Source organism: Bos grunniens, chromosome 24, assembly GCF_055505025.1.
Source record: "Bos grunniens cultivar Pamir isolate PY7600 chromosome 24, Bosgru_T2T1.0, whole genome shotgun sequence".
Taxonomy (NCBI): domain Eukaryota; kingdom Metazoa; phylum Chordata; class Mammalia; order Artiodactyla; family Bovidae; genus Bos; species Bos grunniens.
The window spans coordinates 20,685,035-20,757,123 of record NC_141188.1 but is presented as its reverse complement, the minus strand read 5'-3'; positions in this window follow the sequence as shown (position 1 = coordinate 20,757,123).

The window sequence follows — 72,089 nt, the reverse complement described above, 5'->3', positions numbered from 1 at the left end:
ATGGTTTACGTATTGATGAAGTCTGGCTTGAAGAATTTTGAGCATTACTTTACTAGCATGTGAGATGAGTACAATTGTGCAATAGTTTGAGCATTCTTTAGCATTGCTTTTCTTTGGTATTGGAATGAAAACAACTGACCTTTTTCAGTCCTGTGGCTACTGCTGAGTTTTCCAAATTTGCTGGCATATTGAGTGCAGCACTTTCACAGCATCATCTTTCAGGATTTGAAATAGCTCACCTGGAATTCCATCACCTCCACTAGCTTTGTTCGTAGTGATGCTTTCTAAGGCCCACTTGACTTCACATTCCAGGATGTCTGGCTCTGGGTGAGTGATCACACCATTGTGATTATCTTGGTCATGAAGATCTTTTTTATACAATTCTTCTGTGTATTCTTGCCATCTCTTCTTAATATCTTCTGCTTCTATTAGGTCCATATCATTTCTGTCCTTGATCGAGCCCATCTTTGCATGAAATGTTCCTTTGGTATCTCTGATTTTCTTGAAGAGATCCCTAGTCTTTCCCATTCTGTGGTTTTCCTCTATTTCTTTGCACTGATCGCTGAGGAAGGTTTTCTTATCTCTTCTTGCTATTCTTTGGAACTCTGCATTCAGGTGCTTATATCTTTCCTTTCCTCCTCTGCTTTTTGGTTCTCTTCTTTCACAGCTATTTGTAAGGCCTCCCCAGACAGCCATTTTGCTTTTTTGCATTTCTTTTCCATGGGGATGGTCTTGATCCCTGTCTCCTGTACAATGTCACGAACCTCTGTTCATCAGGCACTCTATCAGTTCTAGTCCCTTAAATCTATTTCTCACTTCCACCATATAATCATAAGGAATTTGATTTAGATCATACCTGAATGGTCTAGTGGTTTTCCCTACTTTCTTCAATTTAAGTCTGAATTTGGCAATAAGGAGCTCATGACCTGAGCCACAGTCAGCTCCCGGTCTTCTTTTTGCTGACTGTATAGAGCTTCTCCATCTTTGGCTGCAAAGAATATAATCAATCTCATTTTGGTGTTGACCATCTGATGATGTCCATGTGTAGAGTCTTCTCTTGTGTTGTTGGAAGAGGGTGTTTGCTATGACCAGTGCATTCTCTTGGCAAAACTCCCTTAGCCTTTGCCCTGCTTCATTCCATATTCCAAGGCCAAATTTGCCTGGTAATCCAGGTGTTTCTTGACTTCCTACTTTTTCATTCCAATCCCCTATAATGAAGAGGACATCTGTTTTTGGTGTTAGTTCTAAAAGGTCTTGTAGGTCTTCATAGAACCGTTCAACTTCAGCTTCTTCAGCATTACTGGTTGGGCATAGACTTGGATTACTGTGATATTGAATGGTTTGCCTTGGAAATGAACAGAGATCATTCTGTCGTTTTTGAGATTGCATCCAAGTACTGCATTTTGGACTCTTTTGTTTACCATGATGGCTACTCCATTTCTTCTAAGGGATTCCTGCCCACAGTAGTAGATATAATGGTCATCTGAGTTAAATTCACCCATTCCAGTCCATTTTAGTTCACTGATTCCTAGAATGTTGACATTCACTCTTGCCATCTCCTGTTTGATTACTTCCAATTTGCCTTGATTCATGGACCTGACATTCCAGGTTCCTATGCAATATTGCTCTTTACAGCATTGGTCCTTGTTTCTATCACCAGTCACATCCACAACTGAGTATTGTTTTTGCTTTCACTCCATCTCTTCATTCTTTCTGAAGTTATTTCTCCACTGATCTCCAGTAGCATATTGGGCACCTACTGACCTGGGGAATTCCTATTTCAGCATCCTATCATTTTGCCTTTTAATACTGTTCATGGGGTTCTCAAGGCAAGAAAACTGAAGTGGTCTGCCATTCCCTTATCCAGTGGACCACATTCTGTCAGACCTCTCTACCATGACCCATCTGTCTTGGGTGGCCCCACATGGCGTGGCTTAGTTTCATTGAGTTAGACAAGGCTGTGGTCCGTGTGATCAGATTGACTAGTTTTCTGTGATTATGGTTTGTGTGTCTGCCCTCTGATGTCTATAGCAAAACCTACCGTCTTACTTGGGTTTCTCTTACCTTTGGCGTGAGGTATCTCTTCATGGCTGCTCCATCAAAGTGCAGCCCCTGCTCCTTACCTTGGATGAGGGGTATCTCCTCACAGCTGCCCTTCCTGACCTTGAATGTGGGGTTCTAGTCAAGGCTATGGTTTTTCCATGGTCATGTATGGATGTGAGAGTTGGACTATAAAGAAAGCTGAGCGCCAAAGAATTGATGCTTTTGAACTGTGGTGTTGGAGAAGACTCTTGAGAGTCCCTTGGACTGCAAGGAGATCCAACTAGTCCATCTGGTGTTCATTGGTAGGACTGATTTTGAAGCTGAAACTCCAATATTTTGGTCATCTGATGTGAAGAGCTGACTCATTTGAAAAGACCCTGATGCTGGGAAAGATTGAGGGTAGGAGGAGAAGGGGACGACAGAGGATGAGATGGTTGGATGGCATCACCGACTCAATGGACATGGGTTTGGGTGGACTCTGGGAGTTGATGATGGACAGGGAGGCCTGGAGTGCTGTGGTTCATGGGGTCACAAAGATTCGAACACGACTGAGAAACTGAACTGAACTGATTACTAGCAAATGTTATGAAAGTGTTGTGAAAGTGTTAGTTGCTCACTCACGTCTGACTCTTTGTGACCCCACAGACTGTAGCCTGTCAGGCTACTCTGTCCATGGAATTCTCCAGGCAAGAATACTGGAGTGGGTGGCCATTCCCTTCTCCAGGGGATCTTCCTTATCCAGGGATCAAATTCAGGTCTCTTGCATTGCAGGCTGATTCTAGTTTCATTCTTTACATGTAGTTGTCCAGTTTTCCCAGCACCACTTATTGAAAAGACTGTTTTTTCACTGTGATTCTTGTCTCTGTTGCCGTAGATTAATTGGACACAGATGCATAAGTTTATGTCTCGGCTTTCTATCCTGTTCCATTGATCTATATTCTTGTTTTTTGCCAGTAGCAGACTGTTTTGATTACTGTAGCTTTGATTGTCTGAAGTCAGGGAACCTCATTTGTATCTCTTTCTGATTTGCATTATACATGACATTTATTGGGAAGTGCCACAGACCCACAGTTGATGGTGGTACTTTGAGGGCAGGCAAGGCCTTTGACTTTTTACCCTACCCTCCCCACGTCATCTCTTCACACTGTCTTTCACGTATTGGACTGTGTGTGCTTTGTGAGAACACAGTACCAGGCTCTAGGGCTGCACAAAGGACAGGGTGTCTGCTCTACTATTTTGTTGTTATGAATAAGCGATATCTTTTCTGGAGCAGCTAATACCACTGGTATCAATAGTAACAGGTAATGTTAATTCTCTTCTGACGTAATGTACAGATAACTTATAGGTAAGTTGGACAAACAAGATTGAAATGCGTTAGACAAGAAAATGTTTAAGCAACATGCTAGAGAAGGTGAATTTTAGAGGCTTCTTGGTGGAGGCAAGGGGTGAGCTGGTTTTTGAAAGGATCAACTGTGTATAAAGAGAAGTATACGCATGGGAGAAATTCCAACCTCAGGCTCTGTAGGTATTAAATATATCATCTTTAAATCAGTCACACTCAGTTGGAATTTTGACTTGCTTACCATTCTAGGGTACTGAATGGTGTCTTTCGGTTGAGTTGAGTGACGTGGGGCAAGTGATTTAATTCCCTATTTCTCATCTGTAAAGGGAGATAATATTTAACTGACCTTGTTGTGAGGATTCAATTAGGTAAATGTCAAAAAACTCATCACAGAGCCAGGTACTTTGCAACCACTCAATACAGATCAGTCAGACTTACTTGAAGCGGTATCGTACTGTCAGCGTTGCTTTTCCACTTGCATGGATTGGCTATGCCTCTTTTGCTTGTTGACCCCATGGCGGCCAACACACCATCTGTCTAGTAATTCCTTGTCAAATTGTCCCTCTTGGTTCTTCTTACACATTCTTACTGGCCATCTTGCCTCCTGCTCTGCTTTTCGGGCACAGGGCCCTTCATACCCTCCATGATTTATGAGAATAAGACATAGCAGTGAATCCAGTCATGGCATTAATTACACGTGGTTCATGCAGCATATGACGTGAGTGAATGAGGAAGGAGAACTTGATTACTCCCAGGCATCAGGTCTTTCAGCCAATAATAATTTACCATTTCTACTAAGTACCTCTAATGCCCTCTGTAGAGAGGTGGACTATTTCATATAAAAGTGGCAAAATCCATTCCTGTGAGATTGTATAGCTAAGGAGTCAAATGTCTGCTGAGTGGAGAAAGGGCATGGTTTTCCTTTCCCAATCAAGTCACAGTTTCTCCTTTTCCAAAGCTGTAGCCAGTGCACACAGGAGGCAGCAATACTCCATGAGGTTATAAAGAAAGGGGATGTATTAGAGCAGGAAACTATTGGCCATAGGTGCAGATATTGGAGACCAATGCTAATTTTTGGAGACTCAGAATGTCAAAGCAAGGTTGTACATGTATACACATGTGTGTGTTTGAGTGCTTGCTGTGAGTATATGTGTACACATGATGGTTGTATGTGCACAGATGTTTAAGTTTGTATATATATATTTGTGTGCATATGTGAGTGCCCTTTATGCGTGTGTTCTCATCCTTGGTCACTTGGTCCTCTGCTCCTTTCTCTTCTGCTTTTGCTGAGTTACTATCCATCTATCTGTCATCTATTTTTATTAAACAGACATACCATATTGAAAACACTCTATGGCAGGCACCTGGTTAAGTGTATCTGTATAACAATCCTCTGAGGTTGCTTTTATAACCCCAAGTTACTTTGAAGAACCAAGACTTAAGAGAGTAGTGTAATTGCCCAAGGTCAGAAGTGAGTGAGCAGTTAATACCACTGGTATTAATAGTAACGGGTAATGTTAATTCTCTTCTGACATAATGTATAGACAACTTATAGGTAAGTTGGAGAAACAAGATTGAAACACGTTAGACAAGAAAATGTTTAAGCAACATGCCAGAGAAGGTGAGTGGCCCAGCAGGGAATCAAATTCAAGCAGACACAGCTCTATACATACAATCTGCTTGAAAGATTCCACCTTCCGGTCAGTGTGTCTTCTCTGCCATCCTCTCAGGTTTTTCCAACATCCTTTTTGAAGCATTATATCCAGAACCCCAGCTATGGTCCTTGTGTGATGCTCTGTCAAGTCAGTGTCCAGTCAGGTCACCTTCCTTCCCCCCAAGGCAGCATTTTTAGTACCTGCTTCCAGGCAGTGGGCTTCTATTTCCCTGACCTTGTACAGAGAGCATTGCTTTTCAGTCCTCAGTTTCAGAGCCTGTGGGAATTTCCACAGCTCATTTATGAAGCGTGAAGATCAGGCAGAGGTCAGGAAATGTGGCCAGAGGTCAGCACTGACTAGCTTTTTAGAGGGAAAGGGTAAACAGGTTCATGTGACATCAGACATCCTGGGTCCTTCAGGGCTGTCTTGGTGCCAACAGCTGGCTTGGCAGCATTGGGAAGACAGAGCACAGAGATCTGTCCAAACTGTAATCCCGTCAGCTCTTCCAAAACATGGAGAAGAAACTACCTGAGGGCTCTGGGAAGTGTGGAGAATTCCAGAGTGTAATGGGAAATTCATAAGCAGGCTTCCACATACTCAGTCGGGTACGAACGCCAGACAAATTCTCCCTGCCCACAAGGTCTCTCTCTTTCAATGTGAAAATTCCCACTCTAAAGTAAAATATTGTTTGAGAGGGCTGATAAAGCAAACAAAGGCCATCAGTTAGCAGCATCTTGGGATGAATCAGCTTATTGGACTAACCTTTGAAGGGAGCAGTGACCTGAAAGGCTGAAACTGAAGCCTGCCATGTCTCTAGAGCTGAGCTATCTGATGCTAGCTCAGCTAGCCGTGAGCCATCTGGGGCCATTGAGCAGTTAAATTGTGGCTAGCCTGAGCTGATAGGTAAGTGTAAAATAGACACTGGATTTTGGAAATGTAGTATGATAAAATGAATTTAAAATATTTCATTAACAACTGCTTTATATTGACTTCATATTGAAATAATAAATTTTGGATATGTCGGGTTAAATAAAATATGTTAAAATTAGTTTCAGCTGTTTCTTATTACTTCTAAAAATGTGGCTACTAGAAAAATTTAAATTACATATGTAGCTTGCATTTGTACTGCTCCCTCTCTCTCCTCTCCCCACCACCCCCGACCTGTCTCCCCCTCTCTCCCCTATTATACGTTTACTGGAGGTTGCCGCTCTAGAAGTATAGTCCGGTGAGGGTCTTCAGACTACAGGGGAGCTTGAGAGTCTTGGCATTGCTGTGTGCAGAGTTGATAATGAGTGCTAGCATATGTTTTTCCTACATTCCACCTTCCCTTTGGCGGAACCCACCTGCATTATCTTATGAGAGAGGTCTCTTCTGTCTCTTCTGGTGAAGCAAATATGTATCCTACACATGCACGACCTGGCACTTTCTTCTCCTAATGATTAAATAACCCATTTGCTCTGTAAATCGAAAACATCTTCTTATATCTATGTAACCCAAGGAAAACTTATATGTAATAAAGTAAAAAATAAAGTACAAAAATAAACTTATATGTATATAAACATATTATCTCACTTGTTTCTGAGCCTTAAGCACTCTTCGAGTCTTATGAAATCTTTCTTGAACGCATGGATCCTCAATGATCTCACTTCAGTGGCCTTCTTAGGTACTTAGTTCCTGAACTATAGCTATGATCACACGGGGACTTTTTTTTTTTTTCTTATGTCACCTATGGAAATCCTGTCTTCTAAGTTGTATTTTGTCCCCTACTGGGCCAGGCAGAGTTGGTGCTTTAATAAATACTTGATTGTTGGCATCATTGCTTTGCTCTGCCTCTTCATGTCTTCCCATGACATCTGTACCCCTTGTGGAGAAGGGTGGCGATGCAAGCAGCTTGAGGCCAGGTCTAAAGCCTTCTGAGTTCAGGGGCTCATTTTTAAGCTTAACATTATTCACCTACAACATTTCCTAGTACTCCAAGGAGAAGACCTTGATGGCTTCTGACCTAGCATAACCTGTGAGCGTTTGGCTGAACCAGGCGCTATAAATGTCCATTGTGGGCCTGACACATGGTGCTTGTGATTCGGCCAGTAGGTATGTTTCTCTTTATCACTTGGTTTCTTTGACTATGTAACGTTCCTATAGTGATAGTGAAGTTGCTCAGTCTTGTCTGACTCTTTGCGACCCCATGGACAGTAGCCAACCAGGCTCCTCTGTCCATGGGATTTTCCAGGCAAGAATACTGGAGTGGGCTGCCATTTCCTTCTCCAGGGGATCTTCCCGACCCAGATATCGAACCCGGGTCTCCCGCATCTCCCGCATATCCGGGTAGGCGTATGCTTTACCGTCTGAGCCACCAGGGAAGTCCTATAAGAAGGGATATTTATTAACCCCACACCCCAGAAAACGGTGAGGCTGCTGGAAGATGATAAAGAGGAGAGGGGAGAGCTGTAAGAGAGAGAACATTAAGGAAATATAGGGAAGGGGTAGCTAAAACTACACTTTGCCTTTCTCCCAAATTTCCTGAGGGCTAGCCCTTTGCTGGGTCTGGAAAAGTTCACATCCTTGCTGTATTTCATCCCGGCTGAGCTAGGGCTGGAGAAATAAACCTCATGTCAGTAAATCAACAGGGCTGAGAGCTCAGTCAGTCAGTCAATCTTAAGCACATTCTTGGATTTGTGGATGCCTTGAGAAGGATGCTTGGAGAAACCGAGGATAGGGTAGTTATTAAAAGAGATTAAAGGGTATTAGCTAGTGCCTCAGCAAGTTATAATTAAAAAAAGGGAACAGAAAAGAAACAGGAGGCTAATTTTTCCAGTCACTGAAATTTCAAGGAGGGGTGAGCTGGCCTCTGAACCGTCACTGCTTTATATTAATTCTCCTGCATGCTTAAATCTAACCCAAAGACACGTCTTTCTCCGTTGGAAATGTCTAGTCAATTTCACTGTATTATACAGAGAAGTGACCTCCTGGGAGACAAGGCAGTCGTATTAACCTCACATGGTACTATTCTCTGAAGGATTTTGACACCTGATTTGAAAATAAATGAAATGTTCCTAGGACACACCCTTGACAGGAGAAAGAGGGATTGTTACGATGTCCATCTGGGAAAGTTGAGTCCAGGGAAAGTAAAAGAATAAGACCCAGCAGTCAAGTGTATTGCTAAGGAGCACATTGTGACACGGGTTGCAATGGTTTAGTCCCTTTGCTGGTTGTTAGGACTGCACAGGAAAGGCAGGGGACCACATTCCTGATGAGGTTTAACAAGGCCTTTCTAGTCCTTCACTCTCAATATGAGTCCACTTCAGTTGAAGGTCTAAGATTCCCCTCTAGATGTTTTGTTTTATAACTTAAGATATCTCTGATAACATGAAAACTGAGTAGCACTATACTTAACTGATGCCATTCATTTAACCTTTAGTCAAGAATTAGAGACCTGAGACTGATTTTGGAGAGAGAGTCTAGATTAACAGATTACTGGGTAACTGGCATACCAGAGAGATATACCAAATTTGCCACTCTCATATCTTTGAACAAGTTAAGGTTTGATGTGTTATTACATGTCATTTTATTATTTTAAAGGATTTGGCAGCAATGGAGTTAAAGCTCTTGGTGAGAAAATATTCTTTAAAAATAGACATGCATCAAGATTTACATGGTTATGTGGAGCCGTCTGGACTACTGATTGACTTTCTCATCTTGAAAGCCTATATTCAGGGTTACATGAATTTAGTGCATTCTCACAATGGTTGCCTAGCCCATAGCAGATTAGAAGCAGCACAGACAAAAATGGCAGAATCAGAAAGTGGAAGCTGACAGTTTGACAGGGGGAGGAAAAAAGGAAAACAGCAGCAACAACAACAAAAAAAACACAACAACATAGCTAAGATTTTTAAAAGGCTCAGAATTCTGACATCAACTGCCATTGAACAAACAGTGCTTTCCATGTCAAGACCCCTCAGAAAGCACTATGTGCTAATGATACAACCACTGATTTTCTTGAGGGGTGACTGTGAGACATAAGAAAACACTGGAATTAGATGCAATCTCCTGGGCTGGGCTGTGGGTAGGTACAGAGACGGTGGAATTTAATGTATTTAGCTGCAGACTGAGGTAGGTGATATACGTAAACCAACCCCTCAAGTTCTCAACATTTCTAGTAGGCTAGAAATGCAGTAGGCATTCTAGAGAAGAGAAAACTGAAGTTGGGAGAAGAGGAGAAGATTCAGTTCATTGATGTAGGGACTACATGAGGGTCCACATCTTTCTCCTCCGAGCACACGCCCTCCATGGCTCCAGGGATAGGTTGTTGCTGCCCTCCCTTCATGGCGACCACTTCCTTCACCACTTTACACTTATTCATATCATTAGCTTGGGCTGCCTACTGCTTTCTGTCCACATTTCCAAGCTAGAGGCTCATCTTCTCCAGAGGACTCCCTACCTCACATCACATAGCTTTCCTATGTGGCTGATTTCCATAGCAGTTTTGGCCGCTTAGACGGTCCTCAGTGATGGGTGCCACTCAATCCTTAGTGTTTATCACGTCTCATTCTGTAAGCCTGTGGTTGGCTTTGCTTCCTCATCTAAGGGCTTGCTTCCTTGGGTCAGGGACCTCGTCTTTTCTTCTTTCTGTTTTCCAGTTCCACATGAAACATTTATTTACTCCTTGTAAATTCTTGATGTTTAGAACACACATGGGTGAATCTAGGCAGTCTCTTCTGTACTTATGCTTATGGTTAGCTGACACTCGTCTGAGTCATAGTCTGTGAAACACCACCCCCACCCCTGCCCTCCCACCGAATCCTGCTTCAGGAATATCTGAAATAGTTTCAACAATTCTTTCTTCACTGTTTGCTGGCTTGGCCCATGAAACACCTGGTCACCTTGTTGCCTGAACTGCACTCAGTCAAGGAGAGAGACATCTTCAAGGATCGAAGTCCCCATGAACAGTAAATATGTTGATCATCCCACTAATTACTTGTTGCAGTCCTAAATATTTATGTGCATATATTTTAGCCTCACTGTTCCAATATCTTTGGCCAGAGTACTTTCATCCACAGTTTCCTCTGCCCCTTGCCTCCCTCCCTCCCTCTCTCTCTCCAGTTCACAGTAAGCACCCTGCCTGCATCTTCCTCCATCCCCAGGAGTCACTGTCCTTTGCTAGCATGGACCCTTTACTCCCTTCTGTTCTCTGCCAGTAAGGTCACTTCATCAAACTAAAGCTCATTAAAGGCAAAGGCAGAGAAGCGATTCAGCATCCTGACCCCAGATATTGTAGCTGAAAAAGCCCTTTGCCTTTTATATTTCAACCTGAATAGGTGTATGACTCAGTGGTGGAAGGATTTGTAGCTGACACTCAATAGAAGCTGCTCTCAAATTTTGACAAATCCCATCTTGAGCCAAGAAGAGAAACAGATATTGATCCTAACTGTACCTAATTCATCTCTGCACTTGTAATCCCCAAAGAAAATGCCTTCTATGACCAGAGGGCAGTCAATATTTTTTCCATCTTGTAAAATAAATAGCAGTTATTTTGGTGTGTCTTCATGCGTCTGGGGCACCAGAAGTAAACAAAGAGTTGATTTTTCCTCTTTCCATAGTCAAGTTATAATAACTACAGTGTTTCTTGTTTGGGCTAATTAAAGCTACATTTAATAATTTGGATTGATGAGTGACCAGAGGTGACTGTATCCTACTTAAGCCTCATTCCCCAGGCTGAGGAGGGGCATTTCTGCAAAGACCTAGCTGGATATATACAATAAAGTGCAAGAGAATTCGTTTCAGGGACTGTTTCTGACTCTAGCAGTATTACAGTTGTAGCCACACAAGGGAGGTGTTCATATCAGTCAGGGGTCTTCTTACAAACATGGTTTTATTTATTGTCCTTCCTCTCCTTTACCTGTGAGACTAGAGTTAGTTATGGGAGAACTTCCAGAAGGTCAGCAGGTCAGGCCAGACAGAGAACAGTTCTGTTTCCACAATCATTCTGTCTATTCTTAACCCAGATGAAGGGTCACAAGTTGTTGGAAATACCAAAAAACTGATTTGTGTCTATATTGATCCAAGCTCCACATCATTTCCCAAGCACCCCAGGTCAATTCCAACAAACAAGCCCAGAATCTCTTTGAAATGATGCACATCAAACATTGTGCCTACATTTGGGCAAACCATCTGCTTAATTTCATTTTTTTCTTCACATTAATAATTGCTTTGATTATTGTATCTGACTAGTTCATCAGATAAACCAACCTTCTAACTTCTTGAAAATGAAAAACAATTTCAGGAATCCAATTTGGATTATTTAAGAGTTTGAAGGGATATTAGTTTTAAATGACAAATCATTTGATTTTGGCAGTCTAAGAGAACCATTTGGATGTTCCCCAAATTTTCTTTCAGTGCTTTGTCTGAAATCTTATTTGAATAGAATATGAGTGTTACCCAGAAAAGCAATTCTGATTTCCTCAGAATTTGCCAGATCCACTGGTTACTGGACAAACAAGTCCTCATGATGCAAAAATCATATATTTGGGGATTGAGTATACGTGTTTCATACTGTTCATGGAGTTCTCAAGACAAGAATACTGAGTTGTTTGCCATTCCCTTCTCCAGTGGACCATGTTTGGTCAGAACTCTCCACCATGACCCATCTGTCTTGGATGGCCCTACACAGCCTGTCTCATATTTTCATTGCGTTAGACAAGGCTGTGGTCCATGTGATCAGTTTGGTTAGTTTTCTGTGATTGTGGATTTCATTCTGTCTGCCCTCTAATGGATAAGCATAAGAGTCTTATGGAAGCTTCCTGATGGGAAAGACTGACTGAGGGGGAACCTGGGTCTTGTTCTCATGGGCGGGGCCATGCTCAGTAAAACTTTAATCCAATTTTCTGTTGATGGGGGAGCTGTGTTCCCTCCCTGTTGTTTAACCTGAGGCCAAACTATGGAGGAGATAATGAAGATAATGGTGACCTCCTTCAAAAGATCCCATGCACACACTGCTGCACTCAATGCTCCCAACCCTGTAGCAGGCCACCGCTGACTCATGTCTCTGCTGGAGACTCCTGGGCACTCACAGGAGTCACTGCTCCTTTCTCCTGGGTCCTGGTGTGCACAAGGGTTTGTTTGTGCCCTCTAAGAGTCTGTTTCTTCAGTCCTGTGTATGTACTGGCGGCTCTATGGTGAGGTTAATGGTGACCTCCTCCGAGAGGGCTTATGCCACACCCAAGTCTGCTGCACCCAGTGCTCCTACCCCTGCGGCAGGCCGCTGTTGACCCGTACCTCCACAGGAGACACTCAGACAGAGAAGCACAAGCTGGAATCAAGATTGCCAGCTGCTGCTACTGCTACTGCTGCTAAGTCACTTCAGTCGTGTCCGACTCTGTGTGACCCCACAGACGGCAGCTCACCAGGCTCCCCCATCCCTGGGATTCTCCAGGCAAGAACACTGGAGTGGGTTGCCATTTCCTTCTCCAATGCATGAAAGTGAAAAGTGAAAGTGAAGTCGCTCAGTCATGTCCGACTCTTAGCAACCCCATGGACTGCAGCCTACCAGGCTCCTCAGTCCATGGGATTTTCCAGGCAGGAGTACTGGAGTGGTGTGCCATTGCCTTCTCCAAGATTGCCAGGGGAGATATCAATAACCTCAGATATGCAGATGACATTGTACGGCAGAAAGTGGAGAGGAACTAAAGAGCCTCTTGATGAAAGTGAAAAAGGAGAGTGAAAAAGTTGGCTTAAAACTCAACATTCAGAAAACTAAGACCATGGCATCTGGTCCCATCACTTCATGGCAAATAGATGGGGAAACAATGGAAACAGTGACAAAATTTATTTTTTTGGACTCCAAAATCACTGCAGACGATGACTGCAGCCATGAAATTAAAAGATGCTTGCTACTTGGAAGAAAAGCTATGACCAACCTAGACAGCATATTAATAATCAGGGACATTACTTTGCCAACAAAGGTCCATCTAGTCAAAGCTATGGTTTTTCCAGTAGTCATGTTTGCATATGAGAACTGGACTATAAATAAAGCTGAGCACTGAAGAACTGATGCTTTTGAATTGTGGTGCTGGAGAAGACTTTTGAAAGTCCCTTGGACCGCAAGGAGATCCAACCAGTCCATCCTAAAGGAAATCAGTCCTGAATATTCATTGGAAGGACTGATGCTGAAGCTGAAACTCCAATACTTTGGCCACCTGATGTGAATAACTGACTCATTGGAAAAGACCCTGATGCTGAGCAAGATTGAAGGTGGGAGGACAAGGTGATGACAGAGGATGGGACAATTGGGTGGCATCACCAGCTCGATGGACATGAGTTTGAGTAAGCTCCGGGAGTTGGTGATAGGGAATCCTGGCGTGCTGCAGTCCATGGGGCCACAGAGTTGGACATGACAGAGATGACTGAACTGAACTGCTCTCTAGCCAAACCAGCTTTATTCTTTTTCCTGGCATGGACCTCACACTCTTTCTTGTAGGCTGCTATTTGCTCCTGAAATACCCTCTCTTCCACCAGTTCGTATTAAATTAACATTCTAGCTGGTTTCCCCAATGTCCTCATGAATGGGTCTGCAGGTTCTGTATACCAGCTTTGAGATATTTCCTCTGAAGGCATGGCAAATTCAAGTCCAAGGCTCAAGTCAGCCTGTTCATCAACGTGGAGATGAGTGGTAAATATGCTAGGCCAAACCAAACAAGATTATTTTAAAAATTATAAAATTTCTACCTAATATGTGAATGTCATCAACATTAGTAAAATTAATAAAACTGTGAAGCTCATGAGAAAGGATAAGTGACACATTTAAATGAAAAAAATATAATTTGTTGAAGAGTTAGAGACACTGAAAACTATCCTCAGCCATGGCCCAAACTGTGTCCTTATTTAAGTCATTTAGTATTTCTGGGTTTAAATGTCCTTGTCAAATGAGGGGGTTGGGATTAGGTGGCCTCAAAGTCTCCCTGCTGCTTTAATATTCTATGATTCTGCATCTCAAAGACATGTAAATAATCCATTTGGGAAGATTTACATTGTTTTCTTTACAACTGCAATGCAAAAATAGAGATATTGGGCTTATCTCAGCATGTTTAAAACTGAAGAAATATTAAGCTTATGTTGTGAATCTCCTTAGTGGATCAAGGCATTTACCAAGGTTCTTCTTTTATCATTTTCATCTTCTAGAGTCTTAAGGACAAAAAACCTGGTCCACATTGGTAAAACTAATATTCCTACTAAAGAAATTGTCTTAGAGTATTACATCTCATAACACAGCTAGTGCACTGACACACATGTATATGATTGCACATATTCACAACCATGGGTTCTTATGTTAAAAAAGACCCCAGAGATGATTTCATCTAGTCCTTCCTTTCATAGATGAGACTATAAAGCTCCAGAGAAGAGGAGTCACCTAAAGCCACCTAAGTAATTTAAACTTTGAGATCCAATAGCTTAGCTGACACTCGTCTAATCTTTTTCTAGTCTATTTCCTTCTGAGATGTATAGATTTCAAGTATATAGACATTTATTTCATTGAGGTAGCATGAAAAAATGTCCTTATTATTTGTATACCTAAAATGTACCCTCACCAATAACAAATGAATTCTTTAGACTGATGCAGAATGATTAAAAGATCATCCATAGACTTCAAACCTCCTTCTAGATTCCCTAGGAGTCTGACTTAGCCAGTACTCCCCTTGGCTTGTAATCATCCAAGTCGCATAGTAAACCCAGGCTGGCTAAATCAAGATTTCTATCCTGACTAGTTATTTTAAGAGTTGGACCTGGAGAATAGGGCTTTCTGTTCTGTCTGTGTTTCTTCTCACTTATCAAACTAGCGTTTATCCAGCTTATCACTTTTCCAACATCTTACCCAGTCTTTGTTTGAATACTTCCACTAAATAGAGTTTGCTTCTGCTACTGCTGCTGCTGCTAAGTCGCTTCAGTCGTGTCCGACTCTGTGTGACCCCATAGACGGCAGCCCACCAGGCTCCCCTATCCCTGGGATTCTCCAGGCAAGTACACAGGAGTGGGTTGCCATTTCCTTCTCTAAAACAATTAATTCCACCATAAGAATATTGCTTCTGATTTTGACTTGAAATCAGATTCTCTGTGACCCCACTGTGTGGCCTATTTTGTCTTCAGCTCCTGTGTATAATGCCACCCACACCATCATATCACATATATTAGAAGTCAACCACTCTGTTCTTTTCCTCACTGGGCTTGGCTTTCCTGTTCTATTCTCCCTTTCATTCTTCACAACATGTTTCACCTCCTTTGGGTATTTTTCATTGTCCTCAGGAAAACGTTGTGCCCCAAATAGAACACGATTCCTAGGTGTCCTCTGATCAGTGCAGAGTGTAGTGAGCTGTTATTCACCATGAACAGAATATTACCTTTCCATCAAGCCCAGAGACTCATCAGTTTTCACTTATTGCTTTGTTAAGGGGTGATAAATTTGCTCAATCCTTTCCTACGTTTCTCAGCAAAAGGCAGGCAGAGGAGCAATGGGCTTGATTTCAAGAGTCTCTTTCCTGCTAGAACACTGAAGAGCTTGTCAATATCTTTTCTAGGTGTGTTTTGTCAAACCGATATTCCAATAGACAGCCATTAGCACCTCACCCTCGGCTTCAGAATCACATTTGGGAGAATTTACTTTGACTGATCACAGCTTGCAGGGATCATTTGTTTGTATGGATCTAATCTTACGTTTCAAAAACCATTTCCTATCAGTGATGATGTGTCTACCCCTTCTTACATTGATTTGCAAAGAGCAACGTAGAAACACATCTTTTACTTTTCTTTGAGGCTTGCCTAAAGGAAAAAAAAATCTCTCTCCCCACTTCTCCCCAACCCCAGGAAGAATCAGTCCCTGAAGATAAAAGATATCACACCTCCTAAGAAATCTGATGAAAGCAAATTGTCACCCTATTGACATATTGAAATGGCAAATCACACACTGCATTTCCCAGGCCCCAGCAATATGAATGTTTTTCTTTCTTGGACTGTATCTAATTGGGTAAGTTTATTGTCCTATAGATTGTAATGTGGTGATCAGTTAGGAAAAAACCATCAAAGGCAGAGTAACTCTGATTCTTATTACAAGCAGTGGCCATATTTTCATTAGGATACCAAATAAATAAATAAATAAAAAAGAAAGAAAAGATAAATACCCCTAAGCAGAGGAGATTTCTAGGATATGATTCTCTTCCGTGGTAAGAACAGTAATATAAGAGGAAAACATGGTGTAATAGGCCAAGGGAAAAAATGCAGTTGGTGACTAAAACAATAGATTTTACAGGAAAATATGTGATAAGAAAGAAACATTGCATTGTTTGGGACACCTGTAGTTAATTATTGCAGCTAAAGACATTAAAATCAGTTTCTTTACTCATATATCTTCATAGACTGTTTGGCAATATTAAATGACAAAAGCTTAATAATCAAAAGTACTGAGTTAGCAAATGTTTTCTAATTTTAATAACTTCTTGTTGTAATTACCAAGTCTTAGAGTGAAATGATTTAATTAGAAAGTAATCAAGAAGTGTCTACTGTTAATTGAAGGAATTATAAAAGATCTACATTTTTAATATATTTCTGTGGTAATAAAATTAGAATTTACCATAATTATTTTTAAACCACCCTGATGGGGAATTTTTGATGTGGCAGCAAAGTATTTGATACTTTTAAGAGGGACATCCATCACTGAGAACATCATGGATTACAAGATCTCATTCCTCTTGTCTGGGAAATAATAATAATGGTAGTAATAATACTAATAATAACAGTTAATATTTATTGAGAACTTATCGTATGCCAGAAAAAAGTGGTTCAGAGTGGGAACCATATCTGTTTTATTCACCAGTGTATCTTAAGTGCACATAATACATCTCTGATAAAGAATTTTAAATCATGTTGAACACCAGCAGATTCAGAAAAAAGCAACTGTGAAGAGAGTGCCACGCCCACATTTAATGGAGTTGGTCAGATGATTCAGTCTTCTCATTAGAACCCTCCTGTTGGCACATATTTCTTTCAGATGAGTAGACTTATTTATATTTTCTCTCAACTCCAGAGTATAATACACAGTGTTCTTGCCTGGAGAATCCCAGGGATGGGGCAGCCTGGTGGGCTGCTGTCTACGGGGTCACACAGAGTCGGACACGACTGAGGTGACTTAGCAGCAGCAGCATACACGTAAAGTTCAGCTGAAATGGCAAAGATCTTGCCAGAGACCCTAGAGAACAAATGTTTACTGTCTGCTGTTTCTGGTTTACGCTTACAACGTATAAGCAATCAAGTACTGGATATTAATCGGTATTTACAGGATAAAAGTAAGTAGCAAGCAAGGGAATGAAGATAAATAAAAAGGAAGTGAAAGTTGCTCAGTCATGTCCAACTGTTTGCGACCCCATGGACTGTGGCCCTCCAGGCTCCTCTGTCCATGGAATTCACCAGGCAAGAATGCCAGACTGGGTTCCCATTTCCTTCTCCAGGGGATTTTTCTCCACCCAGGAACTGAACCCTGGTCTGTTGCATTGCAGGCAGATTCTTTACCATCAGAGACACCAGGGAAACCCTAAATAAAAAGAAGTTAGTGTCCATGCCATCAAAGTAGGAATGGTTCTACTGAATGCTATAGAGATGAAAGCATTCAGCTTCCTACTACTGATGTGGAGCAGGAACGTGAGATATGCCTTTAAATATCTAGCTGTAGAAAAGCAGTCCTTTTCAAGGGAACTGGAAAATTCACATCTTCAGTAAACCACCAGTCTCTTGCTGTCCCTCCCAGGCCCATCACTATGATATGCCTGCCTCGGCATCCAGAGTTTTTAGCCACAGTGAATTACCAGGGACTTAATAGTTATCTGGGGTTTAATGACTTTTCTCTGCATCTTGGACCATCAACTCCTCCTGGACTCTCATTAATCCCAGGGGCAATGGCTTAGACCGTGATCATTATTGCTTTAACAAATAGTTCCAGGATACGACAAGACTGACTTTCCATTTATCTTCCATGGAAATTCATTTTACAGGAGTGACACTGTCAGCTTAAGAGACACAAGCTATTGTCTCAAAGTTAAAAAAATGGTATTATTTGCTCTCTGTACTTATTATATTGAAATAAAAGGCTAATTAAATGTTTCCTTTCCTTGGAGACAGAGAAATGCTGGCCAACTTGCTTTAAGAAAGTTTTGCTAATATTGTGAGGATATTTATCCTTTATACAGGTAAAAGCTAGTGGGGGTGGTAAGAGAAATGTGTGTGTTGTGGGGGGTGGGTAAAGTATGAAGAATTAATACCTAGAAGAGTCAATATTTCAAGGACTCCAATCTCCAAAATTTAACTGAGCAAACCAGAGAATAGATTAATTAAAGTACCAATATCTATTCATTAACAAATTCCTGTGTTTGTCATTTATCTTTAACTTTAGACTCAGCTTACAAAGGCTGTTGATTCAGTCGCTAGAGAACTAAAAATGTTCACATTTTTAGCTAAGTTTTAACTTTTAGCTAAGTTCACAGTTCATGCAGTGGTACTAGGTAGGAAAATTTGCCTCTGTCATTTACTCAGATGGTAAAGAATCCGCCTGCAATGAGAGAAATCTGGGTTCGATTCCTGGTTTGGAAGAACCCCTGGAGGAGGGCATGGCAACCCCACTCTAGTATTCTTGCCTGGATAATCCCCATGGACAGAGGAGCCTCGTGGGCTACAGTCCATGGGGTTGCAAAGAGTCAGACATGACTGAGCGACTAAGGACACATATATGTATGAAGTGGTTTATCAAAGATCCAGATTACAATAAGAAATTTTCTAGGACATTATTATTAGAGAATATATTAAAACTGATTAACATAAATAACATCAAGTGAGGGGTATATTCAAAAGCACTATTTGAAAGTAAGATTTAAAGAAAGAATAAGTCCAAGGTATTAGTCGGACACGACTAAGCGACTTCACTTTCACTTTTCACTTTCATGCATTGGAGAAAGAAATGGCAACCCACTCCAGTGTTCTTGCCTGGAGAATCCCAGGGATGGGGGAGCCTGGTGGGCTGCCGTCTATGGGTTACACAGAGTCGGACACGACTGAAGTGACTTAGCAGCAGCAGCAGCATAACTGAATACTTTGATACCAATGCCTAGTATTTATGTCTTAGAAAGTAAATTCCAGCTCCCTCAGAATCCCAACATCTGATTCTAGGCCATTGTTAGCTTATTTAGAACCAAAATATTTCACTCTTCATCAAAGACTTGTTGTAAGGTTTACCTCCACTGTACATTCTCTCATTTAACAGTGGTCCAATCACTAGATATAAGGAAGAATTTTCTGTTTTCATGTTTGCATGTTTCATATGTACACATTTTTACTAATATTGTAGGCACAGGAAGAAGAAAATCTTATGGGACATCTCTGTGTGTAGTCTTTGCCGTTCTGCCCTCACATTAATGTGTAATATAGGGCAAGCCATGTGAACTCCGTGGTTGGTCCATTCTTTAAGGAGAGGACATACAGAAGAGACTAAGAATTGCTAAGATCTCTTCAGGTTTAAAAGGCTATGATTAAAGAGGAGAAAATATGCTTTCACTTTGTTGTTTTAAGAAGACACCCATTTCTCCTATCCATTTTCCAGTGTTGAAAGGATGCTACCATAGTGGTCTAATGCTTTGAAACCAACCACTCCTTCATCCAGTTAGTCCTTGATACCGAGTTCTCAGAAAGTCTTTTTGGCAATTATTTGCACTATTAAAACTAGATTAAATGTTTCAGGAGAACAGCATGTTGTTATAAGTTCAGAGAAGCTTGCAGAATCTGGGGTAGGAGTAGACATCATTGTGGTCCTGACCTCTAAGAACCAATTTTTTTTACAACTTTCCCCATGAACCATGCTATAGAGTGTTAACTTACAATAGTACTGTATTAAGTACTTAATTGTTTCCCCTGTTAATTCATCAGAGAATTACCTGATTGCCATCAGAACTTGGACTCAGACTGAATTAATCAAATTTATACTAGTTCTCCTATAATTCCTGACCCAAATATTAGTCCAAACAATATTACGATAAGGTAAGTATCTGATTCTCATTAAGGTTTTTGAGATATGGAAAGTAGCTTCTCAGTCTCACTTCTGCTTTAAATGTCCAGGCTCTATGTACCCAAGGAGTTGTTGTTTTTGTTCAGTTCCTCTGTCACGTTCAACTCTTTGTGACCCCATGGACTGCAGCATGCCAGTCTTCCCTGCCCTTCACTATTTCCCAGAGTTTGCTCAAACTCCTGTCATCCAACCATCTCATCCTCTGTCATCCCCTTCTCTTCCTGCTCTCAATCTTTCCCAGCATAGGGTCTTTTCCAATGAATTGGCTCTTTGCATCAGGTGGCCAAAGTACCAGAGCTTCAACTTTAGCATCAGTCCTTCCAATGTGTATTCAAGGTTGATTTTCTTTAGGATTTCCTGGTTTGATCTTCTTGCTGTCCAAAGGACTCTTGACAGTTCTCCAGCACCACAGTTTGAAAGCATCAGTTCTTCGGTGCTAAGCCTTCTTTATGGTCTAACTCTCACATCCATACATGACTACTGGAAAAACTATAGCTTTGACTATATGGACCTTTGTTGGCAAAGTAATATCTCTGCTTTTTAATATGCTGTCTAGGTTTGTTATAGCTTTTCTTCTAAGGAGCAAGTGTCTTTTAATTTCTTGACTTCAGTCACTGTCCACAGTGATTTTGGAGCCCAAGAAAATAAAGTCTCTTATTGTTTCCATTGTTTCCTCATCTATTTGCCATGAAGTGATGGGACCAGATACCATGATCTTAGTTTTCTGAATGTTGAATTTTAAGCCAACTTTTTCACTCCCCTCTTTCACCTTCATCAAGAGACTCTTTTAGTTCCTCTTCTCTTTCTGACATTAGGGTGCTGTCATCTGCATATCTGAGGTTATTGATATTTTCCCCTGGCAGTCTTGATTCCAGACTGAGATTCATCCAGCCCTGCATTTTGCATGATGTACTCTGCATAGAAGTTAAATAAGCAAGGTGACAGTATAGAGCCTTGATGTTCTCCTTTCAAAATTTTGACCCAGTCTGCTGTTCCATGTCTGTTTCTAACTGTTGCTTCTTGTCCTGTATATAGGTTTCTTAGGAGGCAGGTAAGGTGGTCTGGTATTCTCATCTCTTGAAAAGTTTTCCATAGTTTGTTATGATGCACACATTAAAAAGCTTTAGCATAGTCAATCAAGTAGAAGTAGATATTTTTCTGGAAATTGCTTTTTTTTTTTTATGATCCAACAGATGTTGGCGATATGATCTCCGGTTCCTTTGCCTTTTCTAAATCCAGCTTGTACATCTGGAAGTTCTCAGTTCAGTTATTGTTGAAGCCCAGGTTGAAGGATTTTGAGCATTACCTTGCTAGCATGTGAAATGAGTGCAATTTTGCAGTAGTTTGAACATTCTTTGGCATTGCCCTTTTTTTGGTATTAATGAAAACTGACCTGTTCCAGTCCTGTGGCCACTGCTGAGTTTTCCAAATTTGCTGGTATATTGTGTGCAACACTTTAATAGCATCATCTTTTAGGATTTTAAATAGCTCACCAGGAATTCCATCACCCCCATTAGCTTTGTTCATAGTAATGAGGTACCTCTTTACCAGATTGCAGAATTAATGTTGGTGATTCATGCAGGGTAACAAATATAATCTATGGTGGTATCACACCCTGCTGTGATCATTTTCTTTGATCCTAGGAAACTGGGGAGTTATCATAAACTTTGTGATCCCAGATGCTACTAAGACCTGTTAGATTTTCTCATAAGCCTTTAGATTTTCTCCATAGCCATGGCAACTGTGTTAGTTCAGTGTCTCTTCAGTTTCTTCCCTGGAGAATTTTAGTTTCATTCAGTTCAGTTCAGTCACTCAGTCATGTCCGACTCTTTGCGACCCCATGAATCCCACCACGCCAGGCCTCTCTGTCCATCACCAACTCCCGGAGTTCACTCAGACTCACATCCATCGGGTCAGTGATGCCATCCAGCCATTTCATCCTCTGTCGTCTCCTTTTCCTCCTGCCCCCAATCCCTCCCAGCATCAGAGTCTTTTCCAGTGAGTCAGCTCTTCCCATGAGGTGGCCAAAGTACTGGAGTTTCAGCTTTAGCATCAGTCCTTCCAAAGAAATCCCAGGGCTGATCTCCTTCAGAATGGACTGGTTGGATCTCCTTGCAGTCCAAGGGACTCTCAAGAGTCTTCTCCAACACCACAGTTCAAAAGCATCAATTATTCAGCACTCAGCTTTCTTCACAGTCCAACTCTCACATCCATACATGACCACTGGAAAAACCATAGCCTTGACTAGACGGACCTTTGTTGGCAAAGTAATGTCTCTGCTTTTCAATATGCTATCTAGGTTGGTCATAAGTTTCCCTCCAAGGAGTAAGAGTCTTTTAATTTCATGGCTGCAGTCACCATCTGCAGTGATTTTGGAGCCCAGAAAAATAAAGTCTGACTCTGTTTCTGTTGTTTCTCCATCTATTTCCCATGAAGTGAAGGGACCAGATGCCATGATCTTCGTTTTCTCACTGTTGAGTTTTAAGCCAACTTTTTCACTCTCCTCTTTCACCTTCATCAAAAGGCTTTTAGTTCCTCTTCACTTTCTGCCGTAAGGGTGATGTCATCTGCATGTCTGAGGTTATTGATATTTCTCCCAGCAATCTTGATTCCAGCTTGTGCTTCCTCCAGCCCTACGTTTCTCATGATGTACTCTGCATATAAGTTAAATAAGCAGGGTGACAATATACAGCCTTGACGTACTCCTTTTCCTATTTGGAACCAGTCTGTTGTTCCATGTCCAGTTCTAACTGTTGCTTCCTGACCTGCATACAGATTTCTCAAGAGGCAGGTCAGGTGGTCTGGTATTCCCATCTCTTTCAGAATTTTCCACAGTTTATTGTGATCCACACAGTCAAAGGCTTTGGCATAGGCAATAAAGCAGAAATAGATGTTTTCTGGAACTCTCTTGCTTTTTTGATGATCCAGTGGATGTTGGCAATTTGATCTCTGGTTCCTCTGCCTTTTCTAAAACCAGCTTGAACATCTGGAAGTTCACGGTTCACGTATTGCTGAAGCCTGGCTTGGAGAATTTTGAGCATTACTTTACTAGCATGTGAGATGAGTGCAATTGTGCGGTAGTTTGAACGTTCTTTGGCATTGCCTTTCTTTGGGATTGGAATGAAAACTGACATTTTCCAGTCCTGTGACCACTGCTGAGTTTTCCAAATTTGCTGGCATGTTGAGTGCAGCAATTTCACAGCATCATCTTTCAAGATTTGAAATAGTTCAACTGGAATTCCATCACTTCCACTAGCTTTGTTTGTAGTGATGCTTTCTAAGGCCCACTTAACTTCACATTCCAGGATGTCTGGCTCTAGGTGAGTGATCACACCATCGTGATTATCTGAGTCATGAAGATCTTTTTTGTACAGTTCTTCTGTGTATTCTTGCTGCCTCTTCTTAATATCTTCTGCTTCTGTTAGGTCCATACCCTTTCTGTGCTTTACGGAGCCCATCTTTGCATGAAATGTTCCCTTGGTATCTCTAATTTTCTTGAAGAGATCTCTACTCTTTCCCATTCTGTTGTTTTCCTCTATTTCTTTGCATTGATCACTGAGGAAGGCTTTCTTATCTCTTCTTGCTATTCTTTGGAACTCTGCATTCAGATGCTTATATCTTTCCTTTTCTCCTTTGCTTTTTGCTTCTCTTCTTTTCACAGCTATTTGTAAGGCCTCTTCAGACAGCCATTTTGCTTTTTTGCATTTCTTTTCCATGGGGATGATCTTGATCCTTGTCTCCTGTACAATGTCACGAACCTCATTCCATAGTTCATCAGGCACTCTATCTATCAGATCTAGTCCCTTAAATCTATTTCTCACTTCCACTGTATAATCATAAGGGATTTGATGTAGGTCATACCTGAATGGTCTAGTGGTTTTCCCTACTTTCTTCAATTTCAGTCTGAATTTGGCAATAAGGAGTTCATGATCTGAGCCACAGTCAGCTCCCGGTCTTCTTTTTGCTGACTGTATAGAGCTTCTCCATCTTTGGCTGCAAAGAATATATTCAATCTGATTTCAGTGTTGACCATCTGATGATGTCCATGTGTAGAGTCTTTTCTTGTGTTGTTGGAAGATGGTGTTTGCTATGACCAGTGTGTTCTCTTGGCAAAACTCCCTTAGCCTTTGCCCTGCTTCATTCCATATTCCAAGGCCAAATTTGCCTGTTACTCCAGGTGTTTCTTGACTTACTACTTTTGCATTCCAGTCCCATATAATGAAAAGGACATCTGTTTTTGGTGTTAGTTCTAAAAGGTCTTGTAGGTCTTCATAGAACCATTCAACTTCAGCTTCTTCAGAATTACTGGTCGGGTCATAGACTTGGATTACTGTGATATTGAATGGTTTGCCTTGGAAATGAACAGAGATCATTCTGTCATTTTTGAGTTGCATCCAAGTACTGCATTTTGGACTCTTTTGTTGACCATGATGGCTACTTCATTAGATTCATTAGTTTTACTGAAAAATTAATCTTGAATAATCTCCTCCAACATTATCTCTGTCATCCCCTTGAGAATCAGGCAACCCACCTGTGCTCCCACAATACTCTTCAATGATAGCAGTATTTGGCCACATTAGTGTAATCATCTATTTATGATTCTTTTTCTCTAATATTCCTCAAACCACATTATATCAGGGGACACAGTGTCTTGTACTTTGACCCTGTTTGACACTTGTGTGTGATCTTTGTATTCATGAAGAATTAAGATATGTAAGGCTAAGTTACTGCTCATGGGGTTCTCAAGGCAAGAATACTGAAGTGGTTTTCCACTCTCTTCTCCAGTGGATCACGTTTTGTCAGAACTCTCCACCACGATCCATCCATCTTGGGTGGCCCTACATGGCCTGTCTCATAGTTTCACTGAGTTAGACAAGGCTATGGTTCATGTGATCAGATTGGTTAGCCTCCTGTGACTATGATTTTCAGTCTGTCTGCCCATTGATGGAGAAGGATAAGAGTCTTATGGAAGCTTCCTGATGGGACAGACTGAGGGGGAAATTGGGTCTTGTTCTCATGGGCAGGGCCATGTTCAGTAAATCTTTAATCCAATTTTCTGTTGACAAGTGGGGCTGTGTTCCCTCCCTGTGATGTACCTGGGGCCAAACTATGGTGGAGGTGATGAAGATAATGGGCTTGCCTGATAGCTCAGATGGTAAAGCATCTGCCTGCAGTTTGGGAGACCTGGGTTCGATCCCTGGGTTGGAAAGATCCCAAAGGTCCTATGCATGTACTGCTACACTCAGTGCCCCCAATCCTGCAGCAGGCCACCACTGACCCATGCCTCCGCTGGAAACTCCTGGACTCTTACGGACAAGTCTGAATCAGTCTCTTCTGGGATCACTGCTCCTTTCTTCTGGGTCCTGGTATGCACAAGGTTCTGTTTGTGCTCACCAAGAGTCTGTTTCCCAGTTCTGTGTAAGTTCTGGTGGCTCTATGGTTAGGTTAATGGTGACCTCTTCCAAGAGAGCTTATGCCATACCCAAGTTGGCTGCACCCAGAGGCCCTGCCCCTGCAGCAGTCCACTGCTGACCCATACTTCCACAGGAGACACTCAGACACAGTTCTGTTTCAGTCTCTGTGGGTCTCTGGGTCCTGAGGTGCACAAGGTTTGTTTGAGCCCTCTGATGTGACTGGTGATGGAAGTAAGGTCTGATGCTGTAAAGAGCAATATTGCATACGAACCTGGAATGTTAGATTCATGAATCAAGGCAAATTGGAGTGGTCAAACAGGAGATGGTAAGAGTGAACATCAACATTTTAAGAATCAGCGAACTAAAATGGACTGAAATGGGTGAATTTAACTCAGATGACCATTGTATCTACTACTGTGGGCAAGAATCCCTTAGAAGAAATGGAGTAGCCATCATGGTAAACAAAAGAGTCCGAAATGCAGTACCTGGATGCAATCTCAAAAACAACAGCATGATCTCTGTTCGTTTCCAAAGCAAACCATTCAATATCACAATAATCTAAGTCTGACCCAACCAGTAATGCTGAAGAAGCTGAAGTTGAACGGTTCTATGAAAACCTACAAGACCTTCTAGAACTAACACCCAAAAAAGATGTCCTTTTCATTATAGGGGACTGGAATGCAAAAGTAGGAAGTCAAGAAACACCTGGAGTAACAGGCAAATTTGGCCTTGGAATATAGAATGAAGCAGGGCAAAGGCTAATAGAGTTTTGCCAAGAGAACACACTGGTCATAGCAAACACCCTCTTCCAACAACACAAGAGAAGACTACGCATGGACATCACCAGATGGTCAATACTGAAATCACGTTGATTACATTCTTTGCAGCCAAAGATGGAGAAGTTCTATATAGTTAGTGAAAACAAGACTGGGAGCTGACTATGGCATAGACCATGAACTCTTTGTTGTCAAATTAGACTTAAATTGAAGAAAGTAGGGAAAACCATTAGACCATTCGGGTATGACCTACATCAAATCCCTAATGATTATACAGTGGAAGTGAGAAATAGATTCAGGGGATTAGATCTGATAGACACAGTGCCTGAAGAACTATGGACAGAGGTTCCTGATATTGTATAGGAGGTAGGGATCAAGATCATTCCCAAAGAAAAGAAATGCAAAAAGGAACAATGCTTGGCTGAGAAGGGCTTACAAATAGCAGTGAATAGAAGAGAAGCGAAAGGCAAAGGAGAAAGGAATGATAGTACCCATTTGAATTCAGAGTTCCAAAGAATAGAAAGGAGAGATAAGAAAGCCTTCCTCAATGATTAATGCAAAGAAATAGAGGAAAACAATAGAATGGGAAAGACTAGAGATCTCTAAGGAAATTAGAGATACCAAGGGAATATTTCATGCAAATATGGGCACAATAAAGGACAGAAATGTTATGGACCTAACAGAAGCAGAAGATACTAAGAAGAGGTGGCAAGAATACACAGAAGAACTGTACAAAAAAGATCTTCATGACCCAGATCACAATGGTGTGATCACTGACCTAGAGCCAGACATCCTGGAATGCAAAGTCAAGTGGGCCTTAGGAAGCATCACTATGAACAAAGCTACTGCATGTAATGGAATTCCAGTTGAGTTGTTTCAAATCCTGAAAGATGACGCTGTGACTGTCCTGCACTCAATATGCCAGCAAATTTGGAAAACTCAGCAGTGGCCACAGGACTGGAAAAGGTCAGTTTTCATTCCAATCCCAAAGAAAGGCAATGCCAAAGAACGTTCAAACTACCACACAATTGCACTCATCTCACACGCTAGTAAAGTAACGCTCAAAATTCTCCAAGCCAGGCTTCAATAGTATGTGAACCACGAATTTCCAGATGTTCAAGATGGTTTTAGAAAAGGCAAAGGAACCAGAGATCAAATTGCCAACATCCGTTGGATTATCAAAAAAACACGAGAGTTCAAAAAAAAAACATCTATTTCTGCTTTATTGACTATGCCAAAGCCTTTGACTGTGTGAACCACAACAAACTGTGGAAAATTCTGAAGGAGATGGGAATACCAGACCACCTGACCTGCCTCTTGAGAAATCTATATGCACGCCAGGAAACAACAGCTAGAACTGGACATGGAACAACAGACTAATTCCAAACAGGAAAAGGAGCACGTTAAGGCTGTATATTGTCATCCTGATTATTTAACTTATATGCAGAGTACATCATGAAAAATGCAGGGCTGGAGGAAGCACAAGCTGGAATCAAGATTGCTGGGAGAAATATCAATAACCTCAGATATGGAGATGACACCAAACTATGGCAGAAAGCAAAGAAGAACCAAAGAGCCTCTTGATGAAAGTGAAAGAGGAGAGTGAAAAAGTTTAGTTAAAACTCAAGATTCAGAAACTAAGGTCATCGCATCTGGTCCCTTCACTATGTGGCAAATAGATGGGGAAACAATGGAAACATGAGAGGCTTTATTGTTTTTGAGCTCCAAAATCATTGTAGATGGTGACTGCAGCCATGAAATTAAAAGATACTTGCTCCTTGGAAGAAAACCTATGACAAACCTAGACAACATATTAAAAAGCAGAGACATTACTTTGTCATCAAAGGTCTGTCTAGTCAAAGCTATGGTTTTTCTAGTGGTCGTGTATGGATGTGAGAGTTGGACTATAAAGAAAGCTGAGCACTGAAGAACTGATACTTTTGAACTGTGGTGTTGGAGAAGACTCTTGAGAGTCCCTTGGACTGCAAGGAGATCAAACCAATCCATCCTAAAGGAGAGCATCCTGAATATTCATTGGAAAGACTGATGCTGAACCTGAAACTCAAATACTTTGGTCATCTGATGCAAAGAACAGACTCATTAGAAAAGTCCCTGATTCTGGGAAAGATTAAAGGAAGTAGGAGAAGGGGATGACAAAGAATGAGATGGTTGGCATCACCAACTCAATGGACATGAGTTTGAGTGAACTCTTGGAGTTGGCGATGGACAGGGAGTCCTGGCCTGCTGCAGTCCACGGGGTCACAAGAGTCAGACACGACTGAATGACTGAACTGAAGGCTACACATTTGGGAATTGGGACAAACATAGTCTTCCTCATCATTTGTCCAAATATCATAATAAAGGAATATTCTTTGTACCTTGGTGGAGGTAAGATTAAAAAAAAGAAGTCCAGCGCCAAATACCTGGTTGTCAATTGATGGGAGCCATCTCTCAAAGAAGAAAGTTTTCCTATATGATAGAGCCATCTTGCATTATTGAAAAAAAAAATTAGAGATTTGTAAGGCGGTGTAAATCCTTCCCTCAATGAAGTAATTTCAACTGTATCTTCTACACATGTCCCGTTAGATTATGATCTCCAGGGGGCTAATTAATGACAGGATCCTGAATTGAAAGGTTGCTGGAACTTTAATAAAATATATAAGCAGTGGAGGTGATGTTTCCCATCTTTTTTCCCCTGTCTGTATTTGAGCAAACAGGATGTAAGTAAGCCCAAAGAAATTCTCTCCATTATCTTCTACTTGCACCTTTTGCATTTAATTTTCTTTTTCATTCCCTCTACATCAAAAATATTTCTGATTTCTCTGCCCCCAATACATGAATATGTGCTTTTTTTTTTTTGTCTCCTAGGGTTTCTTTTTTCTTTAAAAAAACCATCTTCTGAGTCCCCACTGCCTGGTGGAATTAGGGGAACCCTTTGTCAAAGATCTCCAAGTTTAGCAAGAAAAGTTCTTGTGCAAAAAAACACTATCTTGAAACTTTTCTCAAGAAAACTTCTAAAATTATCTCCCTTTCCTCCAAGTCCAAAGTAGAGTGACTGGCGTTTTAAAAGCAAAACACTGTTTAACTTTCATGAAACATCAAGGCTGTATCTTGTCACCCTGCTTATTTAACTTATATGCAGAGTACATCATGAGAAATGCTGGGCTGGAGGAAGCACAAGCTGCAATCAAGATTGCCAGGAGAAATATCAATAACCTCAGATATGCAGATGACACCACCCTTATGGCAGAAAGTGAAGAAGAACTAAAGAGCCTCTTGATGAAAGTGAAAGAGGAGAGTGAAAAAATTGGCTTAAAGCTCAACATTCAGAAAACTAAGATCATGGCATCTGGTCCCATCACTTCATGGCAGCTAGATGGGGAAACAGTGGAAACAGTGTCAGACTTCATTTTTTTTTTGGGCTCCAAAATCACTGCAGATGGTGATTGCAGCCATGAAATTAAAAGATGTTTACTCCTTGGAAGGAAAGTTATGACCAACCTAGATAGCATATTCAAAAGCAGAGACATTACTTTGCCAACAAAGGTTCGTCTAGTCAAGGCTATGATTTTTCCTGTGGTCATGTATGGATGTGAGAGTTGGACTGTGAAGAAAGCTGAGCGCCGGAGAATTGATGCTTTTGAACTGTGGTGTTGGAGAAGACTCTTGAGAGTCCCTTGGACTTCAAGGAGATCCAACCAGTCCATCTTAAAGGATATCAGTCTTGGGTGTTCATTGGAAGGACTGATTGTGAAGCTGAAACTCCAATACTTTGGCCACCTCATGCGAAGAGTTGACTCATTGGAAAAGACGCTAATGCTGGAGGGATTTGGTGCAGGAGAAGAAGGGGATGACAGAGGATGAGATGGCTGGATGGCATCACCAACTCGATGCACATGAGTTTGGGTGAACTCTGGGAGTTGGTGATGGATAGGGAGGCCTGGCGTGCTGCGACTCATGGGGTCGCAAAGAATCAGACACCACTGAGCAACTGAACTGAACTGAAAGTGATAGAATATCATCCTCCTGCTTTCAGAGAAGTGTAGAATATGAGACCCATCTGAAACACACTGACCCAATGAAGAACATTTCTCTACATCTGAATTTTCCAAGAAAAAAAAAAAACACTTTGAACAAATTTCGAATACTCCAATGACTGTTTGTGAAGAGTGGGCTCAAGCAAGAACATTTCTGTAATGCAGATGAATTTTAAAATGATTCTATGCAGGTATATGCATTTACATATGCCAACTGAAAAAAAATATGAAGAGAATAGAAAGGATGGAGTTATTCATGTTTAACAGATCTCACACACCCGAACTAGAAGCCCTCAATTACTTTAAACTCCTCAAACTGGGAGCCCTAAAAGGGATCGCAAAGACAAATATCATATGATATCACTTATATGTGGAATCTTAAAAAATGGTACAAAGGAACTTGTGTACCAAATAAAAATAGTGTCACAGATGTAAGAAAATAAACTTATGGTTTCCAGGTGGGAAAGTGAGAGGGTGATAAATTGGGAGGTTGCATTGACACATACACACCACCATATATAAAATAGATAACCAATAAGGACCTGCTGTAGAGTACGGGGAACTATACTCAGGACTCTGTACTGACCTATATGGGAAAATAATCTAAAACACAGTAGCTATACGTATAACTGATTCATTTTGCTGTACAACAGAAACCAACACAACATTGGAAAGCAATTACATTCCAATAAAAATTTAAAATGAATAAAAGGGATTGCACTGAATTTGAAGATGCCACACATTGCCGAGAAAGCAGAATCCTGCTGCCTTCCTCCCAGTTTTTGTGTTACCAACAAAGAAAGCACTCAGTATTGGTTTCCCAGTCTGCAAAGAAAATCCAGGAACATTTACTGAGCTAATTAATAATATACTTAAAAACAATTGAAAGCACCCCTATTCACCAGCAGTAACCTAAAAGAAAACTGTTTCTGCAAGGACAGTTTTGTCCCTTTCTTCTCAATTCTTACACTCTTACCTCTATTTTTGTCACATTGAATTGATATGGGGCTCTGGTACAATGTTGATTGACAATATGATGGCATATTTCTTTATTTTTTCCCCTAATATCCATGAAAATGATTCTAAACTTCCATAATCAAGTTCAATGTTTGCTGTAAGCTTTGATAGATACCTTTTATTAGGTTAAGGGTGCCCTTACTTAAGTATTCTTAGTTAACTTGAGAATTTAAAAATTTGAATGAACTAAATGATTTTCCTGCATTATTGAGAGGTCAATAAATTGACATCCTTAATCTGTCAATAAATTTAATAAACTGATGTTTCTGATTTTCAGATAATCATGCAGTCATAAGTAAAATGCTACCTTATAATAGCGCAATCTTCAAAAATGCACATAAAGTTCAAAGTTTTAATGCTTTATTTAGGGGATTTATAAAATAGGTTTATTTGAACCTCTTTTGCCCAACTTTGGTGTCAAAGTTATGCTAGAATAACAAAAAAATTGGAGTACTTTTACTGTTTTTCCTTCTTTCAAATGATTTATATAATAAATAACTATATTTTTTGGCATCTTATTTTCACCAGAGTACTTTTCTGTATTTACAGTTTCTTTCTGTTCAATTTCATTGTCAACATTTGTATGTATGATTTTTTCATGGTTAAGTAATCATACTTGCATTTTAACAAATGCCTTGAAATGATGAAAAGTACATAAGTTAAGATTTAAATTATGGAAATATCGGTCTATCGTTTTACATGTCATATATCTGTTGTGTGTGTCGTGTATGTTCAGGCATTCAGTTGTGTCCAACTCTTTGCAGCCACATGGACACCAGGTTTCTCTGTCCATGGAACTTTCCAGGCAAGAATACTGGAGCTGGTTGCATTTCCTCCTCCTGGGGATCTTCCCGACCCAAGGATAGAACATGCGTCTCTTGAATCTCCTGCATTGGCCGTCAGATTCTTTACTACCGGCTCCATCTGGGAAGCCCTCATATATCTCTTGATCCCTTATTAATTCTCTTGTTAATTACTAATACTTTTTGCCTTTTCTACCTTTGATTTTTTTACATGTTCAATTTAGAAATTTATTTATCTCAGTTTTTTTAATATCTTTTTTAATTTTGCTGATTCTCTGCATTGTGTCTTTGTTTTTTTTTTCTATTTAATTATAAACATTATACAAGTGCAACTAATGATTAATTACTTTCTGATCTTATTATTGTTATTTCCTTCTACTTTTAAAAGGTTTATTCTTTTCCTTATCAGGCTTTTGAGTTGAAAGTCAATTCATTTATTTTCCATTATTTTAATTTTAAATGAGCACTTTTATATCTAGAAGCTGCTTTCAAAACATTCTATAGTTTTCATCACAATTTTCTTTTTAACTCACAAAGTGGTGAGCAATCATCAAAACAATCTGAGCTTGTTTTTGTTTTGTTCCTCTTAATTTTTAAATGATATTGTGCTCAATGAATATGGTTTTTATGATATTGAGTGTTTGAAATTGGCTGAACCTAGTTTTTTGTTTATTCACATACAATAAATTAAAAAATGTTTTATATGAACTTGAAAACATCATATAATCTTTAGTTTTCCGAGTCGACTTGTGTAAATGGCTATTAGATAAGTATTTTTATTTTGTTGTTCAAAACTTCTATATTGGTAAAGATTTATTGTCACTTTCATGTGTCAGCCCCTGACAGATATGCTTTAAAATTTCCCCTATAATTATGTATTAGTCATTTGTTCTGAAAATTCTGTCAGTTTCAGCATGACATATTTCTTCATTGAACAGCCCTCCCCTCTATCTTATTAGCTTAAAAATTATTTTTACTTTTAAAAATAAAGGTTAAATTTATTTATAATCCATAGCTAATTAAATTTACTGCTTTTTAAAGGCCATTTCTGTGCTCATCATTGTGAAACTTTCTTCCAAGTACATATTCTTCTGGCTGAAGTGTATACCTTAATAATTTTTATGATGAGAGTCTATGGGTAATAAACTCAGCATTTATATAACTGAAACTGTCTTTCCAAGAAAACTCCTGGAAAGAGTTGTCCATGTTATCCTGTTTGCTTTTTATCCTTCCCAGTCAGATCACTGTTACTTTCTACTCACTGAATCTTTTCCTGTTGAGTAATGACCTCCCTGCCAAATCCAATGGTCATGTCTCCGGTTCTTCTTCTTTGACTCATAAGCAACACTGGGTGTAGTTTACCACTTCTTTGTGGAACACATTCCACATTTCATCTTTACAGTACTCTCTGGATTCTCCATCTACCTTGTTGGCCTCTGTTAAGTGGGCTCCTGTATGGGTTCCTTCCAAGTTTCTTATTTGTACATCCTGCATTCCTCAGGGTTCAGCTCTGAGATGTTTCCTTTTATCTTTATTCATACTTAGCACATGGCTTTAGCTAATAAATGGATGCTGGCTTGTATCTCCCATTCCAACCTTTGCCCCTGGATTCCCGATTCCTATATCTAGCTGCCTACATGATGCCCCCATTTAAATGTCTTTTGGATATCTCACGTACAGAAGCAGCCTCTTGGTTTTTCATCTATAAACTGGCATCTGCTGAAGACAACTCCATTCTGTCAATTCCTCTAGCCAAAAACTTGAGTTATTCTTTTTTCTTCCCCTCCCCTGCTCCTCCTCTTTTTAAAAGTCATTTTGAGTACTCCATCTGGAATTCATTGTCTCAGACATATGTATGGATAGCTCCTTGATTCTTTTAGGAATTTCATCAAATGTCATGTCTTTGGAAAGGGCTTTCTTTATGCTGCTTCATAAATGACAAGTTCCCATCACTACTCTGTATCCTTCATCCTACATTTTCTTTTTTATGGCAATTACCACTTTATGACATATTATCTCTTTATTGTCTGTCCTCATAGAAAAGAAGCTTGAGAAAATGGGCTTTGTCTTTTGTTTCCTGCTATATTCCAAAGTTTAGGACAGGAGTTGAAACAGCAAACTCAAAGAAAATTATTTGCTGAATGAAAAATTATGCCTTTGTATTATAATCCTATATAATTCTGTAATTTTAAGTTTGCAGTTATTTCCTTAAGTATTTCCAGTGTTTTATCCATTATCTTTTGGCACCTATGGATGGCTAAAGAGAATTTCACTTGTTACTCTGGCATCATTTGCTTTTATTTAAAGTAATTTATCAATTTTCAAAACTTTTAAAATTGTCATTTAAATCTTAATATTCTATAGTTTTGCTTCTCTGTGACTTGGAGTGGATTTTAAAGTTTTAAATGAAAGGTTAAATAAACAAATAAGTAGTCCATAGTACATATACCATGAGTATGTGTATCATCTAATATCTAGCTTTCTTTTAAAAGTTTCTTTTAAATCTGAGAATGCCCATTAGATGAATATTTTTATTTTGGTTTTCTTAAATTTTGGATAGTTCTCAGTTATTACCTTTAAAAATATTGTTACTTTACCCTTTCTTCTACTCTTTTCTAGAAATTGTTCATCCTATTTTCTGGGCCCTTGATAATTTTTTTCATATTATAATAGAAAAATTCTTATTTTTCTAAAATATCTTTAAATTCTTAATTCTAAATCACTAATGTCCAGACTACTCTGGAGTTTAAAATCTCCTTTAAATTTCAAAAATTAAACTTTTATTTTCAAAATTTTTGACATTTTTCCTTTTTATTTTTTGGCTCTTGCTTTGCTCTTAAGTTTCCTTTCATAATTTCTATTTTTTTGTAATTGTGTATTAATTATGCCTTTTGTGTCATTTAAGCATCATAAATGTTTAGACAAAAGTCTCTGTGATATTGCTTATAAAACAAACTTTATTCAGCTTGAATTCATGTTAAAACTCTTCAAGTTACAAATGATATATTTCATTAAGGGTTCTGGGGCTCTCTGGGTTATTGGTGAAAAATCCTTGACTGAGGGCAAACCTTCCCAAATTTTTCTCAAAATTTGCAGGTAACAGGACCCAGGCTAAGGGACAGTCTTTAATATTGGTCTCCATGTTGATGAGAAATAAGGAAATCTTTTGATTATAGGTGGGGTTTGAATATTTGAACTTGTTTATGTTATCTTATTTTGCATTTTTAACTTTTATTAAAAGTCAATATAGTCAAAGCTATGATTTTTCCAGTAGTCATGTATAGATGTGAGAGTTGGACCATCAAGAAGGCTGAGCACTGAAGAACTGATGCTTTCAAATTGTGGTGCTGGAGAAGACTCTTGAGAGTCCCTTGAACTGCAAAGAGATCAAACCAGTCCTAAAGGAAACCAACCTTGAGCACTCATTGGAAGGACTGATGCTAAAGCTGAAACTCCAATATTTTGGCCACCTGATGTGAAGAGCTAACTCAAAGGAAAAGACTCCAATGCTGGGAAAGATTGAGGGCAAGAGAAGAATGGGGCAGCAAAGAGTTTGACACAACTTTGTGACTAAACAACAACATCAATGCTTTGGGTTAGAGATGATTTCTTTATACCCCCCTTTTTTCTCAACTGAAATAGGAAGGTATACATTATATTTTTATTCTTAATGGCTGTGTCTAAAATACCTATTTATCCCCAAATAATTAAAAAGTTAATCTTATTCTTGGAAGGTGATAAGTGAACGTATTAGTAACTTAGTTATGTCTTACTCTTTGTCACCCCATGAACTCTAACCCGCCAGGCTCCTCTGTCCGTGGAATTCTCCAGACAAGAATACTGGAGTGGGTAGCCATTCACTTCTCCAGGGGATCTTCCCCACCCAGGGATTGAACTTGTGTCTCCTGCATTGCAAGCAGATTCTATACCATCTGAGCCACAAAGGAAGCCCAGTCTTACTCGTATTCCATGCCAAAATTTATGGAAACCTGAATCTTTAAAACTCTGGTCTCCTTCACTTTCCATTGTCCTATATTTCCTGCCTTATTTCTAAAACCCCCACATCTAGATTTTCATTATTGTCTATCAACATTTTCAATGCACAAACATGCTTGCTATATTAATCATTTGATATTTTGCATGCCTGCCACTCCTTCCTTCCTTCTATCAAGCTTTGGGAGATATATTATATTCAAAATATTGACTGTCTCTTCTACCACAGAACTGTACTTTCCCCCTCCTGATGGGAAACTTGTTTTGCCAGGAATGGAGCAGAAGTGGAAAATGTGTTGCTGCCAAGGAGCTGAAATTCTGAGCTTGCTCTGAGGGCCTGTGGATCTGGAGCATGGAGGATGTGGGGCTAAGCTCCAGCTACACACAACCTTTCTTGGTAGTAAAGCCTAGCCTCTCCCCAGCCTCTCTCTTGAGAGACTTTGATACATAAATTGCCTTTTAAAAGCTCTCTGGCTGACAGTTTGCTTATGGTAAAATCCTGTAGTCTTTGCCTGAAAAAAAAGTTAATTTTGCTTCAATGTTTTCTTTCTTTAAAGGTTTCAAATTTAATACTCACACTTTCTCCATAGTTATAAATTGTATAAATGTATAAAATGTATAAACTACAAAAAATTTAGTTATAATTCAACTCAACATAAAAACTTTCAAACTGGGAAGGTTCCTCAATTATTATTATCTTTACACTTTTGAAGACTACTGGCTGGTTATTTTGAAGTTCACTTTAGCTGCTCAGTAGGGTCCAACTCTTTGCGACCACGTGGACTGCAGCACGCCAGGCTTCCCTGCTCATCACCAACTCCTGGAGCTTGCTCAAACTTATGTCCATCGAGTCGGTGATGCCATCCAACCATCTCATTCTCTGTCGTCCCCTTCTCCTCTTGCCTTTGATCTTTCCTAGCATCAGGGTCTTTTCCAATGGGTTAGTTCTTTGCATCAGGTGGCCAAAGTGCCGACCTTTGTCGGCAAAGTCATGTCTCTGCTTTTTAATATGCTATCTAGGTTGGTCATAGTTTTTCTTCCAAGGAGCAAGGGTCTTTTAATTTCATGGCTGCAGTCACCATCTGCAGTGATTTCAGAGCCCAAGAAAATAGAGTCTGCCACTGTTTCCACTGTTTCCCCATCTATTTGCCATGAAGTGATGGAACCAGATGCCATGATCTTAGTTTTTTGAAGGCTGAGTTTTAAGCCAGCTTTTTCACTCTCCTCTTTCACTTTCATCAAGAGTCTCTTTAGTTCTTTGCTTTCTGCAAAGAAGAAATAGATGATTTCTATTTGTGTCAAGTTTAAGTTTTCATACCTGTTTCTTTCTTTACTGTTTATTTATATAAATACTATATAAACACAACCTTGAAAAAGATATAAAACATTTCCAGTACCAGAGAAGGCTCATTTAGTCCCTTCTGAGTAATGTTACCTTAAGGGATTCTCTATAGTCATTTATTATTCTTGTTGAATTTCATACAAATGGAAACAAGTTTATATTACTTTGTCCAGAATTTTAAAAAGTTAATTTTGGTTAATTTGAGATAATTTTAGAATTATAGAAATGTTCCAAGAATAGTAGAGAAAGTTTCTATAAACTTTTCACTGAGCATCACTTTATATCAACAGCTTTTTTAGCCATATGTCTTAGGTAAACATAAGTACACTTCAATTAGGTATATACCTATGTATTGAATTACTGGTCATAAGGTATACATTAGTTTAGCTTTAATCTCTGCTGCAAAACTATTTTCTAAAATGAGCATAACAATATGCAACCAAATTCACTAATATATAAGAATTCTAATTGCTTCACATCCTTGCCAATCCTTGCTACTGACAGCCTTTATAATTTTAGACATTCTGCTGGTTATGCAGTGGTATCTCACAATGTTTTAAATATTCATTTAAACTAAGTGTTAGTTGTTCAGCCACGTTTGACTCTTCATGACCCCATGGACTGTAGCCTGCCAGGCTCTTCTGTCCATGGAATTCTCCAGGCCAGAATACTGGAGTGAGTAGACATTCTGTTCTCCAGGGAATCTTCCCAACCTAGAGATTTAACCCAGGTCTCTTGCATTGTAGGAACATTCTTTACCATCTGGGCCACCAGGGAAGCCCAAATTTTCATTTAGGTTATAACTGATGACGTTGAATATTTTTTCAAATATTCACTGGACATTTTGCTATCCTTTTTGGTGAAGTACTTTTTCAAGGCTTTTGCCTACTGTTTTATTGGATTATCTGTTTTTCTCATTGATTTGTAGGTATTTTTAATATATGCTGAATAGGAGATTTTTGTCAGTATATGCATTGAAAATATCCTCTATTCTACTTTTTGACTAACATTAAAACAATGTTTCTAGAAGAAAACATAGGGAAATATATTTATAATCTTGGAATAGGCAAAAATTTGTTAAACATGACACAGAAAGCACTAATGTTAAGAAAACATTAAATTGGATTCATAAAGCCATTTTAATATTTTTATTTTAAAGTCTTTTTAAAGAATTTTACACAATAGCTCCTTTTTTTTTGTCATTGGTGTTATTATGTGTGTTCATTTTCTTTCTTGGAGATTTGTCTCTTAAAATGTCGTGTAATTTATTATTATTATTATTACCTAGTCAGCAGAATTTATTTTCTGTTGGAGTCCAGCAGTTTCTGTACTTTGGAAAAATCCTTTAACAACAAAGTATTCTTTTGTCACTTCTGGGGCTTCACTAGTTATGGGTATATTTTATGTTTATTCCCAATTTGGGTCTCTATTCCACATTATAAATTTGGAACTCACAGTTACACTTGGAGCAGGCTTCAGTATCCAATATATTTCGAATGATCACACCCATAGCGTCAGGGAAATAATGAGATTCCTTGCTATTCGTCCAGGCTGATGGGTGGAATTTTCTAGTTTCCCTTTAAAGAATAGGAGAGTGATGAAAATACCCAGATTTTACAGGCAGATCAGCTCCAGTTCTCACACAGCAGAGACCTGTGACTACATGTGCTCCAGCTGGGTGGGAAGCAGATAGTTCTGAATCAGTTTAGTCTTTAATTTTGCCCCCAAATGTCTGCTGTGTGTTTAACTGTGTTTCCAAAACACAGAGATTTTATGGCTACATTGAGGAACAGCTCTGAAAAAGATATATTTCAATAAATACCAGACAAGACTATGTGGTCAGGTTGTAGCCATCTTTGTATCCCTAGCCCCTGGCCTAATACATAGTTTATTGATTATGTGAATAAATTAAGATTAAATTTCAGCTCTGTAATGTAGACTGAAGCATGAGAAGATGCAATTGGAATCTATTTTCCTGAAAACTGCCTTTAGAATGATTCTGTTCTTGTTTGTGTAAGTTATGACTATTTGACAAGAGTCCATGAGAAAGAGAATATGATAACCCTCTTGTCAATACCAAGGATGTGTCAATAATGGAAAAACTCTTCTGTGCAAACTGTCCTGGGAACAACAAAGCAGACAATACCCATTATCCATGTGTCATTTCTTGGTTGAGGACATAAAAACAGATCAAGGCAAAACCCAGTGCGTCTTTAAATTAGTGGCACAGATCGATGCCCATATTTCTCAGTGTCATGTTTCATTATGTTGAACTATTTATGTCATCGTAACCCAAAGCATCTTAATGCAACCTGACACCCAGGTTATGTTGCATTAAAAAAAATAAGAAGCTATTGCATTTTTTTAATGGGCTGGAAAGCATTCCAGGTCTCTTTTCTACTCAGTGTGGGGTTATCACACGTTGTGTGTGTGGGTACAGTTCTATACTAAATGTTGAGAGATTGGAGACCTTCAATTTAAGTCTATTAGAAATATTCCCTGAGCATGGCCTCTCACCTCTATTTTCTGTCAGTAATAGCGGTTTCAAAATTAATTTCAGGGTGGTAAAATTATTCTTCCTGATAGTGTTTAAAGATGATCAGTTAAATTGGGGACACACTCATCTAACTTTCCAAATCAAAATGTCACTCAGCTTTTAAGTTCTGCTTAAATGCTATACCATCTATAAAGCTTTTACATCTTATCATTTAGTTTTCCTTTTTCTGAATTTTCTTAACAAGTCATCTGCACTGATATGGCATATTTTTTATATCCTAATACTATAGATTTTGAATGTATATTTAAGCTCTATACAATAACTTAAATTTCTTCAGGATAGGGATTAGTCTTAGGACTGTAGTTTAGTGATTCTCTAATTTTCAGTGTCCATAAAAATAATTATGAACTGTTATAAACTTAGATCTTTGTTACCCCACTAGAGAATTTGACACAATAAGTCTGAAGTGGGAATCAGTCATCTGCATTTGCAGTAAGAAGCTGTAGGAGAGTAAATACAAAAATTACCAAAGTCGGGCACATCCTAGTCAAAATCCTGAAAACCAAAGACAAAGAGATAAAAAGAACATATTTAAAGCTGTTGGGGGAAGAAACAGTGTGTTATATGCAATGGAATATGAATGATGGTTGATATTTTGTCAGAAATAATGAAGGCCAAAAGACATTGGAATGGCCATCTTTATCTCCAAGGGGAGGAAAAAGAATTCACTGAACTAGAATTTATATGCAATGAAAATATCCTTAAAAAAGAGAGTGAAATACATATTTACATAAATGAAAGCAGAGAACATTTATTGTTGGCAGACCTACACAATAAGAAACTTTAAAGGAAATTCACCAAGTTGAAGGGAAATGATGTCAGATGGGAATTTTTTTCCACAAGAAGGAATAAAAAGCACTAAAAAGGATAAATATACAAGTTAACATAAAAGACTACTTAAAATTTTTCTCCTCTTAATTTGTTTAAAAGGCAAATAAACTCTTTAAAGCAAAAATGACATCATTTTAGGGAGGAAACCCAAAGCCAGTGCTCTGTTACAACCTAGGGGAGTGGGAGGGGAGTACAGGAGGGAAGGGATTAAAATATATATTAAAAAAAGAAAAAATAGAAATAAAACATATGACAATAGCACTACTAAGTTGGTGGAGTAAAAAAGTGTTTTACCTTGTGAAGTGTACTTACACTGATGTTCTTACTTTTGTGAAATTGGAAGTGTGAAGTGTGAACTGGTAAAACATTAATTCTAAGGATTCTTTAATAATTAAGGATACATATTGTAATTCCTAGAGCAACAAAGAAAAGTAGTAATAAAAAGCAATATAGCTAAAATGTCAACAGAGGAAGTAAAATAGAATACTAAATAAAATAGAATACTAAAACTATCAATAACTACCCCCCAAAAAACAGTGAAATGAAAGTAAATACCAAGGTGATAGATTTAAACTCATATAAAAATAAACCATTAATTAAAAATAGACTAAAAGACTTCTAGCAGAGATTATCAGACCAGAAAAAAATATATATTGTCTGCAAGACATCATATAAATGTAAGCGAGTTGAATGGTAGACATGCATATATAAATCATGTATTCATAGATGAATTAATACTTCTCAGTAGTCTATTGAATGAGTAAGCAAAAATTCATTTAGGATACAGAGAATCTAAACTTTACCAGTTGACATTAACACCACACACGAAACTGCAGGATGCACTTTATTTTCTAGAGCAAGCTAGGTCATATTTTGATCCATAACATGCATGTGATAAATTTCAAGAAATTGAAACCTTACACAGTATTTCTTCTGACTGCAGTGGAATTAAATTGAAAATCTGTGACACTATGATATCCAGAGAAATTTCAAAATATTTGGGAATTAAAGAGGATATCTCTAAATATCCCATGAGTCAAAGAAGAAATAACAAGAAAATTAGGAATTATTATAAAGAAGTTACTGAAAATCTTTGAACCTTGTGACATAGAAAGCACTAACCATAAAAATATAGATTGACGTTGAATGGATGAAATGATAAACTTGAAAATATATAGTGAAGATATGGAGAAACCAGAACTTTCCTACAGTGTTGGTGGGAATATCAAATGGTACAACCACTTGAGAAAACTGATTGGTCATTTTTATTTTAAAGCTAAACATATACCTACCTTATGACTCAGTGAATCTACTCCTAATTATTTATCCAAGAGGAATAAAATCACAAGTTTATGCAATGGATATGCTTATGTTCACCATGGCTTTATTCACAACAGCCCCAAATTGGAAACCACTCAAATGTCTATCAGTAATACTTATGGATAAACAAATTATGGTATTTTCACATACTGTGATACTGTTTGGCAACAAAAAAACGAACAAACTGCAGATGACGACAACAAGATGGCTCTCATAGGTTTGATGTTGTAAGAAAAAAGTCAGTGCAAAAAAGTACATCCTGTGAGATCCCATTTATATAAAGTCTTAGAACAGTCAAAGTCAAAATTAGCTTATGGAAATTGAGAATCAGATCACAGTTTACCTGGAGTAGTGGAGGACTGACTGCAAAGGGCCACAAGAAGCTTTGTAGGATGCTAGTAATGTTTGTACATTCTTGACTGGTACATATACATGGGTGTATATTTTTATCAAAATTTATCAAAATAAATACTTAAAAGATGTGCATCTTGTTTTATGAAAGCTATGTTTCAATGAAATATCTTAATATTTTGAAAAGCCTTTGGACATCCAAATTCCTGAGTTCATTTTGCAAAGATTCTGATTCAGTGGGTTCCTGGTGAGAATCCGTTAGCCTGCATGTTTAACAAGAGGCTCTGGAGGATTGCATGTGGTCCGTCAATTATACTTTTGAAAGGACTCATCTCACATAATATTGCAGGTCCAGAAGTGCTGATCACATTTTGCAAAAGTAAATGAATTCATAATAACTCACAATGAATTTGTTGTGTCTGAATTCTTCTCCATTTCAAATTATATATATTAATCAATTTTTAAATTTTTTGTGAAATATCAAGTTTTGTGAGTTTCCTCCAGACTGGATTAAAGTAAACTTGTCTCCTTCTAGTCTCTCATTCTTGCTACAATGCTTTCAGTGTCTGCTTTTGCTAATGTGCTTTTTCCCACCAGAAAAAGCTTTCCCAGCTTTTCTGTCTGTCTGCATTGTAGCTTCTCCTTTGAAAGCCCAATGACATCTGGCCCTCTCCAACTAAGTTTGTTGCTAGCATCTAATAATAATGACTTTCCCTTCTTTAAATACTGTAGTTCTTACTGACTGATCTATTTAATCTGGAGCTTACACACATAACAAACTACAGCTATTTTTCCCCATGTTACTCTTTTCTCTCCAATAATATTGTAAATGCATATTGAAAACATTTCTATTTCTCAGTCCATTGTAATCTATCTTTTCCTCTCACCCTGCTAAGGAAGCAAAATGCTTGAGAAAATGTTTTTGAATTAAGAACACAGGGTTTGGGGTTTGATGCAAGTGAGAATCCCAATCCTAGCACCCCAAAACTATAATATTGAGAAACTTTTTTGTCTTCATAAGTAAAAATGGGAATAATAATTCTTTCTTCATAAAGTTATTGCAAGGATTAATGTGGTAAATTTCACAAGCTACTTAGCACATTGTCTGGTGCTTTGCAAGTGTTTACAAATAGTTCTTGATAAGATTGTTCCTGCTGATATAATATTATTATGTAGGTGTGGCATTACTATTAATATTGTTAAAGACCACCCAGAATTAGCCTGTATGGGAATTTAGAAATTATATAATCAACCCATTTGTTCCTGTAATTAGAAAACTGAGTCCACAGAGGAGCAGTCTGTTGAATTTTTTTTTTAAAAGAAGAATTAAGCTCCAAAGTTTATGTTCTGATTTACATAATGTTGCCATTTTAAAACCATATTTGTTACATGAGAGAATATTTTCCCAGTTCAAGCAGTAAAATATTACTCTGCGTTTACATAGAACATGAACCTTAGAATTTCCTAGGTTCCCCACGCCTCATCTGACTATGAACTGTTTTCTTACAAATATAGACCTAAAAAGGTGCAGAGAGGAGGTGAACATCTTCCCACATTGCTCTGACCGCATGTACACACACATGTATTCTCACATATTCACAGATTTTCAGGTCAACCTCATTAAGGGAATAAATAATGACCTTGATGGCTAACAGGTCACCTGTACTGTGATCACAGCACTCAAAGTCAAGTCCATCTGACCTACTTCGGTCATGCGCTCTTAGTCAGCTGTTTAATTAATGACCAGTAACTTAAATGTCTTCCCCTGAGGACATCCCACCTCCTGATTTAGTGCATCCATTCCTCCTCTGCTCTCAAGTGTGGTGCAAAGCACCATGCTGAGTGGAAGTCTATATGGGAGTTTGCAGATGTAAGAGAAAGAGACATGAGACAGATGAGATCTGGAGTATAAAAAAGTTTTAAATATCAAGACTTTAAGAACGAGTGAATGAGGGCCTGTGAAAGCGGATCCTTAAAGAACTCCCTTGCAACAGATGTGCACAAATCAGTAGCTGTACCATCTTCACTGTGACACTCATCCTATTCTCCTGTTTTAAAGTCAATGAACTCAGGGCGGGGCTGCAGTCTCCAGCCTCCCCCCACGTCTTATCCTCGGCCTCGGGACTCCCTGGGTGTCTATGGTTAAAGACCCTGTAGAGCTGCTGATTACTGAGATTTCCTTTAACCAGCTCCACACATTTTTTGCTTCTCAATTTTTGATGTCATTTCTAATGTGTTGGGCCAAACACGTTGGAACTTGTTAAGATTCTCCAAATAGTTTCTTTGTGCTGGAGAAATCACACCAGTGACAGGCCCTCCTTTCCATGTCCCTGAGCTTTTGTGCGTGTGACCTGCTCCCTGTGGTCCCCATCACTCTGTCTCACAGAGGAACTGACATTTAGAGCCAGAGCTCAGATACCTATAACACTTATTATTTTTTAAAACTTCATTTCTCTCTCTTTCCCCCCCTTATTCCATTCAAATGCTGAACGTAATAAAGTTGCCAAAACTCTCCCTCCATTGGAGTGAAAACCATTCATTTGTCGTCTCAATTTAAGATTCCTGACTCCAAATAGAAGGATATTCTCTGTGGATGTAATGGGACATTTAGCAATTCATTCATTTTCTTCACATGCTACTTATTTAGGCACTCAGCAGTTGGCGGCTTTGATGTGGAGTGGTGAAATTATAAAGACATTACATATCATAAAAATATAAATGAAAGAAAACACAGACCCTCTTTTATATGAGGCTAAATTGACTGCTGTCATATTAAGGGTATTTTGTTTTATAAATTATATCCGTTTCAAGGTATTCCCTTGAGTGAGTCACTACTTTATCTTTTATTTCCTTTTCCTTTTTTAAAACAAAATAGGCCTCGCCTTTCCAATATACTGATGTAAAGAACTATAAAGGTCTCAAATATAGAAACTGATGTATCTGATACCAAACTTCAGCTGAAATTTGCCATATTAGGCCAGCAAAGCAGTCAAGTCATGCACGAGTTGCCAATTCTGACTTACGCCACTGTATGTTGGGCATAACAAAAGAACTTTGGAATAAAACCAGATTAATGAATTGCATTCTTTACCATTAAGTTTCTTCAAAAAGGTCTGCAAGAATGACTACCTGTCTCAGTCTGTTTGGGCTGCCATAACAAAATCCTGGGTAAATTATAAAGAACAGAAACTTTTTTCTCACAGTTCTAGAAACTGGAAGACCGAAAGCAGGATACCAGCATTGAGAGCTCGCTTCTGAATGGAAGACTTTTCCTTGGATCCTTACTTGGCAGTTCTGTCAGCCCTCTTTTAGAAGGAGATGAATCCCATTCTAATCACTTCCTAATACCATCACCTTCAGAGTTCGATTTCCAGCATATGAATTTTCAGTTCAGTTCAGTTCAGTCGCTCAGTCGTGTCCGAGTCTTTGCGACCCCAGGAATCACAGCACGCCAGGCCTCCCTGTCTATCACCAACTCCCGGATTTCACTCAGACTCACGTCCATTGAATCAGTGATGCCATCCAGCCATCTCATCCTCTGTCGTCTCTTTCTCCTCCTGCCCCCAATCCCTCCCAGCATCAGAGTCTTTTCCAATGAGTCAACTCTTCGCATGAGGTGGCCAAAGTACTGGAGTTTCAGCTTTAGCATCATTCCTTCCAAAGAAATCCCAGGGCTTATGTCCTTCAGAATGGACTGGTTGGATCTCCTTGCAGTCCAAGGGACTCTCAAGAGTCTTCTCCAACAGTCCAACTCTCACATCCATATATGGAGGGACACAAATATTATACCATAGCATACTTGTTTAATATTTGCTCTGTGAAGCCAAGATTGTTCTAAATACATCAGTAACTCCTTAAAATATTTTGTATCTGTCCTTCATAAAAGTATTTAATTCTGTTCACAGCATTGCTGTCTGCTGCATGGGCATGGCCAGCATGGAAGAGATGGCAGCTCCAAGACGGAAGACAGAGCTGCCTGGACCAGGAACATCACAGGAGCCATGTGCATATGCGGAATTGGTCTGTATGCTGGAGCAGGTGACAGACCTTGTTTGGTTACTGCTGGAAAGATGCAAGATTGAGTAGCTCAAGAAAAACCAAGCTGAAGGAGGATCTGGAAGAGGACTGTGAGGTCATAGAAGTCAAAGCAAAAAAGAAAAAGAATCAATGCAAGACTTTCAGCTGAGACAAGGCAGGTCAGAAAGAACAATGGGAACAGAAGTAGAACAAGGCTAGGTATGGAATTTTTCTCCCTATTACCTTTAAATGTTGGAAACTCTCCTCCTCTTAGGATTGACGGTTTTTGTCTAGGTTTGATTGTTTTTGTTAACTAAGAATAGGTATTTAGGAGTAAGTACTTCCTGGGATCTTATTATTATTATCTATTAGTATTTGGTTCAATCTTTAAGAAAGTCTTGTCCTTTACTAGTATTATTATATTGAGTAAGAGATTCATGTTGCTCCCTCCATTCCTCAATTTCTCCTTTTTGAATGGATCACTGTCTATGTTCCATCCTCACATGGGAGTCTCCCTGAATCCCTGGTCATTTGAAATGAAATTGTCTTGATGTTCTTCTGCCTGACCTTGGGGGTTAGGGATGGATTATAATGTGGGAGTTTTTCTTGGTTAGCACCAGACTCCCAGGAGTACCCTGGTTCTTGACCCACAGTCTAAACTCTTCCCCTTGTTCCATACTGTCTTCGGCTTTGAGTTAAAGACCATGAAGGCCTAGACACCCTGGGCCCTCTCAAGTTGCTCCCTCCTGCCTTGTTAGAGCTTATCTAGTAACTGTGGCAATGATTTGCAAATTATAGTGTAATAAATTCTTAATCCAGTTTTATTTTAACATCTTCATTAATTATGTGGAAGAGGGAGACAACTGCCTGCTAATTAAATTTTCAGATGTTGCTAAATTGGGAGGAGTTGCAAACCCAGCTGAGAGCCAGACATCAACGCAAAGGAATCTGGAGATGTTCTGGGGGGTGCAGGTAGAGGATGGGGATGTGGTGACAACTGGAAACAAAGATGCGGAGGAGGTCATCCAGAAAGGAGGAATGGCGGCTCCATGATCCCAGAGGCTGGGAGCAGCCCAGGGAACCAGCTCAGTCATAAGCTGTGATGGAGTGATGACAGGAGGATCAGGCTGGACAGGGTGACGGATTTCCATTTTCTCTTCCCAGAAACGAGCCGGGTCTCCTCTCTGGTAACTGTGTCTGATGGCTTCAAGCCTAATGCATTTGATCACAATAACCTGTGAAAGCAATAGGAAGGAGATCCTCAAGAACTCAGGAGGTGCACAAAGCTTTGTTTCTGGCTTCTTGCATTCTCAGGGTGCCTCAACCTGGCTGGCCACATACAGATGGGAAAGAGTAATGCAGTTAATGCATGTGAAATGGGTTTAGAAAAATTAAAAGCACTATGAGAAAAAATATTATTTTTATACTAGTGATAATTAGGATCAATCTTTGTTAAATTAAATTTAATCGATGTTGGCTAGGCAGCAAATGGCATCTGTGAGGAAAGATAGCAGAGGAGAAACAACTGTTAAAATGATGAATGTGGGTTTCTTCTCCTAAATGTACTTGCTCCACTTCTAGGGAAGTGACTTAGGTTGCTGGAATGCCCAGGACCTTTGGTAACTGACCTATATCCCAGGGGTGAAGCATCTCTGGTGGTTTCCTAACTCTTTCAGAGCAGGTTATATGGATAAGTTGGTTAGGAAAAGTGGATTGTCCATTTGAGAATCATGCACATCATTGCCATTGCAGAAAACAAATATTTTTTTTCTAAAACTACCAACTTGGCCATAATCTTTTACCAGCTTCAGTCTCATTGACCTTTCATCAACTTTCCATTTGGACACATTATCTCCCTGCAGCAGAATGTATGACTCAAGCCATATACTTACTTATTTCTGGTCTCAGCCTCTAAATATTACTGCAGATGCTACTGTAAACCCTAACCAGTATCCTTTTAAATATATCCCATTTGTTACAAAGGATACTAAATAAAAGACTCTAGGGAGATGAATGTCTAGTTCATATCCATATGTAGAGCTAGATAAAGCCCAAAGACATTACTACTAAAATACAAAAGGTAATTTGATCATATATGAAAAGTAGCAGCAATATTTAGACTTTCTTTTCCTAAAGTAGAGTTGTCCCCCCTACACTAGACTCTCAACTCTGAGAGGCCAAGGAATATTGCTTTTCTTTTCCTTGTATTTTCCACAATCCCTAACAGGGGTGAACACATAGGGGGCACTCCGTAACTGATGGATGGCATTAGAGAGAAATAATACTTCTCTTCAAAAACTACTTTCTCCCACTTAGAATAAAATGGAGACAAATGTGCTGATTTTTCAGCTTTCTGAAAGAAAAGACAGGGTGTGGGTAGATAGGACACATTTTTTTAAAAATCCAGTGAAAGCCAGGTGGATCGTCCACCAGGAAATGTCAGGTGGTGGCTCTGCTGAGAAAGAACTGGCTTCTGTCACCTCTGGGCTCCTACTTGGTGAGTCAGGCAGTGGAGGAAATGGAAACAGCCAACCAGTCGGTTTAAGATTATATGGAAAGAGACTAGTTGGTCTTTCACCTTATTTTCCTTGTCATTCCTTCAGGGATTAGGTTAAGCCTCTGTATATGTTTCATCAGGGAGTCATCAGGATGCACCTTGCCTTTCTGTCTGTTGTGCTGACAGCGTTTGTAATGTTGACCTGATTTTGATAAGCCTTACCGCTTGTCACGCCACTCCTTTCAGTCAAAACAGGTATATAATTTATGGTGCCCAAAGCAGCCATTAGTGTAAAAGAATTAACTGGGAGGGAGGCATGTGCCAATGACAGCCACTGAGTCATTAAGTAGCTAATCCTGCCTGCTTTGTGGGAATTGTTTTGTTTTTTCTCTGTGTGTGTTTTTTCCCCTTTAAAATTCCTAAGCAAGGGATAGACACATTTGTCATTGAAATATGGTTTCTTCTCCTGCTTGGGGAGGGGGGAACAACTTAAAGTTAAAGACCCACCCCCGACTTAAGTTCAGTGTTCTGGGTATTGAAGCCCAGATGGAAGGAATATTGAAGAGGATTAGGGCAGTGAGCCAGGGGTGTCAGCACCAGGAGATGCCTGTTGAGGGAGTGGTGGGATGAAGGTGGTGGCAGATTTTAGGCATTAGGTGGAATGAGTCACAGCAGGAATCCAGGCTGGCAAAGGATGTCAGGATAACTGTTGGGACTCTCTCTAGATGTTGCAGGCTGATGGCATAAGAAGCCTGAGACAATCTCTGGGAGATACCAGGACAGGCATACGTGGGGCTTGCTGTTTCCAAGGATGTGCAGGCATAACACTGCTCAGACTCTGAGGTTCTACAGGCTGGAATATCATATCTTAGCTCACCCCAGTGTTATGTGCTATGGCTTGAATTGTTCCCCCGCCCAATATGTGTGTGTGTGTGTGTGTGTGTGTGTGTGTGTGTTTGTGTGTAAGTCCTGACTCCTGGTGCCTCTTATGTGACTCAATTGGTGGTAGGGTTTTAACAGAGTTAATCAAGTTGAGAAAGAGGTTCTTAGGGTAGGGCCTAAGCAAATATGATTGGTTCCTTTCTAAGAAGCAGGGATTTGGACAAAGAAACTTGCAGACAAGAATATCACGTAAAGATGAAAACAGAGTTCAGGGTGATACAACTATAAGCCAGGGAATGTTGAAGAAGATTGCCAGTAAATCTCCAGAAGCTACAGGAGAAGCATGGATCAGACTCTCCCTCCCAGTTCTCAGATGGAACCAACACTGTGACATCTTGACTTCATACTTCCGCCTCCAGAACTGTGAGAAAACAATTTTTTTTGTCATTTAAACCACTCAGTTTGTGGTACTTTGCTACAGCAGGCCTAGGAGACTAATATATCAGAAAAATCTCAGCCAGCCCTGCGTGCGCAAATGAAGTCACCAATCTCTAGAAGTCACACTGGCTCAGCAGTTCTGGTGCCAAAAAGGGAAGGCGATGTTCTTCACTCCATCAGAAATCTCTAGAGTGTGCCAAACAAGGAGAGTCAGTGAGATTCACTTTTTATTTAACTAGGGTTCAGGAGAGGTTAAGGGATTCAGCCAAAACCCTATAGCAAGTAAATAATAGTGGTGAGCTTGGGGTCCAGATCTCCTCTTTTAAGTATTTCACTGAACAACCAATTTTCCAAGGCAAGGTCAGAACACACAGTAGGCCGTTAGGAGAGTTTTTCTAGGACTCAACATCCTACCTTCCAAACCTTATTCTTGAGAACTCTTCACATGAAGTTTTGTTATCTTTGTCTGCCTGCTCTACACTTGTCTGCTTGTTCAGGTTCTCAGATCTCAAAGCAAGAATAATTCTTCTGCCTAACAACAAATCTTTTAACTTCATCAGGAATGAAGCATCCCACATAAACAAATGTTCCAGATTCCTGATACATATCCTTAAAGTTGTGGTATTAATCTTCAAATTTTAACATGTTTAAATGGAATTATTTCTAAATATACCATGCAAGCTTAAGCAGGTATTCCTATTCCCTTAAGCAACATTTAAGTCACCAATGGCTTTAGATCATTGTTATTAGTATCGATTAGTCCACCGTGCTATAACACAGACTGGTTCTCACTGTTTTTCCTGTCCTAAGCAGGATCTAAACTGTTGTTTTCTATGAGTTTTTAGAGTTGGGAGCCAGGGAGAATGTTTTAGCTCTCTATTGTTGTATAATGAACCATCTCCAAACTTAAAATCACAATTTATTATTTTTCCCAATTCTGTGTGTCAGACATTCAAACAGCTCAACTGGGTAATTATTTAACATGATGTAGTACTGAGTGGGGTCATTCATGCAACTTTTTTTTTTAGCTGAGAGCTTGACTGTGGCTGGGATGTCTGAGATAGGTGATCACCCCCCAGGGCATTTCTTCTTGTACTTCCTTACAGTGTCGCTGCGAGGCTTAAATGTGAGGAAGCAGAAGCTGCCAGTCTTCTTAAGCCCGCTGAGCTCAAGAGTTTCAGAACAACACTTCTGTCATATCCTGTCAGTCAAAGGAATTCCCAAGACTATCACAAGTTCAAGGAGAAAAAGTGTAGTCTCCACTTTCTCATGTGAGAAGTGACGTGTTTCATAGGATGTGAAGGAGTTTTGGCAGCCATATTTAAGATGACCTCTATAAAAGTTTAATGGCATTAGATGCTATAATCACCAAAACTTTGCCCCAGCCAATTACCTCTAGGAACCCCTGCCTCCACCCACATGGTGACTAAATTTACCAAGTGCAAAGAGAATTGTGGCCTTCAGAGTACCAGGTTTTATCCACTGTATAGTCATCTCTAAGAGAGATCTTTGGGACCAAAAATTTAGCTCTTTGACCTAAGTAGGATCTTCTTTTTCTTTCTCCTGAATCTAAATCTTCATAGAGTCAGGATATTGAACTGGGAGAGACAAAATGCTTATTACCCACCTAGAAGTCTAGAACCTGAAAATGGAAGAAGATATAAACAAATTCTAAAGTCTTCTTTATGGCAGGACTGGTAAGAGGGTAGAAAAGGCCTGTGGAAGACAAAAGCACCTCCTTCCTAATGCTTTTATTTTGGCTTTGTATATCCTTTGGAAGAAGTCACCAATTGCCACTTCTTTGTGCAATGGGCATATCTGTCTTTAATCAAGTCTCGTATATGCTCTTTGTGGTTTTGAATTTTGCGTGGAAAATATGGAAATTGTAATATGCTTAAATAAAGAGTTTAAGATTATAATAAACCATAAATGAGGGGGGAAAAACCCACTTCTGTGAGAAGGTATGCCATGACTAAACATTTTGATAAATTTATTTGGACACTGAGGCTATTTTAGTGTCTTCATAATTTCCATGTGTGTCCTAGACTAGCGCTTCTCACATGACCTTGATCCTCAGGATCACTGGAGAAGCTTTTGAAAATACACATTCCCAGGCCCACATCAGTCCCTTATTAGATTTCAGAGTATTAAGGTTTGGTCTGGCACTAAAGGTGCTTCCCAAGAGGTGCTAGTGGTAAAGAACTTGCCTGCCAATGCAGGAGACCAGTGTTCTATCCCTGGGTTGGAAAGATCCCCAGGAGGAAGACATGGCAACCCACTCCAGTAATCTTACCTGGAGAATCCCATGGACAGAGGAGCCTGGCGGGCTATAGTCCATAGGGTCACAAAGAGTTGGACACGAGTGAAGCAACTTAGCATACACGCAGTGGCACTGAAGAAAGAAATAGAAGAAAGAAAGAAGGGAGGAAGGAAGGGGGAGAGAGAGTGTGATTTTGTTCTCAAGATAGACAAGAAAGTCTGCATTTTGGACTATATTTCAGAACACAAAGAATGAAATAGTTTGTTAAAGTTTTTATGTTTTTGAGACTTTATTTTTTAATTGAAGGATATTTGCTTTACAGAATTTTGTGGTTTTCTGTCATACATTAGCAAGAATCAGCCATGTCCCCTTCCTCCTGAACCTCCCTTTCATCTCCCTCCCCATCTCATCCTTCTAGATTGTCACAGAGCCCCTGTTTGAGTTCCCTGAGTCATACAGCAAATTCCCATTGGCTATCTATTTTACATTTGGTATTACAAATTTCTATACATTTCACTTTTTCCCTCCTCCCCTCCCCGATCAAAGTTTTGATGGAGAAAAGTCATCAGAGATATATTAGATATAAATTTACAGAGGTAAGGAAAGCCCATGAAGAGGAACTACTTCATTTTTCATGAAAGAAATGCTAATCTGGGATTATGGCAGGTGTAGGTAGAACTGTGATATAATTGACTGGGAGGTAGTCAAGGATTTCTACCAGGGAGGGAAGGGCTGGTCAGAAGAGTGGGGTCTTTGTAGAGACTTGCTACTCACCAAACACCGTGTTTGCAGTGTGTTGGAGAGGTGGGTGACTTCCTCTTAGCAACTTTCCTGGATCATGTGAATAGTTGAAGTTGGTTGGTATGAATGGTGCCAGTTCCTCCTTGGCAATAGCAAAATCAGCCTCAATTCCCTGCTATTATAAAAGACTATTACTACTGAAGGTGTTGGAATGCTGAGTTATACTACTCACTTTATTCCCCTTTTTTTCAGCATTGCCTGATGCATGGGCTTCAAAAGAACTGCTGGATCATGGTGAGGTCGTATTAGAAATTTCAAGACTAAATTCCAATGCCTATCAAATATCAGAAATCAATTTCTTAAATAACGACTTAACACTCAGAAGGCCCTGTTTGATGAGGCAGAGATTTAGAAGAGGGGAATGAACATGGAGGCAGGAGCTTTCACCTTGTTATCTGTTGATGTTGGCTATGACTCATGAATTCAGAGAATGATACATATGAAGGTGCTCCCAGAAATTACACCTGAAGAAATTAAAGACAAGAGAGTAGCTACTTATTTTCAAGGGTCTGAGAGAGACTTCACAATGGAATTCGAAGGAGACCTCAATACCCCTATCTGCTAGCCAGTGCTCTTTCTTCTGCACTAGTCTCTTTGATCTTCAAGCACCATCACGCTTATAAACAGTTGAAATTTATCACTTTTGGGGAGAAAGGAAGATGGAGGGAGTGTTTAGATTTCTATTTCACTAGCTCATATAGTTTAGTTGAGAGTCCCTGTGGTCTTATTTAAAGTTGTGAGGTTGACCTACTTCTTTTACATTCTTTCATAGGTTTTAATCATCATTTGATGGTAGCATGTTAAAATCAGAAACACCCATTTTCCAACTGTCTAAAAAGATTCAGTAAACATGGAAACTGAGCTTTACAGAAGGCAACAGCAAATCTTTTCTCTCTTGACAGGAAATGAACCCAAGATTGTGGATGAGTGTATTTGGCATACAGAATATTATAGGGAAAATGTTGTAAGACTGCATACATTCTCAAGGGTAGTTTAAATATACTTGATATTATACATTAAGTTTCTAAATCTAATTTTTAAATTCTAAATATCCAAACCATAAATAAACTGTGTAAGCAGATAATAAGCTATATGCAACATCAGTGTTGGCCTAAATTATTTGGGAGGGCTTCATTGAGGAGGTGAGAATTAAGAATCAAAGGTATAAAAGGAGTGAGGGATGTGCAGGGAGCCTTTAAAAAAAAAATAATAATGTTTTGTATCTCTTCCTAGATATAGGCTGTGTGTTATTCACTCAGTCATATCTGACTCTTTGTAACCTCATGGAGTATATTTTATTGTCATTCTTTATAACCTACAGATATTCACAATTCTTGTCTATCTACTCAGTATTTTATCATTCAGAACAAAACAAAAAAGTAGAGAGAAGGAATTTTCAGTGGAAGAAAAAGGAGAAGTAGGCCTATGAACCAGCCATTTGAATCAAGGTGAGAACCTTGAAGTGGGGAAAACTGGGAAGGAAGAGACAAGTAAGAGACAAGTCAGGGGAACTGGAGGCGAGGAGCCACACTGGGTCTCAAACAACCATCTGAAAATGTCTTTTATATTTTTAGCTCTGAATTGAATGGTGGAATTGAATTGCAAGATTATATGTTAAGTAGGGAGTTAGTAAACTATGTAAAGAGTCAAGTAGTAAATATTTCAGTCTTTGCAGGTCATACAGTCACCGTTGAAACTATTCAACTCTACTTTTGCAAAGTAGAAGTAGCCATACACAATATATGTAAAAAAATGAGTATATCTGTGTTAAAAAACTGTATTTTGAACACTAAAATTTGAAAACTTTTCCTGTGCTATAAAATGTTATTTTTTTCTAAATAGTTAGAACAAGTCCTAGCTCACAGGTATATAAGAAAAGACATGGGTCAGATTTGGCCCATAACCATAGTTTTCCTACTACTATGTTAAGTGTCTATGAGATAATAGGTTAAAATAAGTGAAATGGTATACGTTTTAAAATATTAATTTTGTCTGGATAAACTTCTTTCCACTTTACTAATTTTATTTATAACATAATTTAGAGAGAGTTACAGAGCTTTCTCATGTACCCTCTGCCCATACCCACATATAATCTTCTTTGTTATCAACATCTCACCAGAATGGTAATTGCTTTTTTAAAATTTTTTTACCAAAGATGAGTTATATTGACACATGATAATATTCAAGTGCATAGTTTATGTTAGTTTCATTCTTAGTGTTGTACATTCTATGGATTTGGACAAATGTATAATTATATAGATCATTGTCCTAAAATTTCTCTCTACTCTGCTTATTCATTGCTTTCTCTTGCTCTCACCCTGGCAACCCCTGATCCTTTTATTGTCTCCATAGTTTTATCTTTCTAGAATATCACATAATTGAAATTATACAGTGCATAGCCTATTCAGATCAGCTGCTTTCCCTTAGTATGTGCACTTAAGTTTCTTCCATGCCTTTTCATGACTTGATTGCTTATTATTAATTTTTAAAATCTCCAGTAACATTCCATTGTCTGGATGTCCCACAGTATATTTATCAATTCATTTGCTGAACGACATCTTTATTTCTTCTAAGTTTTGGCAATTATGAATAAAGTTGCTGTAAACATTATGTGCAGGTTTTGTGTAGACATAAATATTGAACTCCTTTGGATAAGTACCAAGCAGGACAATTCCTAAATTATACTATAAGAATATGTTTAGATTTAAAGAAACCAGCAAGTCAAACTGTCCTCCAAAATGGCTGCACCATTTTGCATTCCCGCCAGCAATGAATGAGAATTCTCATTGCTCCACAACTTCACAAACATTTGGTAACATCAGTGTTCAGGATGGGCATTCTAACAGGTGTGTAGTGGTAACTCACTGTCATTTTAATTTGGATTTCCCTGATGATGTATGATGTGCTATTTCATATGTTATATTCCACCTTTGTCTCTTCTTTGACGAGGTGTTTGTTAAGATCTTTGGCCTAGTGTTTTAAACTGGGTTGCTTGCTTTCTTATTGTTGAGTTTGAAGAGTTCTTTGTATATTTTGAATGACAGTCCTTTATCAGATGTATCTTTCACAAACATTTTCTCCCAATCCTTGGCTTGTCTTTGAATTCTTTTGATACTGTCTTCGTCAGGGCATGTTTTTAATTTTAATGAAGTCCAGTTTATCAGTTATTTCTTGCATGGATCATATCTTTGGTGTTGTATCTAAAAAGTCATCACCATACCCAAAATCACCTAGATTTTCTCCTATGTTATACTCTAGAAGTTTTATAGTTTTACATTTTAATTTTAGGTCTATGATCCCTTTTGAGTTAATTTTGTGCAGGGTGTTAGGTCTGTATCTAGGTTTTTGTTTCCTGTATGTGGGTCTCCAGTATATTTAACCCCATTTTTTCAAAAGACTATCTTTGCTCTACAGTATTCCTTTGCTCTTTTGTTGAGATCTGAGGATTATTTTTATGATGGTCCATTTCTGGCATCCCCATTCTGTTCCACTGACCTGTTTGTTTACTCTCACCAAAAAAACATTATCTTGACTACTGCAGCTTTATAAGAAGTCTTGAAGTCAGATAGTGTCCTTTCTTCAACTTGGTTCTTCTTCAATATTGTGTTTGCTATTCTAGGTCTTTTTCTACTCCATATAGACTTTAGAATTAGTTTATAAATATCTGTAAAAATAACTTGCAGAATTTTGATTGGGTTTGCATTGAATCTATAGATCATGTAGGGGAAGAACTGACATCTTTACAATATTGTCTTCCTTTTCTTGAACATAGAATAAAGTGTTCCATTATTGAAACATCTTTTCTTGAACTATTTATATAGTTTATTTTTATTTTGTTGATTAGAGTTGACAGTTTTCTCATATAGATCTTGTATATATTTTGTTAGATTTCTATAGATGTTTTATTTTTGGGGGTGCTAATGTAAATAGTGTTGTGTTTTTAATTTCAAAATTCACTTGCTCACTATTAGTATATAAAAAAGCAATTAACTTTTATATATTAGACTTGTATCCTGCAAACTTGCTATAATAGCTTATTAATTCCAGAAGACTTTTGTTGATTCTTTTGGATTTTTGTATGGATAATCATGTCTTTTGCAAGGAGAGCCAGTTAATGTCTTCCTTCCCAATCTGCATACCTTTTATTTCTTTTTCTTGCCTTATTACATTAGCAAGATCTTCCAGTGCTGTGTTGAAAAATAGTAATGAGAGAGAACGTCCTTGCCTAATCTTGGTGGGAAAGCTTTTTATTTCCCTATTTTTTAAAATTTAATAAGTATGGTATTAATTGTAAGTTTTTTGGTGGATAGTCTATCAAGTTGAAAGAGTTCTTGGGTATTCCTAATTTAATGAGTTTATTTACTTATTTAATCATGAATGGATGTTGGATCACCTCAACTTTTACTTTTATCTAACACATTGTTATCTTTCTTTATGAACATGTAATTCCCAGCATGTATACTAATTGTGTGTGTGTGTGTGTTTAAACTATTTTCACTCAGTGTGTCTATCCTTGTGACATATCTTCCTGTTGAGATTCAAAGTGTTATCTTTCCTTATTTCCATACCATTGCCTATGAAAGTGCTAAATACGTGGCCTGCAGTTTTATCTAAGACAATTTAGGAGAGAGTAAATACAAATTGGAATTATTCATCCTGAAATAATTAAGTTAATCTGTTCTTAATGGTTATGAGTGCTCAGCCATTTAGTGTGACTCTTGCCACCCCATGGACTATAGCCTGCCAGGCTCCTCTGTCCATGGAGTTTTCCAGGCAATACTGGAGTGCATTGCCATACCCTACTCTAGAGGATCTTATCTGATCCAGGAATTGAACCCATGTCTCTTGTGTCTCCTGCATTAGCAGGCAGATTCTTTATCACTAGTACCACCTGGGAAGCACATGGTTGAGTATATTTTGCATCAAAATTACACTAAACTCATAAGTTAATCAATATAAATTATAGGAGTTCACACTTAATACAATACAAATTAACAGCATTTAGAATGTAGGTAAGCTTATTTTTATAGAAACACTATCAAGCAAAACAGATCTACATTTATATTATAGTCTAATTAATCATGTCCTATGTAACAGTCAATGTCCTCTCAGAAAAAACAGAAGCCATTCCATGTATTCCAAACAGAGAAAAGCAAGTTCGGAAAAGTAGTTTTCAGTCCTTGAACTGTGGTTCAAGAGAGAATATGTAAGAGCAAATGTGGAATGGAAGATCAAGAGATACTGGGTGACATAGTTCACCTCTTTGACTTCTCAGAGTTCTTCCTGTTCATTTTCATGTAATGATAACACAAACATCTTGCTTCCACTTAAGGGAAGCTACAACTAACCCTCATACTAATGAAGATATGCTCATCTTCTCCTAAGAAGTGGAGACACGCAATTAATCTGTGTCTTTGCTTCAGTAATGTTAAGCTAATCACAATTTCATCTGTATATCCATTAATCTGAGGACTAAATTCTTACATTAACCACACAAACTCTTAAATAAAAATACAGGAGAAAGAAAGAGTAGGAAACTGATTAATATATACAAATGTGCATTAAAAAATAAGAAAGGAAATAAGTACACTGTTATTGGTCTCAATTCTGAAAGTGATTGTGGGTTGTAGGTGATATTTATAGCTTCCTTGTTTTACTAGCCATTCATTCCCTGTTTCCTTTGCCCTCAACCAGCATCTCAGAGGTTAGGTTACTTCCACCAATGGTTAACCCACATTTCATTTCCATAAGTCTGAGTCTCTGGTAGTCCTGATTTGATTGGGTTGCCACCTGTAGTTTTCATTTATTGTTAATCTTAAATGTAGTAAGTGATGCCTCTGAACATCTCTTAAGTCAGAGGATTATGTTGTCAGTACTAGAATCCCTAGCATCCAAATTCCCCACCCTATCTCCACTTGGCAGAGGGTAATAAACTCTCTGTTCCATGGTCCCTCTCCCTTTGTGTTCCCTTGCCATCCCGACATGGATAGGTTACTTTTCTTCCCTAATTAAACATTTTGAGCTGTGAGTCATTTGTAATGATTTATGGCAGCTGTGCTTTTGCCAATCTTACACAGTATTTTTCTTATTACTTAATTGTTTTAGCAGTGCTTCAGCCATTAGTTTCTGAGTTCTGAAAACAGGAAACAGAAGTCTTCTATTATAGACGCCTGCCTAATTAGCTCAGAGGCTGTCTAATGGGGACTATTAAAAATGCAAATGAGGTGTGATCAAACAGTGAAAAGTTTGGTCCTGACAGTATATACTAATGCATTTCCCCCACTACCACCCCCCTTGCAAGATGTACCACAATACTGAATGTAGATTCCTCTCTCCCTTCCTTACCCTGTAGGATAGCTTTTACTTGGTGATTATGTTCTTCCTTCCTTACCTGGGCTGGGTTTCAGTTTAAGAAGTGCTCTTAGGGAAGCCATTCTTATTTCTTACCCATTAATCTAAGAAAGTGGTCATCAAAATTCAGCATGCATCAAAATAACCTTGATAAACCATGGATTCTTGGGCCCATTCATATAGTTTCCAACTCAGTAGGTCTGGAGGTGCCCAAGTACCTTCATTTCTAACAAGTTCTCAGGGAATAACAACCTTGGTTATCTGGATACTCTCTTTGAGAGCCTCTGATCTAGGGCCTTGTGGTTTCTTGTCTCTATTCTGAATTCAAAAGTTCCATTTCCTTCCATACCATTCTTCTCTGGAATTTTCTTTCTTTTTTTTCTCCTAACGAATTTTTAAGTATTCAGTACAGTATTGCTACCTAAAAGTGCAAGGCTATATATCAGATACCTTGAACTTATTGCATAACTGACATTTTATATGTATTGATTAGCAACTCCCCATTTCCTTCTACACCCAGTTTCTGGAAAACACTGTTCTACTCTTTGCTTCTCTGAGGCTATTTTAGATACTTCATATAAGTGGAATCATGTAGCATTTGTCACTTTCTGACTGGTTTATTTCATTTAGCATAATGTCCTCAGGTTCATCCATGTCACATATTACAGGATTTCCTTCTTTTTCAAGGTCATGTTCAGCCTTAAAGAATCTGCCTGCAATGCAGGCAACGTGGGTTTGGTCCCTGGATCGGGAAGATCCCCTGGAGAAGGAAATGGCTACCCATTCCAGTATCCATGCCTGGAGAATGTCATGGACAGAGGAGCCTGGTGGGCTACAGTCCACAGGTTCATAAAGAGTCAGACATGACTGAGTGACTGCCATATACACAAACACATATATACTTACCATATTTTCTTTATCATCTGCTGATGAACATTTAGCTTGTTTCCATATCTTGCCTGCTGTAAATAGTGATGCAATGAACATGGGAGTATTAATATCTCTTTGAAATCCAGATGTCAATTATTTGAGATAAATTCTCAGAAATGGGATTGTTAGTTCATCTGGTAATTCTATTTTTAATTTTTTGAGGAACCTCTATACTCTTTTCCATAGGGTTCCAATTTCTCCATCCTTACCAATACTGGTCTTTTCTAAATAATAGGCATTCTTATAGGTATATCTTAGATATTGTTAAGATGTCCACACTACTCATAATAATCTAAGGAGAATGGCATTGAAACATGTATAATATCATGTATGAAACGAGTCGCCAGTCCAGGTTCGATGCACGATACTGGATGCTTGGGGCTGGTGCACTGGGACGACCCAGAGGGAGGATATGGGGAGGGAGGAGGGAGGAGGGTTCAGGATGGGGAACACAGGTATGCCTGTGGCGGATTCATTTCGATATTTGGCAAAACTAATACAATATTGTAAAGTTTAAAAATAAAATAAAATTAAAAAAAATTAAAAATTTAATGCAATTCCTTAAAAAGTCCCAACAATATTTCTTAGAGAAATAGAAAAGTAATTTGAAAGTTCATATGGAACGCTGAAAGACTCTTAAAATATCTTTGGTATTTTATTTGCCAAAGTAATCTTCAGAAAGAAAAACAAAGCTGGATTCATCATATTCTCTAATTTCAAAATATATTGCAAAGCTTCAGTAATTAAAACATTCAGTTCAGTTCAGTTCCATCACTCAGTTGTGTCCGACTCCTTTGCAACTCCATGAATCGCAGCACGTCAGGCCTCCCTGTCCATAACCAACTACCGGAGTCCACCCAAACCCATGTCCATTGAGTCAGTGATGCCATCCAACCATCTCATCCTCTGTCATCCCCTTCTCCTCCCGACCTCAATCTTTCCCAGCATCTGGGTCTTTTCAAATGAGTCAGCTCTTCGCATCAGGTGGCCAAAGTATTGGAGTTTCAGCCTCAGCATCAGTCCTTCCAATGAACACCCAGGACTGATCTCCTTTAGGATGGACTGGTTGGATCTCCTTGCAGTCCAAGGGACACTCAAGAGTCTTCTCCAACACCACAGTTCAAAAGCATCAATTCTTCAGCGCTCAGCTTTCTTTATAGTCCAACTCTCGCATCCATACATGACTACTGGAAAAACCATAGCCTTGACTAGATGGACCTTTGTTGGCAAAGTAAGGTCTCTGCTTTTTAATATGCTGTCTAGATTGGTCATAACTTTCCTTCCAAGGAGCAAGTGTCTTTTAATTTCATGGCTGCAATCACCATCTGCAGTGATTTTGGAGCCCAGAAAAATGAAATCAGCCACTGTTTCCACTGTTTCCCCATCTATTTGCCATGAAGTGATGGGACTGGATGCCATGATCTTAGTTTTCTGAATGTTGAGCTTTAAGCCAACTTTTTCACTCTCTTTCACTTTACTGATTATAGACCAATGGAAGAGAATAGGAAGCCTAGAAATACATGCATATGGTCAACTGATCTTTGCTAGGGGTGCCAAGAATACAGAGTGGAGAAATGATAGTCTTGTCAACAAATGATGTTGGGAAATAGGATATGTACAAGCAGAAGACTGAAATTGGACCAACAGACTGAAGAGGCAACCTGTGGAATGGGAAAAAAATATTTGCTAACCATGATCTGATGAGCAATATATATGGAGGTCCTTCTACTCAATAGCAAAAATAATAATAATAATAATAACCCTAATAACCTGATTTTAAATGGACCAAAGATATTAATAGATATTTTTATAAAGAAAATATAAAAATGATCAAAAAGTATGCTCAACATCAATAATCATTTGCTAAATGCAAGTCAAAACCATGATAAAATATCGCCTTGTACCTAGTAGGATGTCTTTTCCTTAATGAATTATCAGAATGGCTTATTTAGACCAAGTGTTGGCTTGTTGGGACAGCTTCTCTGATCCTCTCTCAAACCAAATCAAGGTTATATACATATCTTTTATGATTCTATTGTTATCCCATTACTCAGCACATGTGCGATGGATTTGAATTTTGTAGTCTGAAGCTCATAATTTGAGGGATCCTCTTTAAGAGAAGGAATTGAAAAAATATTTACAACTGAGTAAGGATTTTTGAAGTATTCCAGTTAATTTGTTCTTTGCATTACAATATGCTGATACATCTGATTCTTTGCATATCTTTCTCACTTGATAGTGAGTTCCTCCTGGACTAGGATTAAATCCTATTTTTCTCCACAGTCTCATACTCTGTACAGCATCTAGCACCATGGATGCTCAGTAGATACTTATGACCCAATCTGTTCACATCAGTTTAATACTGAAAACTTTTGTACTGTATATTTCCCTCCCATACTCTCTTCTCCTTTACATTGAGATGTGGCTTCTTATCTTTCCATGTCACCTATCTTATTCCTCTTCATGGAGATATGACTTCTTATTGTCCTATGGTCCACATTCCCCACTACTGTTCCCAGCACTACGTGTTGAACCTTATTAGACTTTTCATTTTGCCAAATCACTTAGGATTCTTTCCTACCTCTTTGCATTTCTATGTTTCTGCATTCATGACCTGGAAAATTTCTATGCATGCTTCATGATCCATTTCGACTTTCATTTCCTTTTGGAAATACTCTCCAAGCTCTTCAGGCAGAGGGTCCTGCAGTTCTTTTTCATTTCTGATGGCATACATCAGATCTTTCTGCCTGGTGCTTCCTGCTGGCCTGATGTAGAAGTTGGTGTAGGTTGCAGACATTGAACAGTATTCTTGGTCAGCCAATCCCCTTCTGTTCACCTTTGTAGCCAGTATCCATCATTCTCTGGTGGCTCAGATGGTAAAGTGTCTGCCTGCAATATGGGAGACCCAGGTTTGACCCCTGGGTTGGGAAGATCTCCTGGAGAAGGAAATGGCAACCCACTCCAGTATTCCTGCCTGGAGAATCCCAGGGATGGAGAAGCCTGGTAGGCTACAGTCCATGGGGTTGCAGAGTTGGACACGACTGAGAGACTTCACTTCACTTCAAATAAATTAATGCATGAATAAAAGATAAAGTTATTCTTGTTAATAATGTTTGAAAGGGGGAGATCTGCTATTCCAGAGCAAGAAGATATGTGGAAAGGAGGTGTTCGTACAGCCAAGAACCCTTTATAGCACCACCTCTGTTTTAGTGAGAGTTCAAGTCCAACCAGGTGGCCTCATTCCTATCCTGCTGTCTACTACCCAGTCTCCATCTTGCTCCTGGCAGTGACCCAGGAGTTCCACTAAGCCTCTCTTCCTCTTTTCCCTCTGATTACTCACAGCTCAGGACCTGATTGAAAGAAAAGGAGAAAGAAGATGTGGTACATATATACAATAGAATATTACTCAACCATAAAAGGAATGAAATAATGCCATTTGCAGCAACATGGATGGAACTAGAGATTCATCAGTGAATAAGCCAGATAGAGAAAGATAAATATCATATGATATCATATGTGAATCTAAAAAAAATGATACAAATGAATTTATATACAAAACAGAAATAGACCCACAGACATATAAAGCAAACTTATGGTTATCAAAGGAGAAAAGGGGGGGATTCATTAGGAGTTAGGGACAACACATTACTATATATAAATAGACAATCAAGAAGGACCTACTATATAGCACAGGGAGCTATACTCAATGTTTTGTAATAACCTACAAGAAAAATGACTCTGAAAAAGAATATAGATATAATGTGAATCACTTTGCTGTACACCTGAAACTAGAACAACAGTCTAAATCAACTATATTTCAATTTGTGAAAAATGGATTTGAATAGGCACTCAGGTCTTGAGACTCCTGCCCTGGCTGTCCTATTGCTTCCTCTGGAGGGATGGTAAGGGGGAGCACAGAAGAAAGAGCCTCAGACCCTAAGGGAGGACACCAACAATTAGTGTTTCTGCACGTTGGACCCTACAAAACAACTTCTCCAGATTCAACAAGCTGTCATCAAATGCTGTCTTTTCAGCCCTTCACTGCTGCACTAATGAATGAAGAGCATTCTATTGATTGCAGTTCTTATTGCTGCTGTTTAAGCCTTGCCCAGCCCAGGGAATTTGCATAATTTGAGGAGGGTTCCTGCTCGCAGAGGCCCTGGCTGCAAACCTCTGTCCTCCAGGTCTCCTTGTTTCTGGCTGCTTCTTTGTGGCCAGGATATTAAAGGAAGAAGTAACAGTGCAGACCAGAGACTGTAGGTAGTTGGGGCTCTCTACCAGAACCCCTCTGGTCCAGGCTGAAGACCCCAACCTGTCTCCCAAGAAGTAATCTGCTTTCCCTGTTTTCCTTAAGTCTTCATCCTCAAAGTCTGGGTGTCTCAACTCTGCCTCGCTCTGAGAATCACATTTCCTTCTTCAAACTGGTAGGTGCTTAGTGGAAATTCTATTCTCTCCTTCTAGCAATCACATCACACAGGGAACCCGAACTGTACTTCCAAGGAGGGGATTGCAAGTTTTTGTGCTCACCGCCTCCTAACTGTGTTGGAAGAACAGTTCTTGGGCTGCCAAACCTGTCAGAAAGCAGGAGTATCACAGATACTAAGGGCACTTCTGAAGCCACCCCAGCTGTGGTGCTGATTTCAGAATAAAGGACCAGAGATGCCCTTGTGCCCAAACCACTGCCGTCCTTGCCTGCCACATGGCCTCTTGTCACTTGCTTCACATTTTGCCACCTTTTTGATTCAAATGACCCTGACACAACTTAATCCTTTAGACAATTAGCACATCTCCACTGAACAGTGTTTGTCCTTGTTGGGCTGGAGAAGAAAACTGCACATCACGGGAAGAAGATGAAACAGAATAGCGTGTGGGAAGTGGTTTGCCTCTTTTTAAGGGGCAGTGGTCATCTGCTCCCAGAGCTAGTCCTCCCTGCAGAGGCTGAGCTACAGTTCTTAACAGCTTGCAAATATGTTGTTTTTTGGGGTGCTCGAAGTGGGGACAGGTTGGATTTCTCCTTGGGGGCTTGCCCTTCGGCCTTCCCTCTCTGTTGTCCCCCCAGGCTTTTTAAATATCTGCCACCATGTAACATCAGCCATGTAGGTTTCCTTCACGTTCATCCCCATGCTAAACCCTCCCTCCTCTTGGATGGTCCCTGCATTCAACTACCCACTTCCTTCTCCCTGGGCGAACCTCGTCCAGAACTGACAGCCACAGAGGTTTCAGAATACAGCTCCAAGGCAAGACATAATCACAGGGTGAAGACCCCCCACCTGCATGGCTCCATGGGCTAGAGGGATGCTGACAATTACAGACCCTCAAGGCCTGAAGGAATCATCTTCCCTAAATGCTTCCAGTGCGAAAAAGACTAGTTTGGCATTTCTATCTGGGGCTTTAAGAGTTATTTTTGTCCTTGAAGTCTAATAGCTGGTTATTGGTAATTATAGGAAAAAAACTAGAGTGGAAATAAAGGGTTCTTGGAAGATTTTTTTCTGGTTTCTAGTATTATATTTTGAATTTCCTATTCAGTTAGACATAACTCCTGAGGCTGTGACCTCTATGATTACAGCAGAAAAAGGTCTCCATCATCCACGAGTCTATGATTTCCATTTTGTTTCTATCCCTCTAACTGGCATAATTTCTCTGGATACCACAGAGAAGGGATGTTACCTAAATGCTTGTTTTGCAGGGTGCCGTTTCCATGAGTCAAGTTCATTTGAGGTAAGGGCACAAAGGGCCCAGTAGATCGCCCTTCATTGGTACCTTATTCAGAATGTTCAGAAGATTTGCTCTGTCAGATCTTCTCAGCGGCTCTCTACTGCCCACAGACCAAAACCTCCTTCCTCTGCTAGATCTCCTGTTCCTTCTGCATTTCTGTCTCAGCCTTTCTTTTATTCACTTCTCCATTCATTTCATAAACATAGATTTACCATCTCTTCTATACTGCAGAACCTTTCCTAGGTTCTGGGAATGTAAACAAAAATAACATTGACTTTTCTTCTTGTGTTCTCAAAGGTGAAATAATACAGTAAAAGTCAAAGATATAAAGCAAAACCATGAGAAGTGTTAGCTGTGGCAGTGTGCCAGGAATGGGGCTGGAGGATAACCATAGAAGTTTCAGAGACGACGTAGCCCCAGAGTGTCACCACCAAGTGTGGATAAGCCTTTCCAGCTAGAAGCAGTGTCCTGAATGGGGTCCCAGGTACACTGACCACAGCAGACTCAGGAAGCCAGAACACAGGTGGCTAGAAGAAGGCTGGAGGAAAGGAAGCGTAGAGCAACATATAGGGTGTGGGAACCATTCCTGGATATGTGTGTGTGTGTGTGTGTGTGTGCATGTATGTAAGTGTGTGTGCGGTGGGGGTGTGGGTTGACATGATTAAATCATTGCAGCCTTAGGGCAGAAGACTTTAGACTTAGCCTGCTAAGGATATGTGTATGTGTGTATGAGTGCGATTGTGTGTATTTAAAGCCTATAATTGGATAAAAGACAGTGCCTTAAATACCTGAAGAAGTAGTACCACTAGAAAAATCTTTGAAATATGAAAAACATGAACAACCTAGAAGACATCTAGCCCATTGATTAAATCATGAAATATGCAGCCCCAAACTTCCTGACTCAACAGCCCTTCCTGCACACATACTACAAGCTCAGACATTCCCGTAAATGCCACTCGTTATTTCTGAGAGTCCCTGCGAAGTGATTCCTGGGCGGGCAGAAATGTCTCTCAGTTCAGGGGCACCAAGCGCCTCCTCCCCCTGGGTCTGCCCTGCTTTAGTGTCTTTTGATGTGTGCCACCCACTGCCCCATCCATGGTGGGGGGATGCTAGCTTCAAAAGTCAGTGTCTGGGTGTTCCTGTGCTTCAGGCTTTGGAGAGGCAGACCTGAGACAGGGCCTACCCAGAGGTAGGAAGGTCTCCCCTGGTTCTGGGTCACACTGAGCCCAAAGGCAGACAATCCCAGGCTCTTCCTTAGATCCTGCAACCACCTCTCCTCTTCCCTCAGCCAGGTGACCAGGATCTGGCCTGGGGTCAGATCATGCTGCTGCTAAGTCGCTTCAGTCGTGTCCGACTCTGTGTGACCCCATAGACGGCAGCCCACCAGGCTTCCCCGTCCCTGGGATTCTCCAGGTAAGAACACTGGAGTGGGTTGCCATTTCCTTCTCCAATGCATGAAACTGAAAAGTGAAAGTGAAGTCGCTCAGTCGTGTCCGACTTTTAGCGACCCCATGGACTACAGCCCACCAGGCCCTCCGTCCATGGGATTTTCCAGGCAAGAGTACTGGAGTGGGTTGCCATTTCCTTCTCCAGGGGTCAGATCATGGGAAGAAGCTATTTCTCCACTCCGTCTCATTCCTGTTCCAACAAAATGCCTTCCCAGTTAAACAGAGACTTCAGTTTGTTGCTTGTTACGATAGCAGTAAACATATGCTGTAACAGCCATCAAAGACCCTGGCATCCACACATCAGGAGAAGGGGGCACTTAGCTTGGGAGCTAACTGAGACCAGAAAACCCTAGCAGTAAGAATGCACAGAGACTCAAGTTGCAAAAGCCAGGATATAATTTCTGAAGAAAAAAAAAAAAGGAAGATGTTGTGGAAATGGTGGGAATCAGCTTAAAATGTATTGATCTGATTTCATTTTATAATTAGAGAGAAATGCAGATGCATATTTGGCAAACTATTAGAACTAAAACCCATGATTTTTAATCACAAATTACCACAGGATGTATAAACACATAATCTGTATTGCAGAGTCAAGGACAGAAAACTGAAGCAGCAGCAAGAAAGCCAGAACAAGAGAAAACTTAAAATAAGAGGATGAGAGTAGGGCAAGACACACATTACTCCAATATTAATAAGTGGCTTCATATCCAACATTTAAATTAATGGTTTTCATGTTGAGTTAATGATAAATCTAATAGACTCACCCAAACAAGATGGTGAGGAAAGAAAAATTAGACACAAAAGGGTGGATGAAGACTACAAGAGAACACAAAGAAAGGAAATTAGTCCCAGAAACATTAATATTGGTCTATATGGGCTTCCCAGGTGGCACTAGTTGTAAAGAACCTGCCTGCTGATGCAGGGGATGTAATAGACGCAGGTTCGATCCCTGTGTAGGGAAGATCGCCGGGAGAAGGCAACGGCAACCCACTCCAGTATTCTTGCCTGGAGAATTCCACAGACAGAGGATTCTGATGGGCTAGGGTCCATAGGATCACAAAGAGTCAGACATGACTGAAGCGACTTAACAGATTTAATAAATTATTGTAAAGGCATTAAATAATGGTCAAAGAAGGTTTACCAGGTATGAAACCATTTCTTTGAAATGAATTAACATAGTGTGAGGAAAGAGACAAATGTCCTTTTGAATTGAGTTTAGCTATGAAGGGAAGAGAAATGACACTGTAAATGTGGGAGATATTTGTCAAGGGAAGTTTTAAAATGTATACTTGAAGTTTTTAAAAACCACAGAGGTTTCATGTAGAACATCTGGAAAATGTAGTAATGTAGAAGAAATCAAAGGTTACCCGCCACCTTGGAAGCCAAGCATAGCTGCTCCTTTAATAGTGTTTGGTCAGCTGTGGTCTTGGAGAAGACTCGCTCTCATACAAAGCCCCGGGGTGAGGAGGCAGCGGGAAGGGAGGAGCTGAGGAGTGACCACTGTCACAGTTATCCCCTCTTGCCTCTCCTGGGCCACAGGCTCTAGAAATACAAGGGTTTTGCCCCCTACTTCCTTCTTTTCCCCTGGAGTGTCCAATATCACTGAGCAGGTGCTGAGCAGGTGCAGTGATGCAGTGAGGAAAAGAGAAAGGGAGAAATAAAGCAGAATGATGTACAGAACTCTAACTTCATTTTTGTAAATATTTTTAAAATTCTTTTTTTTTTTTAAATTGGAGCATAGTTGCTGAATGGAAAATTTTATTTGAGTCAATTTGGAGGATTGCAACCCAGGAAAAGCACCTCAGAAAGCTCTGAGAATTGTCCTTCCTGTTAAAAGTCAAGGCACAGTTATATAAATTTTTTTGAGACAGAGGGCTGTACATCAACTGTCTCATTATTGAGAGTTTACGTAATCTGTATCTAAACGTCATGCTGCTGTGTTGTGTGATCTCTTACAAGATCTACCTTTACTTTTTAAGTTACAATTACATGGATTAAAAACATACAAAACTATCTGAGAAAAGAAGTCTTAGGATGTAGTGAAGACAAAGGAGAAGAAGACCGGGAAATGGAAAAAACCCAAGACCTCATTAGTGATTTTTCTGTCCCAACCTTTAGAAAAAGAAGGCGAGCAGGTGGAACAGGGAAAGAAGACAGGGATTTGGAGATGGGCTTCCCAGAGTGAAGGGGGTGGGAGATAAATGAATGCTGTATAAATGGGCAGGTGGCATAGGGGAAGTGAAAGAAAGTGAAAGTCGCTCAGTCGTGTCCAACTCTTTGTCACACTTTGAACCCTCTGTACAGTCCATAGAATTCTCCAGGCTAGAATGCTCATTCTCCAGGCCAGGATACTGGAGTGGGTAGCCTTTCCCTTCTCCAGAGGATCTTCCCAACCCAGGGATCGAACCCAGGTCTTTCGTATTGCAGGTGGATTCTTTACCAGCTGAGCCACAAGAGAAGCCCAAGAATACTGGACTGGGTAGCCTATCCTTTCTCCAGAGGATCTTCCCGACTCAGGAATCAAACCAGGGTCTCCTGCATTGCAGGCAGATTCTTTACTAACTGAGCTATTGACTTAGCTCATAGGGGCTTCCCCTGTGGCTCAGTTGATAAAGCATCTGCCCACAATGTGGGAGACCTGAGTTCAATTCCTGGGTTGGGACGTTCCCCTGGAGAAAGAAACGGCAACCCACTCTTGCCTGGAGAAGCCCATGGACAGAGGAGCCTGGCAGGCTACAGTTCATGGGATCACAAGAGTCAAATATGACTTAGCGCTATGTTTCTTCTTTCTTCTAATAAAAGGAAACATTAAGTAGCTCAGTGTGGCAAATGGGAACCAAGATCTATTCCCAGAAGGAAGAGACAATTTGCTGGGTATTGCACTTTAACCAGGGTGGGTGGGTAGCCCCAAAGGTACCTTAAAGATAAGCTTTCTTGATTTTAGTGCTTCCATATTTGATTAGCACAAATCAATCCCCAGACCAAGGTCGCTTCACAGAGAAGACAGGGTAGTCATCAAGAGCCCACCAAACATGAATGAATGCTGAGTGAGGGGTGAGGTTGATCCAGCACCATACCCTGCAAGACATCCGTGTTCTATGAAGAATAAGGCAAATTTGAGTTCTTCACATCAGGCTAGAGGTAGTTCACCAAATATAGGGGAAAAGGGCCTTCTTAACTTATATCTTTTATGCCAGCAATCATTTTATAATAGCGAACAGCCATGCTCCCTAATGAATCTCTGGGATTTAGAACAGAAAGTACAGAAGTAGGAAAAGTGGTAGGTGGGAAATCTGGCTTAAATGTGCTTTTGGCTGTGTCTTCCAGATAATTATAATGGAATCTACTTCTTCCCCACCTCTGCCTGTCATCCTCAGTATTAAATTATGATGATGGTGATTACTAATAATTATCTCTGTCACATATTTGGCATTTTCAACTTTCTAAAGTACTCACACATGGATCTCTTCCCCATGAACCTAGGAAACAGGAAGTGCAAGCACCCCTCCACCCATCTTCAAGATAAGGATCAGGTTGAGGTTCCCTTGCCCTGAGTCATGCAAATTTTTACCGACCCTGTACATCTAATCGGAGAAGGCAATGGCACCCCACTCCAGTACTCTTGCCTGGAAAATCCCATGGATGGAGGAGCCTGGAAGCCTGCAGTCCATGCGGTTGCTAAGAGTCAGGCACGACAGAGCGACTTCACTTTCACTTTTCACTTTCATGCATTGGAGAAGGAAATGGCAACCCACTCCAGTGTTCTTGCCTGGAGAATCCCAGGGATGGGGGAGCCTGGTGGGCTGCCGTCTATGGGGTCACACAGAGTCAGACACGACTGAAGCGACTTAGCAGCAGCAGTGCATCTAATGGTCTCTAGCTCTTTTGCTTTATTGATCATTAGAAGGCTAGGTATTTCTTTTCCTACTCAAAGATAGTATGAATGTGTGTATAGATTTGTATATTTCATGCATCAAATTTGAGTATATTGCACTATTAAGTTTAGAACAATTTCTCCTTCCCCTCTTCCGTCTGTCTCTCTTTATCCCTCTCTTTCTCTCACACACAGACATGCATATTCAATCACTCATTTAAGGATTTCAAAACATTTTCCAAATAACAAGACAGTATCTCCTTTGTCAGTTATGATGGCTAGAACTTTGGCAGGCTTGTCTCAGCTT